Consider the following 72,089-nt stretch of genomic DNA (forward strand, 5'->3'; position numbering starts at 1 on the left):
TGTATCCTTAGAAGATTGAAGAGACTTGGTTGGTGGACAAGTACCCTTGAACTTCAACAGGTGTACAGTAGAGAGCATATTGACTGGTTGCATCGTGGCTTGGTTCGGCAACTTGAACACCGAGGAACGAAAGGGATTACAGGGAGCGATGGACACTGCCTGAACCATCACAAGTACTGACCTCCCTACATCTATAGGAGGATCTGCCTCAAAATGGCAGCCAATATCATCAATGACTCACATCACCCTGGCCATGCTCCCATTTCACTCCTATCATTGTGAAAAATGTACAGGAGTTGAAAAAAGTGACTACCAGATTCCAGAATAGTTTCTTCCCAAACATCATCAAGCTCTTGAACACTATACAACACTAACCTCGACTATGAACATCTATGGACTGTTTTTGGTTTCACTTCAGACTTTGTGTTTTATTTTTCACTAGTATTGTGATTATCAGTTTATCGATTTTATTTGTTTTTTATCAACTGTGTGTATTGTGTTTACAGGCCAGTTGTGCTGCTGCAAGTAAGAATTTCATTGTTCTGTTCTCGGTACACATGACAACTAAACAATCCTGACTTCTTTTCATGTCTGCATGCAGTAAGATTTAGACAGTACCAGACCAAGAGGACCCGTTGGGCCCAAACCTTTCCTGCATTGGTGCAGCATCCTCTCCCCCCCCAGTCCCCCTCTCCCCTCCCCCTCCCCCTCCCCTCCCCCTCCCCTCTCCTCCCCCTCTCCCTTCTCCCCTCCCCTCCCCCTCTCCCTCCTCCCTCCTCCCTCCCTCCACTCCCTCCCCTCTCCCTTCCCCCTTCCCCTCCCCCCTTCCCCTCCCCCCCACTCCCTCCCTCCTCCCTCCCTCCACCCCTCCCCCCTTCCCCTCCCCCCTACTCCATCCCCCTCAACCCCCTTATCCTCCCCATCCCTCCCTCCCCCTCTCCCTCCACCCCTCCCCCCCCCTCCCCCCCAGGAGATAGATTTAAACTTAAAAATGTGAATAACTTAAAAAATATAACACCGATTTCAATGAAACTTCTTCCATTAGCACCAAAGGGATGATGGTGAGTAAGGTGGGCCTAACATTATTGCGCTATCGTGTACCGTTTTGGCTGTAGTTCAGGAACAAACAAACAAATGAGTTTTAGTATATAAATTTAGGCATGAGCTTATAAATTGCAAGTACATCTTCCACCGGGTGGCGCCAGCAATGGCTGCCTCACCAACAGTCTGTCTGTCCTTTCTTTCCTTTGTGTTTAATAGTATGTGTTAAATGTATGTTTTTAGTGTTCTTTAGCTTGTTTTATGTGGAGGATGGGGGAGGGGATTGGGGGAGATGCGATGGAGATGCGATTTTTTTTCGTATAGTATCTCCGTCCGCACTGCGGCCTAACATCGAGGAGTTGGTGGCCTTTGCTGGAGATCGACGAGCCACCATGGAGCCCACGATCCCTTTGCCAGGGATCGACCTCGGAGCTCCAACCATGGGTGCTTGTGGACTTTAACATCATGGAGCCCGCGGTCTCTGGTCAGAGACCGACTTCAGGGACTCCAAGCCATGGGAGTTTCGACTGCCCTGACGCCGGAGTTTCGATCACCCCAACACGGGAGTTTCGGTCACCCAAACAGGGGCTTCGACCGCCGGCTGTGGAAGCTACGATCGCCCCAATGGATGGTTCGACTGCCCCGACTGCAGGAGAATAATAAGAAGAAGATTGGACTTTTTTGCCTTCCATCACAGTGAGGAATGTGGGGAATCCGCTGTGGTGGATGTTTATGTTAACTTTTATGTAATTGTGTGTCTTGTTGCTTTTTTTTTTCCGTATGGCTGTATGGCAATTTGCATATCACTGTACCTTAATTGGCACATGTGACAACAAAGGTCCTTTGAATCCTTTAAATCCTTTATATTTGTACGACAAAATGTGCGGCAACAACCTAAGGTTACAATTGTACAAGACGTTGGTGAGACTGCCTTTGGTGTACTGCTCCCCACCGCCCACTACTTTCTTCCTTCTGGCTTCACAATCTGCAACTCTTCAAACCTGTCTCACACCTTCCTTTCTTAGTCTGAAGAAGAGTCTCGACATGAAATGTAGCTATCCATGTTCCCCTGAGATGCTACCTGACCAGCTGAGCAACTCCAGCACTCTTTATAGTTTGGAGTATTGTGTTCAGTTTAGGAAGGATGTTGTTAAGTTGGAAAGAATGCAGGGAAAATTTACAAGAATGGTGCCAGGACTTGAGGCCTGAGCTATAGGCAGTGGTTGGACAGGCTGGGTTTTTATTTCATGGAACGCAGGAGGATGAGGGGTGATCTTACAGAGGTGTATAAGATCATGAGGGGAATAGATAGGGTGAACATACAGAGTCTTTCACCCAGAGTAGAGGAATCAAGAACCAGAGAACATAGGGTTTAAGGTGAGAGGGGAAAGATTTAATAGGAACCTGAGGGTCAACTTTGACTTGTCTCACATACACTTCTTTCATGGGAAATTGTTCCTGTCAAGAATATGTTGCTGGAACTGCTCTGAATGCACCATGTATGATTCAGGTAGTACCTTGTATAGATCTGACAGGGCTTTTCCTCTCTTATATTCTACACTTAAAGATTTTATGGCTATAATTTAATTAGTCTTTTTTTATTATTTTCAATACCTGTCTATGACATGGTAAATGTACAATGTAGAAGGAGATCATTCAGCCAATGTATTTGTGACAAATTATCAACAGTTTTTTAAAATGTAGGACTTCAAAGGCTTTGTGGAAGTCTGCAAATGACACATTAGCATCAGTGAATTCCCATCACTGACTGAACATTATTTTCCTTGAGAATTCGGCAAACTTTCTTCTTCCTCTACAGTGAATACAAGTTATGTAGTGCCAAGTAACATTTTAACGTGTCCATTATTTCCTTATTTTCACTCACTTTATTCTCCGCTTTCAAGAGATCCACATTTACTATCCATTTCTTCAAAGTGTGGCTTAAAAAGTGTCCTTTTAACTTCCTTTTATGTAACATTTACTCTCTAATTTGTTGTCTTTTGTCTATCTCCACATTATCAGTAATTGTTTTAATGTATTTATGTTATTTCTTTCAGTTTTACGTGGTCATTTGTCGCCATTGCATTGGATTTTGCCCAATAACTATCCAGGCCCTTCTGCATATACTGCAAATTGGTTCTATATTGCTTTAAATTCTACATGTTCCATATTATCCCTAACATTCTGTTATTTTACCCAATAAAGGATTGAAAAAAGTGTCCTGGACAGTTTTTTGGTTGTGCCACTTGAAAGCCATTTGGTTCAGTTGGCTGAACCATCCTCTCACCCACTAGAGAGCGGTCCTGATCTCCCATCTACCTCATTGGAGACCTTCAAACTATATTTAATCAGACTTTATTGTGCTTTATCTTGCGCTGAACATTATACCCTTTACTCTGTATATCTGTACACTGTGGACAGCTTGATTGTAATCATGTATAGTCTTTCACTGACTTGATAGCATGCAAAAAAAGGTTTTTACTGTACCTCAGTGCACATGACAATAATAATCTGAATTAAATTAAACTAAATTAAATTTGGGTTTAAATTCAAAATCTTAGTACACTTCCCTTTTATTAATATTACATTAATGTGAAGTAGTTTATGATTCTTTTGAGAGATCTGTTCATTAACTAGATCTGTCTTGTTACTCTTTTGATCAGTCTATTTTAGAATCGTTGAATCAGAGTTATACAGTATAGAAACAGGCCCTTCGGCCCAAGTTGTTCATGCTTACCAAGCTCCATTTGGTCCTGATAGCTCTGAAACGTTCCTATCCATGTAGCTGTCTAAATGTCTTTTAAATTTTGTTATTGTACCTGCCTTAACTACTTCCTCTGGCAGCTCATTCCACTCATCAACCACCCTGTGTAAAGAAATTACTCCTCAGATTCCATTTAATTAATTCCCCTTTTACCTTAAACCTATGTCCTCAGGTTTTAGACTCCCCTATACAGGGAAAATGACTGTGACTGGCCTCCTTATCTATGCCTCTCATGATTTTATAAACCTCTACAAGGTCATCCCTCAGCCTCCTTCATTCTGTGGAAAACAGTTCCAGTCTATTAAGCCTCTCCCTTCAACTGATATAATGGAAACTCCATTACGAATGCACGGTGGCTCAGTGGTAGAGTTGCTGCCTTACAGCGAATGCAGCGCCGGAGACTCAAGTTCGATCCTGACTACGGGCGCCATCTATACGGAGTTTGTACTGCGTGGGTTTTCCTCGAAATCTTCGGTTTCCTCCCACACTCCAAAGACGTATGGGTATGTAGGTTAATTGGCTGGGCAAATGTAAAAAAATTGTCCCTACTGGGTGTAGGATAGTGTTAGTGTGCGGGGATCGCTGGGCGGCGCGGACCCAGTGGACCGAAGGGCCTGTTTCCGTGCTGTATATCTAAAATAAATAAATAAATAAATAAATTTAAAAAACATGCCCACCATAATAAACTTTTGTAAAGCACAAGACCACAGGAATTGTGTGGTACAGAATAAGCCTTGTAAAAGCTACTTATATGAAATCAAGTTGGTACAGAGTGCAAAGGAAATCAGGCAAGCCATAGATCTATGCAGGCCACATGGGAAAGAAACTAGGGGGATATGACTGGGGAATTGATAGCAAGGTAGAATTGCGGTCACAGTTAGGTATTTTGCCTAAAATCGTCCACCCAAAGCAGGTTCTTACCCCCAGATTTGACCATGCAGGTTTCATAAGTAACTAGGGTTGCCAACTGTCCCGTATTAGCCGGGACATCCCATATTTTGGGCAAAATTAGTTTGTCCCATTCGGGACCACCCTTGTCCCGTATTAGTAGGATTGCCAACTTCCTCACTCCCAAATAAGGGACAAAGGGTGTCTTCACCGCCCCGTGCCCCACGTGACTTCACCCAGCCAGCGGCCATGTGCTCCCGCACCACCAATTGCTGCTGCCTGGGCCGGGAGGCGGGTTGCTATACAATGAAGAGGGGAGGAGGTATTACTCCATGTACAAAGCCTTGACATTGTTGACTCCAGCAAACGGGCATTCGAATCATGGTTGCGTCGCGATTCTCTGAAAGTGCAGAGCTCCTGGCGTCGAGAGAGGCCCACAATGCTCGGTAGTTACTCATCGCGGCTGTTGCCAGCTACGCTTGGGTTGCCTCACTTAATCTAAGATGTTTTATTTTTATGGAAATAAAAATCAGTTTGCTTTAAAACTGACAGGTATTTTGTAACTTGGCAGTGCCACACTTCGGTGCCAGGCCAGGGAAGCCACCTGCTGGGCACGACGCAGTCTGATAGTTGCTGCCCCCCTTGCCCAGCTGGGGTAGGACAAGCAGTTGAATCCATATCCAAACCCCCCAGCTTGAAATGACAATAAGGGACAATGATAATCCAAAGATTCTCTCTGAACGGTTCAGTTTTGAACTGTTGTTAGGCCCGGGGGGGGGGGGGGGGGGGGGGGGAGGTGGGCGCTGTAGGCCCGGACGCTGGAGGCCCCAACACTGTAGGCCCCGACGTTGTAGGTCCCGACAGTTTAGGACCCAACACTCTAGGTTTCCGACATTTTAGCTCCGGACAGTCTAGGTTCGGAGGCCCGGGCGCCGCCTATTGGAGGTTGCGTAGCAACCTGCCTCCTGGCCCGGGCGGCCGCCATTGGTGGAGCGGGAGCATGTGGCGCTGGCTGGGTGAGGTCACGTGGGGCGCGGGGCGCTGATGTCACCTTGTCCCGTATTTGGGAGTGAGGAAGTTGGCAACCCTATAAGTAACTGGGCGATTTGTGGGACTTGCACACGTGATTAATGAATCACAGAAATGGTGTCTAGGCATGAACCAAACTCTGTTCGGACGTCACGGTGCATGTCCACCTCCTTGAAGCAGTGATGCATAACATAGACGGTAGTATGCATAATAAGAATCATGGACTGGGTTTTAATCCATCTGAATTTTCCTGCATAGCAATTACAAAATTGGTACTAGGCCAAAATGTAAGAGATTTTGTAAAGGCCATTTTATCTTTAGTACTTTTATTGCAAGGAGAAAATTATTCCTAGCATTATCACGATGTTTCAATGCACTGTTGTCACTCTGCACGTTTTGTGTTCCGACCTTTGCCATTGAATTGAGTAACTTGCATGCATTTATACAATTGTTGCATTTTACAATTTAAAGACTCTGATTACATCTCCTTTCTAGTCTCCAGTGAAAACAAATTCCTTTTCAGCAAGTTTAAGATTCCAAAATCATAATTATTCTGTGGGTCACTTCAAATACATCAGTGTTCTTTTTGAAGATAGTCTAAAGTTTCACATAAGGGTGACCTCCTGACATGACATATGAGGTTAAAATAATTTCCAAACTTGTTCAGATTGCTCGTCTGAAATTAATGGTAGAGGATCAACTTTACTTAAGTAATGTGAAGATTATCAAAATACTACAAACTCTAAATGGTTGATAATTAAATTATTGTAGTGAGTCCGATAGCGATGGATGCTGCAGTCAAAGTTTATTATACAGCTCTAAAAACCCCGTGACAATTCGCAACACTCAAAGCTCTAGACTACTACCTAACGTCTTACCTAAAAGGGTTCCAACGCTAGACTACCCGAATCTACCGCGCTAGCCCACCTCGTGACCTCGCTAGCCAATCCGAGGGTTCGATCATCCAACAATCCCTATGTCCCTACATGACCCCCCCCAGAACCCTCGATACCGTACCGCACGGGCGCCCGGACCGCCCGACCCGAACGCGTACGAAGAGGGGAGGCGGTACCACCAGCGTGGCAGGAGGCGGGAAGGACCCCGCCGATGGAGACGATGGGGACTCCTTTGGAGGGGGAGGGAAGGTGGAGCCCGCCGATGTAGGCGATGGGGGCGTAGCTAGAAAAGGCAGAGTGAACCCAACCGAGGGCGGTGGAGGCACGCGGGGGGAGGGAAGAGACGCAGTTGGTGAATCAGGTGGGTCGGCCGGAGGTCTACCCCGGCGAGGAGGTTGTGCCACCAGCACGGGACGGTCCGGGTCCAAATGGGCCGGTTTGAGCCGGGAGACTGAAACGAGCTCCTGACGGGTTCCCACCTGTAACGTGAAGGTAACCATCCCCCTTTTCAGCACCCGGAACGGGCCCTGGTAGACCGGCTGTAGAGGGGGGCGATGGGAGTCCCGCCGGAGGAAAATGAACTCGCAATCCTGCAAGTCCGCCGGCACGTGCACTGCGGTACTCCCGTGACTGGAGGCTGGGACTGGGGCCAGGGAACCTACCCGCGCCCGGAGAGAAGCCAAAACCGACGGGATGAACGACGGCAAGGGGGAGGACAAGGGAATAATGTCACCCGGCACCCACAGGGGCGAACCGTAGACAAGTTCCGCCGAGGAGGTACCCAGATCAGCCTTAGGGGCCGTGCGAATACCAAGGAGGACCCAAGGCAGCTGGTCGGCCCAGTCCGGGCCGGTCAGGCGGGCACAGAGGGATGTCTTCAGCTGTCCCGTTAGCTTGGGGATGGTAGGCGGTGGTCCGCTGCAAGCGGGACCCATACAGCTGCGCAAGCGCGGCCCGGTCGGTAGTGATGATAGCCGGGACGCCGAAACGGGCAACCCAATGCAGCGCCAGGGCCCGTGCACAGGAGGCCGCCGAGGTGTCCGACAACAGAAGAGCCTCCGGCCAACGAGTAAAACGGTCGACCACCGTTAGTAGATGAGTGTAGCCCCTAGAGTAAGGCAATGGACCAACCAAATCCACATGGATGTGGTAAAAACGGACGGGGGGAACCACAAAAGTCTGGTACGGGGGCTGGACGTGGCGGTGGACCTTGGAGGTCTGGCACAGGACGCAGGCGCGGGCCCAAGCGGCAACCTGCTTCCGCAGGCCGTGCCAGACAAATCGGGCGGCCACCATGGCCGAGGTCGCCCGGATGGACGGTGTGCCAGGCCATGAATGACCTCAAAAACCTTACGCCGCAGGGCGGTCGGCACCACCGGGCGAGGACGGGGAAGGGAAACGTCGCACCAAAGTGTGGTACCTGTGGGGCCACACGCCACCTGTTCCAACCGCAACCCCGAGGCTGTGGAGGCGTACGCTGAGGCAGTTCCTTCCAGGCGCTGAGCCTCCGCTAGCTCCTGGAAATCCACCTCGCCCCCCACCGCAGCAACAGAGGAAGTGGCCGGCCGGGACAGGGCGTCAGCCACGGCGTTAAGCTTACCCGCGATGTGGCAAACATCGGTGGTGAACTCAGAAATGAGGGTGAGATGCCTTTGCTGGCGGGCCGACCACGGATCAGAAACCTTAGAAAAAGCAAACGTGAGGGGTTTGTGATCCATGTAGGCAACAAAAGAGCGGCCCTCCAAAAAATATCGGAAATGGTGAACTGCTAAATAGAGGGCCAGGAGCTCCCTGTCAAAGGCACTGTATTTCAGCTCAGGTTTCGCGAGCTGCCGGCTGAAAAATGCCAGAGGCTGCCAATGACCGTTGACCTGCTGCTCCAAAACCCCACCCACCGCCACGTCTGAGGCATCCACCATCAGGGCCATGGGGGCAGAGGAACGGGGTGCACGAGCATGGTGGCGTTGGCAAGGGCGTGTTTAACCGCGGCAAAAGCCGCCTCTGCAGCTGCGGACCAAACCAACTCAGCGGGGTTACCCGCGAGGCATCGAAAAAGGGGGCGCATGATCCGAGCTGCCGCAGGCACAAACCGGTGATAAAAGTTCACCATGCCCACGAATTCCTGCAAACCCTTGATGGTGGTAGGGCGGGGAAAGGTTCGGACGGCGTCCACCCTAGCGGGCAAAGGAGTGGCCTCGGCCGATGTGACCCGGTGACCCAGGAAATCCACCGCGGACAGGCCGAATAGGCATTTGGACGGGTGGAGGATCAGACCGTGGTCTTGCAGCCTCTGGAACACAGTGCGAAGGTGGACCAGGTGCTCTGGGACCGAACGACTAGCCACTAGAATGTCATCAAGATAAATAAATACAAAAGACAATCCGCGACCCACATGGTCCATGAGACGCTGGAATGCCTGGGCCGCGTTTTTGAGACCGAACGGCATTCGCAACCACTCGAATAAACCAAATGGGGTAATCGTAGCCGTCTTGGGAATGTCCGGTGGGTGGACAGGGATCTGATGATATCCCCGCACCAAATCGATTTTTGAAAAAACCGTAGCCCCCTCGAGTCTGGCTGAGAAGTCCTGTATGTGAGGGATCTGATAGTGGTCAGGCCGGGTTGCAGCGTTAAGGCGCCGATAATCCCCACATGGTCTCCACCCCCCAGATGCTTTAGAGACCATATGCAAGGGGGAGACCCACGGACTATTTGAAGGTCGAACAATCCCCAGTCGTTCCAAATTGAGGAACTCCTCCCGAGCCAGGGCCAGCTTGTCGGGAGATAGGCGCCGTGCCCGGGCGAATACAGGCGGCCCCTCGGTAGGGATGAAATGGGCGACACCGTGCTTATCGGAAGGTTCATCGAAACGCTGAACGAGGAGCTGCGGGAAGTCGGCGAGGACCGCAGCGTACTGGCCGGGGGCCGTGGTGATGGCCTGGATCGACGGGCAGGGTGGGGTGGCAGGTGGAGGAGTAGCAGGCTCCATACTGCTAGCCGAGGGTTGTAGGCCCTTCCCGCGGACGTCTGCGACCAACGAAAAAGCCCAGAGGAAGTCTGCGCCCAGAATGGCCTGGCCCACGTTGGCAACGATGAAATCCCAATGGTAGGTCCCGGACCCGAAGGACAGGGACATGGCCCTCTTGCCGTAGGTGCGGATGGGACTGCCGTTGACCGCAATGAGGGATGGACCCTTCCCACCTGCTCGCACTTCGCAGTCGTAGGGAGGCACGATGCTAACAACTGCTCCCGTATCGACCAAAAAGACGGTGCCGGTACCTCGATCTGTGGCGTAGAGGCGGCGGTTGCGGCCGATCGAAACTGCCTCTACATTCGATCGGCCGAGGCATTTCCCGGAAACGAACAAGGAGCCCTGCAACTTCGGGCTTCACTGCCCCACCGCTTATGAAAAAAGCACCAGCCACGCCTGTGCGGCTCTGTTGCTCGGGCCCGCTGCCAAATGGCGGGTGCTGCAGCCCCGTCTTGGCGGGCTGACTGCAAAATGGCGGCCATCTTGGCCGCGCGGCCGGCTGCTGCTGGGCCTCGAAACCCGATTTACCGAGTCGTCCCGAGTGGAGGCCTCCGTGACGAGCGTGTCGGCTTTTTCCGCGAACGCTACCGGGTCTTCAAAAGAGATGTCCGCCAACACTAACCTGGTGTCCCGGGGCAATTTCTCCCGGAATGCCGCTTCGAACATCATACATGGCTGATGGTCGCCAATCAAGGTTAGCATCTCCGTCATCAAAACCGACGGCAGCCGATCCCCCAGCTCCGGTAGATGTAAAAGCTTCAGAGCCCGCTGGTTCTGGCTACTGCCAAAAGCCCTCAGCAGGAGCCTCTTGAGCCCCTCGTACTTCTCGGTTTGGGGAGGGTTGGTCAAGTACCGTCCCACCCGCGCGGCCACCTCAGGCTGTAGGCAGCTTACCAGCAGGTGGAACTTCTCCAGGTCTTCTTCCACCTTCTTGAGGTGGAACTGGGACGCTGCCTGCACGAACCACAGGTGCGGCTGATGGGCCCAGAACGGGGGTAAGCGAACGCCGCTCGCGCTCTGCTGCCCACTGTTCGCTCCTACCTGCGACATGCTCCTGTGATCTTCGGATCACGTTCGGGGTCACCAATGTAGTGAGTCCGATAGCGATGGATGCTGCAGTCAAAGTTTATTAAACAGCTCTAAAAACCCCGTGACAATTCGCAACACTCAAAGCTCTAGACTACTACCTAACGTCTTACCTAAAAGGGTTCCAACGCTAAACTACCCGAATCTACCGCGCTAACCCCACCTCGTGACCTCGCTAGCCAATCCGAGGGTTCGACCATCCAACCAATCCCTATGTCCCTACATTATATTGTTTGTTCCTGAAATGGCAGATGGAATTTAATCCTTAAAAATATGAGAAGGTACATTTTAGGAGGTGTAGTAAGGCTCGGATACACCTAATATATGCCTGGACCTAGGAATTACTGATGGGAAGAGGGACCTTGGTATAAATGTCCAAGGATTTCTGAATGCAGCAGCATAGGTGGATGAGGTGATTAAGAATGCATATGGGATACTTGTCACCATTACGTGGGGACAGAGAATATGAGAGCAGGGAGATACTGGTATGGCTGTATAAATCATTAGCTCGGCCTTTACAGGCGTACTGCATGCATTTCTGGTCACCACATAATAAAAAAGGATGTGATTGCACTGGAGAGATAGCCAAGGACATTTATCAGGAAGTTGCCTAGGGTGGAGTGATTCAACTACCAGGTGACAGGATCGGTTGGATTCATTTTCTTTGGAATGGAGAATGGTGAAGAGTGAACCGATTGAGGTATACAAAATTTTGAGGAACATAAATAGGGTAGACTATAAGAAACATTTTCCTTCTGCAGAGGTGCATATAACCAAAGGGCATAATATTTAAGACAAGGAAAACGGATTTAAAGAAGTGTCTGAGGAAGATTTTTTTCTCTCAAAAGGTGGTTAAAATAGGCAGTCTGGACGCAAATACTCTCACACATTTTACAAGTAGATGAGCATGTGTAGCACCATGGCGTGGAAGACCACAATTTCACTGCTGGAAAATGGGATAAATATAGATAGGTGCGTGATGCCTAGCATAGATATAGTGGGCCAAAAGGCCTGCTTCTGAGCTATAGATCCAATGATTTTATAAATATATACTCCTGACTCCAAAAAAAAGTCACTGCATGTTTAAAAAAAAACCATTACAATACTTTAAAGCACCTCAGGCAACAATGAACCATTGTACATATCCTTGAGCATCGTCTGCTTTGATCTGTCCTTTCCATATCTGCATGCTCTTTGTACCCTTCCATATCTCTAGTTTCCCTCTCCCCTGACGATCAGTCTGAAGAAGGATCTCGATCCGAAATGTCACCCATTCCTTCTCTCCAGAGATGCTGCCTGTCCTGCTGAGTTACTCCGGCATTTTGTGTCTATCAAAACAATTGGCAACAGTTCTCTCAATCCAAGGTAATTTACATTATTTTGATGTAATTCTTCTTACTTAGAACCCTTGCTGCGGTTCCTCTCTTTTCAGGTAGACTTTCTGTTCCAGCGCCAGCTCTATCGTTGCAAATTCTGTGGGTAGATTCTTCCAATGTAACTGCTAGAGCTGCAACATATTCACACTCCAACTACTGGATTCCAAGAGGACTCCATCATTAGAGTACACTTGGGGACTCTCACGAGAAGAGTGACCAGTGGGTTGGAGACTCCAGCATTTGCCTAGGATTCCCAAATTTGGTCGCAAATTTGCTCAGAAACTGTGTTTCTGTGGAACTTCCGTCATTTCCCTGCTAGGTTTTGGCACACCAGAAACTAATCAAAATGTGCCAGTTATTATGAAAACACCGCCATCTGCTGGATATTGCAGAATACATTCATAGCGGGGGAGAAAGAATGTCTGATTAACGCTACATTTACACTAACATGAAGGGAATGCTTCCAATTCTAGGATCATGCAATGGGAACATTTAATTTGCTCTTTAGGTTTGTACAGGCAACAGTAACTGGCACCTTTTTGAAATTTGTGTATTTTGTGTTTGTACTAGATTGGGGAAATCATTAAAAAAAATAACCTCTACCCCATTAACAGAACTCTCTGAGGTTCGGCTAGAATTCTGGACAGAAAGAGTCATTCAGCCCGTACACCTGCGAGCTTCTAACAAGCCAATTGCTTTAGATATTTGTGCTATGTCCCCAGCATTAAACAGCATATGGTGCAGTCCTGACCTGAAATATGGATTATGACAGTTCTGTCCTCACACAAATAAAATATATTCCCATTTGTGAAAAAATGCATTTCAGTTAAGATGATGCTACTTCATTGCTGTGGTTAACAGAAACCTTTTTGTGAAACAGCCAAAATGATGTGTTAGAAGAAGTGCACAAATATGCAGTTATGATCATTGAATTAGCTTTCAACTTTCAACTGTAATTCAAGATATATTTTACAAGCTATTAAACTTGCAACTTACAACTTGAGAAATTTATTGAATTGGATAAAATCTAACCAAAAATAACCAGATTCGATTGTATGAATGTTAAGTTAAGAAATGCATGGCACTTCTGTGAAGAATTCTTATTGGTCACCCATTAAATGGTGTACTTTATCCTGAAAATAAGGTCTCAAGGGTCAGACTGATCAAAAAGATAAAAACTCATCGGTTTCAAGGAAAAATTACAATTTGGATTTAATATTAGTCAGCAGTAGTGTTCTATGGGCCTCAATCTCTTTATGTTTGGAGGAAATTTATTAATATTTAGATTTATTGTAGACTACAAATCATGCAAAAATTGGTGCTCTGATTGTTCAGTGAGGAGAAAAGTTTTGGGCAGCAGGAATATATTGACAGACAAGTCAGTGGGCATAAAAGTGGCAAATTGGATTACACGCAGAGAAGTTTGAGGTACTGGATTTGGGAAGATGCAAAAAGGCATCTGAATACACCAAAAATGGGAGAACACTTAAAGGAGCAGAGAACACAGGAGACTTCGAATCCACAGATTCTTAAAGGTTGCAGAATAGACCTATACGGTGGCTAAAAAGGCATTCAAAGACTTCCCTTTATTCGTCAAAGCATGAGGTAATATCAGAACTGTATACAACGGTTTGGACATGCTATTGTTCTGGCTAGTGCATTACATGAAAGATATGTTTGCATTAGAAGAGGCAGAGAAGATTTATAAGGAATGTTGCCTGGCATGGCAAGTTTTTGCCATGGGGAAGATAGAGAGGCTGGGATTAGTTTTGGAAAAGCGCAGGGTCAGGGGAGATTTACTTAAAGTGTATAACATTATGGGATGTAACAATGAAGATCTACTTCCCTTGGCAGTGGGATCAGGAAAACATTTTTCACCTAAGGTGGTCTACCTAAGAGGGCTGTAGAGGCAGAAATCTTCATGAATTTTAAAAAGTAAATGTATGTTCACGAAGAATCACAAACTGCAGGGCGATCTGACCTAGTGCTGATCTTTTTCACCTGGAGCAGTCGTAAAGTGTCAAATGTCCTCCTATTGCATTTAAAATATTCTGTGGTTTCTTTGATATACCTGACAATATATTCCCTAATTTTATTGGTTGTACTTTTTAATGCAGTGCCGGTTAACAAAGATCACTATTAGTAGATGAGAATCTTGAGAATACCTTTGTATATTCTTCAATAAGCATACAAGTCACATCTTCTTCCTTCAAATTGGCAATTATATCCTCTCTCATATTTTTGTTTGTGGTCGATTGAATAAATTTAAAATAAAATGACTTTGAAGTGAACAGCATTTTATTCTTGGATAATTTTAAGGGCGGCACAGTAGCGCAAAGCTAGAGTTGCTGCCTTAAGGCATCAGAGGCCCCGGGTTCGAACCTGCTGTCTATACAGAGTTTTTCTACGTTGTCCGTGTGACCGCATGGGTTTTCTCCGGGTGTTCCGGTTTCCTCCCACATTCCAAAGACATGTAGTTTTATAGGTTCCAATTGGTTCTGTAAATTGGTTCTGTAAATTGTCCCAAGCATGCAGAATACATACAGAGGTGTAGAGGGGTATACTGTCGTGGGGTAGACTGAGACTTACACTGACTCCCCCCTTCCCCCCCCCCCCCCTCAATCTTTGCACATCCCCCAGGCCTTTCCACTCGTCACTTTAATTTCATGTTTCATGTATTTTGTGTTTTTTATGATTGTTGGCAGAGCAATTTCCCTCCTGGGATAAATAAAGTTCTATCGTATCGTATCGTATCGTAGAATGCGAAAGTGAGATAACATAGAACATGTATGGGTGATCATAGAACATGTATGGGTGATCATTAGTCAGATGCAGTGAGCCTAAGTGCCTGTGTCCATGCTGTATTTCTAAACTAAAAAAATAAATTTTACTCATCTGTGCAATATTATTTTCTTTATGTTATGTAATATGACTTATGTTATATGACTTACCTGGAACAATACAGCCAAGGAAAAGCCCCTTCAGCCCAAATGGCTGTGCCGAACATGATGCCAAAATAAACTGATCTCGTCTGCCTGCACATGATCCATATCCCTCCATTTCCTGTATATCAATCTGCATATCCATTTACAGTACCTAACTTGCAATTTACCTAATTTATCTTTGTATTCACCAGCGTAATGAATACAAGGGTAATTTAAAACTGACAACAAAAACAGTGGACTCGTAAATGTCACAGTACTGCACAGAAGGTTTTAGCCTTGGAACTACAACTTATGTTTTTTTATTGCTATTGTAAGACAATTAATGGAGGCCCTACGAAGAAAAAACAAAAATTCAATGTTCCAATCAGTTTGATTTATTGTTTAGAAAAATACTGTGTTTTTGGCTCTCTGAGGGATGAAGGATGGAGAGGAATTATGATCAGAAAATAATGGTATTTGTCGCATTTTTCACCGTATATCCTTATAAACTGTAGCTATTACACTTCATGTTAACTAAAAGTAAATATTAAAAAGAATGCTAGACATTGTCAATGGCTTTTTTAATGAACTTTATTTAAATAACCCAGTCTCCCCTTTGGGGCTAGAGAACTGTGGAATTTCTAGGAGGATGTCAAAACTATGAGACTGCGCTCAATTAATCCGTCTTTCATGACCTCAGGATATGTCTAGTTCGATCACTGTCCTGAAGGGAGTCCTTAAGTACTTGCATTAAAGAAACAGGATAGTACAAAAAACATTCCAAATCAGCTGCTACATAAAATAACTTTGTTCCAGACCAACATAGCACAAAAAGTAAGGAAATTTGTGTTTGGTAGATTATTTCTTTGTTGTAACAATGCTTCTTGGCAATAAATCTTATACCATTGGAAAGCCTGTTTATTTCCCTTTTAAATGGTGCCACATTTGTAAGGAACATGCATTTGTGGGATGAGCAGCAGAGCTGAGTATGTGGGTTGCGCCCATGAAAAATCTGCCAAATCTTCTCTGCCAATGCCAAACAGCATATTCTGCCATTGACTCTTGTTCGGTGTTGTTTGGTGGATTGGATGATTGAAGTCTGAAGAAACAAGACATATTGCCAATTTAACAATTTATTCATTTAATAAACAGGAGCCTCAGTAGCGTGTGGAAGAACCATACACAGCCACAACAGCCTGGCACCTCCTCCTCATGCTGGTCACCAGCCTGGTCACACACTGTTGTGGGATGGCATCCCATTCTTCAACCAGCATTTGTCGCAAGTCAGCCAACGTGGTTGTGTTGGTTACTCTGGCACGAACAGCACGCCCAAGCTGATCCCACAAGTGTTCAATGGGGTTGAGGTCAGGACTGCTGGCAGGCCATTCCATCCTCTCCACTCCCAAATTCTGGAGGTAGTCTCTGAGAAACCCTGCTCTGTGGGGGCGAGCATTGTCATCTTGGAGGATAGAGTTCGGTCCCAGACTGTGAAGATATGGGATTGCCACTGGTTGCAGAATCTCATCTCGATATCTCTCTACATTGAGATTGCCTCCAATGATGACAAGCCTCGTTTTTCCAGTGAGGGAGATGCCGCCCCACACCATCACACTGCCTCCACCAAAAGATGTTACTCTATCGGTGCAGCAATCAGCATAGCGTTCTCCACGTCTTCTCCACACTTTGACCCTATGATCCAACTGCCGTAGGCAGAATCTGGACTCATCGCTGAACATAACGTTCCTCCACATGTTCAGGTTCCAGTGCACGTGTTGCCGACACCAGCGCAAATGGGCCTGACGGTGAAGGGCAGTCATGGCAGGCCTCCTGGCAGCCCTATGAGACCGGAGATCGGCTGCGTGCAGTCTGTTCCGAATTGTCTGGGCAGAGAGCCGTCGGCCATATCGTCCTGCAAACCTTGACTGCAAATCTGTAGAAGACAGCCTACGGTTCCTAAGTGCTGACAGGGTGAGGAAACGGTCTTCTTCGGGTGTCGTCTTCTTGGGACGCCCACTTCGCGGCCTGTCTCTGACATCCCCTGTTATATGGAACTTGGCCTTCACTTTGGAGATGGTACTAGGGCTCACTCCAAATAATGCTGCAACTTGGTTTTGCGGAACACCAGCTTGAAGTTGCCCTATCGCACGGGCCCTATCCAGATCAGTCAAACGTGGCATGCCGATTCTTGGAGCAGACACCTACTGACCACTGTAGCAGGGCCCATGCTCACAGATGCTGCCAATCAGGTGCCAATCAGGCACCTGATTGTCAGCACCTGGGGGTACCAGAAGCTCAAAACAAGAGTCAATAGCAACAGCAGAATAAGCTGTTTGGCATTGGCAGAGAAGATTTGGCAAATTTCTCATGGGCGCAACCCATATACTCAGCTCTGCTGCTCATCCCACAAATGCATGTTCCTTACAAATGTGGCACCATTTAAAAGGGAAATAAACAGGCTTTCCAACGGTATAAGATTCATTGCCAAGAAGCATTGTTACAACAAAGAAATAATCTACCAAACACAAATTTCCTTACTTTTTGTGCTATGTTTATATGGATTTTTTGGCACAATAAATCAGTTATGTGAATGAAAAATGTAGGGGATGATTTTTATGACTTTTCAAGTCACGTTTATTGTCATATACACAAGCACCACGAGGAAAATCCTATTTACAGCAGCATCACAAGCACTTAAGAGTAAAAAAAATACATGAATTATACATAAATTACACATAAATTCTGCAAGACTAAAAAAGACAAAAAGTTCATTAGTGCAAAGCACAATTAGGAAAAACAAGTCCATGGTATTGCAAGAGGAGGTCATTGTGTTCTGTAGCCGAGGTAGAATTAGGTTTGTGCAGGTAGGTTCAACAACTTGATAGTTGTAGAAAAGTAGCTATGCCTGAACTAGGTAGTGTACAACTTCAGGTTTCTGGATCTCCTGTCTGATGGTAGCAGTGAGAAGAGGATCTGACCCAGATGGTGTTAATCCTTGATGATGGATGCCACCTTCTTGAGTCAGTGCATCCTGTGAATGCTTTCAATGATCCAAAGAGCTGTGCCCAAGAGAGACTGGGCTGAGTAGACCTCTCTCTGCAGCCTCTTGTGTTTCTATGCTTTGAAATTTGCTGTAACAGGCCACGATGCAACCAGTCAGAATCTTTACCTTTTCCTGGAAATATAGGCACAAAAAGGTATGGCACCTCTTCACATTTTACTTTTGCATGAGATTTTTGAACAATAGTGCGAAAGTTGGGGATACAAGTGAGGGGAGGGGGTTATGATTGGCAGATTGTTGGACATAGGTTGGAGATGAAAAGACTAAAGTGTGTGATAAGGTAGAATACGTGCAAATGGGGAAGTTTGCTATCTAAGTTGGAGAAGTTAATGTTCACAATGCACAATGGAGAAGTCAACATTGGAGAAGTCAACATTGACTTCTCCAACTTTAGATAGTTCCTCTGTCCCTCTCTTCCCCTCCCCCTTCCCAGTTCTCCCTCTATCTTCCTGTCTCCACCTATATCCTTTATAGGTATTCATCTCCTTTGACTCCTCCCACTTCCTCCAAACCAGAGGCGTAGCTATGGGCACTCGCATGGGCCCTAGCTACGCCTGCCTCTTTGTCGGGTACGTCGAACAATCCCTGTTCCAGACGTACACTGGCCCTATCCCCGAACTCTACCTCCGCTACATCGACGACTGCATTGGTGCTACCTCTTGCACCCATGCAGAACTCACTGACTTCATACACTTCACCTCCAATTTCCATCCTGCCCTTAAATATACCTGGACTATCTCTGACATCTCCCTCCCGTTTCTGGACCTCACCATCTCCATCACAGGAGACAGACTAGTGACGGACATTTACTACAAACCCACCGACTCGCACAGCTATCTGGACTACACTTCTTCCCACCCGGTCCCCTGCAAAAAGTCTATCCCCTACTCCCAATTCCTCCGTCTACGTCGCATCTGCGCCCGGGATGAGGTGTTTCACACTAGGGCTTCTGAGATGTCCTCGTTCTTCAGAAAACGGGGCTTCCCCTCCTCCATCATAGATGAGGCTCTCACTAGGGTCTCTTCTACATCCCGCAGCTCCGCTCTTGCTCCCCCTCCCCCCACTCGCAACAAGGACAGAATCCCCCTCGTTCTCACCTTCCACCCCACCAGCCAGCGGATCCAACATATCATCCACTGTAGTGAGTCCAAACGAGCAATATTATCCAAAAACTTTATTGTCGATAAAACCCGTGACAAACGCAATGTACTTACTCTTGGACAACACTAACTTCGCTCGCTAATCTAATCTCTAACCTGAGTTTGGCGCCAGACACTTAAATACCTCGCGCTCCCAACCCACGTGACCCGTAAACCAATCCGAGGGTTCTAGACTACCTGGCCAATCCGTATGCCCCTACACCACCAACATTTCCGTCACCTACAACGGGACCCCACCACTGGCCATATCTTCCCATCCCCTCCCCTCTCTGCGTTCCGCAGAGACCGTTCCCTCCGTAACTCCCTGGTCCACTCGTCCCTTCCTACCCAAACCACCCCAACCCCGGGCACTTTCCCCTGCAACCGCACGAGATGCAACACCTGTCCCTTTACCTCCCCCCTCAATTCCATCCAAGGACCCAAACAGTTTTTCCAGGTAAGACAAAGGTTCACCTGCACCTCCTCCAACCTCATCTATTGCATCCGCTGCTCTAGATGTCAACTTATTTACATCGGCGAAACCAAGCGCAGGCTTGGCGATCGCTTCGCTGAACACCTGCGCTCGGTCCGCATTAACAAAACTGATCTCCCGGTGGCCGAGCACTTTAACTCCCCCTCCCATTCCCAGTCTGACTTTTCTGTCATGGGCTTCCTCCAGTGCCATAGTGAGGCCCGCCGGAAATTGGAGGAGCAGCACCTCATATTTCGCCTGGGCAGTTTGCAGCCCAGTGGTATGAACATTGACTTCTCCAACTTTAGATAGCTCCTCTGTCCCTCCCTTCCCCTCCCCCTTCCCAGTTCTCCCTCTATCTTCCTGTCTCCGCCTATATCCTTCCTTTGTCCCGCCCCCCTGACATCAGTCTGAAGAAGGATCTGGACCTGAAATGTCACCCATTCCTTCTCTCCATAGATGCTGCCTGACCTGCTGAGTTACTCCAGTTTTTTTGTGAATAAAACCTTCGATTTGTACCAGCATCTGCAGTTATTTTCTTACACTACTTGAAATTCAACAAGACGACTTTGAAGCTGATTCTTGACTCCCCACCGCCAGGGGTCGCGGTCACAACCCCCTCCCCTCCCCTCCCCTCCCCTCCCCGGAGACAGGGAGCCGGCTGTCATGGTGTCCTCCCCACCGCCAGGGGACGCGGTCACAACCCGTCTTCCCTCCCCTCCCCGGAGACAGTGAGCAGGCTGTCATGGTGTCCTCCCCACCGCTAGGGGACGCGGCAACGCGGCTCCCAACCCGGTTATGGGGAAAGTCGGAGTTGAGGAAGGAGAAAATGAAATAAAGGAGCGGAAACAGGAAGGAGTGAGACATCAAAAAACAAAGAAGCGACGTTAAGTCTTGCTGGGGCTGGCGTTGAGTTGAGACTGTTAAAGGCGCCGAGTCAGGCGTGAAGTGAGTGAGTGAGGCAGGACAGGACAGGCTCCGGGCTCGTCGTTTCCAAGGTGACGGGGGCCGAGCCTGGAGTGCGAAAATGTCGCTGTTCGGGAAGAGAAAGACGACCGAAGGTGAGCGGACTTTTAAACACCCCGACACATTGCTGCCCGAGCCCAGAGTCCGATACTCGGGATAGATCTGATCGCAGGCCCGGCTGGCAAATGGTTGCGCACACAAAGGGGGTTTCTGAGAAGGTGCGTCACTTGACTGGGGGTTTGGATCAAGACATAATAGACAATAGACAATAGGTGCAGGAGTAGGCCATTCAGCCCTTCGAGCCAGCACCGCCATTCAATGCGATCATGGCTGATCACTCTCAATCAGTACCCCGTTCCTGCCTTCTCCCCATACCCCCTCACTCCGTTATCCTTAAGCGCTCTATCTAGCTCTCTCTTGAATGCATTCAGAGAATTGGCCCCCACTGCCTTCTGAGGCAGAGAATTCCACACCTTCACCACTCTCTGACTGAAAAAGTGCTTCCTCATCTCCGTTCTAAATGGCCTACCCCTTATTCTTAAACTGTGGCCCCTTGTTCTGGACTCCCCCAACATTGGGAACATGTTTCCTGCCTCTAATGTGTCCAATCCCCTAATTATCTTATATGTTTCAATAAGATCCCCCCTCATCCTTCGAAATGGGCATTTCTAAGAAGGTACTTCACTTGGGGGCTGGGGGTTTGGATCAAGACATAATGGGCATTTCTAAGAAGGTACTTCACTTGGGGGCTGGGGGTTTGGATCAAGACATAATGGGGATTTCTAAGAAGGTACTTCATTTGGCTGGGGGTTTGGATCAAGACATAATAGGCATTTCTAAGAGGGTGCTTCACTTGGCTGGGGGTTTGGATCAAGACATAATGGGTATTTCTAAGAAGGTATATTCACAAAATGCTGGAGTAACTCAGCAGGTCAGGCAGCATCTCAGGAGAGAAGGAATGGGTGACGTTTCAGGTCGAGACCCTTCTTCAGTCTGAGAAGGGTCTCGACCCGAAACGTCACCCATTCCTTTTCTCCCGAGATGTTGCCTGACCTGCTGAGTTACTCCAGCATTTTGTGAATAAATCGATTTGTACCAGCATCTGCAGTTATTTTCTTATACTTTCTAAGAAGGTACTTCATTTGGCTGGGAGTTTGGATCAAGACATAATGGGTATTTCTAAGAAGGTACTTCATTTGGCTGGCAAATCAGCTTTTCCAACAGAGCAGTTGCGAAACAAAACTGTGACAAATTCGAATAGGATGGTTTCTCTATTGATGTATCACAAAATGCTGGAGTAACTCAGCAGGTCTAGGAGAGAGGGAATGGGTGACGTTTCAGGTCGAGACCCTTCTTCAGACTGATGGATCTCTATTGATGTAGGTAAGAATCATTGCCGACATGTTGAATTTCCTTAGCCTTTTGATGAAGTAGAGATATTGGTGTGCTTTCTTGGCCTTGGGATTACTGTGGTTGGACAAGGATAAACTGTTAGTGATACACGTAAGAACTTGAAGCCCTCAACCATCTCCTCTTTAGCACCCTTGATGTAGACCGAGGTCCCCATCCTGCTTCCTGAAGTCATTCACCAGATCTTTTGTTTGGCTGACATTGAGGTAAAAATTATTGTCTTGACACCAATCTACTAAACCTCTCTGTCCTTCCTTTGCTCCATCTGGTCACTGTTTGACATCCGGCCCACTATGGTGGGGCATCTGCATTTCTGATAACAGAGTTACAGCAGAAATTGGCTGCACAGTCATGTATGCATTGATAATACAGTAAGGGGCAGAGAATACAGCTTGATGGGTACTGTTGTTTTAGAGGATGTTTTGGTGCCTTTCCTTCCTGATTGTATTTTATGGGTCAGGAAGTCAGAGGTCCAATTGTTGAGGTGGGTGCTGAGCCTAGGTCCAGGAATTTGGAAATTAGATTGTTTGGAATTATGGTGTGGAAGGCAGAGCTATAGTCAATAAATAGGACTGTGACTTCCAGGTATGAGTGGAGGGCCAGAGAGATGATGCCAGCCAAGGGCCAGCTGTGACTGTAGGCAAATTGCAGTGTATCATGGCTGTCTGGGAGTTAATGTGTGACATGACCTTAATAAAGGTGGACCTGCACCTCCTCCAACCTCATCTATTGCATCTGCTGCTCTAGATGTCAACTTATTTACTTCGGCGAAACCAAGCGCAGGCTCGGCGATCGCTTCGCTCAACACCTGCGCTCGGTCCGTGTTGGCCAAACTGATCTCCTGGTGGCCGAGCACTTCAACTCCCCCTCCCATTCCTTTCTGTCATGGGCCTCCTCCAGTGCCATAGTGAGGCCCACCGGAAATTGGACGAACAGCACCTCGTATTTCGCCTGGGCAGCTTGCAGCCCAGTGGTATGAACATCGACTTCTCCAACTTTAGATAGTTCCTCTGTCCCTCTATTCCCCTCCTCCTTCCCAGATCTCCCTCTATCTTCCTGTCTCCACCTATATCCTTCTTTTATCCCACCCCCCTGACATCAGTCTGAAGAAGGGTCTCGACCCGAAACGTCACCCATTCCTTCTCTCCTGAGATGCTGCCTGACCTGCTGAATTACTCCAGCATTTTGTGAATAAATACCTTCGATTTGTACCAGCATCTGCAGTTATTTTCTTATATTAATAAAGGTGGATGTCAGAATCACCAGATGGTGGTCATTAAGGAATGGTACCCTATTATTCCTTTGGCATTAGGATGACAGTGATTGTCTTAAAGCTGGTGGATAACTCAGAATGGAGTTGTGAGAGGTTAAAGATCTCGGAATACTCCTGCCAGAAGATCTGTACAAGTTCTGAGGACATGTCCAGGGATTCCATCTGTGCCGGTGGCTTTCTGAGAGTTAACTCTCGGGAAGGCTGCGCCGACGTTTGTAATGGTGACTGGATACAGGTGCATCTGGGGTTACTGGAGTAATTAACAGTATTTCACAGCCCCATTGTGTGGATCCGATCAGCCAAAACATTATGACCACCTGCCTAATGTGCTGTTGGTCCTTCGTGTGCCACCAAAACAGCGCCAATCCGCAGAGGCATGAACTCTACAAGACCTCTGAAGGTGTCCTGTGGTATCTGGCACCAAAACATTAGCAGCAGCAAGTTGCGAGGTGGAGCCGCCATGGATCGGACTTGTCGATCCAGCACATCCCACAGATGCTCAATCGGATTGAGATCTGGAGAATTTGGAGGCATGGGCAACACAGTGAACACTTCATGTTCCTCAAACCATTCCCGAATAATGTGGCAGGGCGCAATATCCTGCTGAAAGAAGCTACTGCCATCAGGGAATATCATTGCCATGAAGGGGTGTACCTGGTAGGCAACGATGTTTAGGAAGGTGACACGTGTAAAATTGACGTCCATATGAATGCCCGGATCCAGGGTTTCCCAGATTGCCCAGAGCATCACACTCCCTCCACCTTGTTGTCTTCCCACAATCGGCTCGGACCAGACGGGATAGCCTTTGTTGCCCTCGCGCATCGATGAGCCTTGGGCGCCCAACACCCTGTCGGTGGTTTGTGGTTTCTCCCTCCTCGGACCACTGTCGGTAGGTACTCACCACTGCTGACCGGGAGCACCCCACAAGCCTTGCCGTTTCAGAGATACTCTGACCCAGTCGTCTGGCCATAACAATTTGGCCCTAGTTCAGGTTGCTCAGGTCTTTAGTCCTGCCCATTTCTCCTGCATCCAACACATCAACTTCAAGAACTGACTGTTCACATGCTGCCTAATATATCCCACCCCTTGACAGGTGCCATTGTAACAAGATAACCAATGTTATTCACTTCACCTGTCTGTGGTCATGATGTTTTGGCTGATTGGTATATAGTCTACTAGAATTTTGCTTCCTGATCCTCCCTGCCTGTTTTACTTCAGACTTGTAATTTTATTGTAACTCTTAGTGGTGGAAGTCAGAAAGAGCAAGTACACTTTTAAACAGATGTTAATTGCTCCAAGCACAGACTAAAGAGTCGCCGGAAAGTGCATTTATTCTGTGGCATTTTGAACCTCCAAAATGAAGTGTATTTGGTCTGGTGTTACAGAGATAAGTGATCTTCAGCCAACAGATCACACTCAAACTCAGCAGTCTGGTCAAAGCCTAGTTGTGAATGGTGATGGGTGGTTAACAGCATATGGGAGGAAGTGCTAAAGAAAAGGCTGAAGCATTCACAATCATGTTCAGCCATAATCCTGAATGATATAAATCAGCTTCCTTTGGAAGCCGTCCATACAAGGCTATGGAATTGGGCAACATCCCAGCAGTTGTACCAGCTGTGCCTCTGGCTAAGCTGTTGCAGTACAATTGGAATACTGGCATCCACACAAACATTGCTTGAGTGTGCCATTTGGCCCATGATGCCTGTGCCAAATTAAACTAATAGAATGCCAAATTAAACTAATCCTTTCTGCTTGCACATGATCTATATTCCTTAATTCTCTGCATATTCATGTACCTGTCTAAAAGCCTCCAACACCGACCGCTATCATATTTGTTTTTACCACCATCCCAAGCATCCAGATACATACCACTCTCTGTGCAAAACACCTTGGCATACCCTTCCGATTTAAACGTTTCACCTTCTGACCTTGAAGCTATGTCCTCTAGTGTTTGAAAATTCCACCATGGAGAAAAAGTTCTGACTGCCTACCCCAATCCATGCTTCTCATAATTTTATCTACTTCTATCAGGTCTCTACTCGGTCTCCAATAGTCCAGAGAAAACAATCCAAGTTTGTCCAATCTCTTCTTATAACTAATACACTCTAATTCAGGCAGCATCGTAGTAAACCTCTTCTGCACCATCTCCAGTGCCTCCACATCCTTACTGTAATGGGGCAACCAGAACTGTGCATGATATTCCAAACACAGCTAACCAAAGTTTTATAAAGTTCTTGTGTGACCTATACTCAATGTCCTGCCCGATTAAGGCAAACATATCATATGCCTTTTTTTTGCAATAGAAGTATCTACTTGAGTTGTAACTTCAAGGGAGCAATGGACTTGGACCCCAAGCCACCTCTGTACATCCGCTGTTTTGGGTCCTCCCATTAACTGCATACATTCCCCTAACATTTGATCTCCCAAAGTGTTACACCTCAGCCTCAGAATTAAAAAGCCTTCTTTTAGGAAGGAGATGAGGAGGAATTTATTTTGTCAGAAGATGGTAAATCTGAGGAATTCTTTGCCACAAAAGGCTGTGGAGGCCGTCAATGGATATCTTTACAGCAGAGATAGATTCTTGATGAGTACGGGTGTCGGAGGTTATGGGGAAATGGCGGGAGAATGGGGTTATGAGGTAGAGATAGATCAGCCATGATTGAATGGTGGAGTAGATGATGGGCCCAATGGCCTAATTCTGTTCCTATCACTTATGATCTTATGAATAATAAATGTTGCCAAATGACTACTGTTTTTTTACCCCCGGACAGTGCAACAGTAATAAATGCGCGTTTGTTTAAAATATTTTAAATTTCCTTCCAGATGTAATCAAGGAACAGAATCGAGAATTGAGGGGTACTCAAAGATCGATAGCCAAAGATAGAGCGGGTTTAGAGAAGCAAGAAAAACAGCTGGTGAGTAGGTCAGAAATCACCTTGATGGGAATTTCAAGGTGAATGAAAAATATTGGCTGCTTAATACTATTAAGTGTTGTGTGAATAATTATTCAGCTTCTAAAATCCCAGCATGGTAAAATATTGTGTAAATGGAAATCTGAAAGTAAAACTTGATATTCAAAACATTCAGGAAGTTGCATAGAATCTGGCGGAAAAGGGATAGGCGGCAAGGTTAAAACTAAGATTTGTTTTATTTGGCATGAAAGATAATACATTGAAAAAGGAATAGAGCAAGAGAAGGAAGAGGTAAAATATGTAAAGGCAACAAAATAAGGTAAAATTACTTAAAAATGCCTGGGTGGGCAATGGAAGATAATTAAATGGCAGTTGATTATAAGCATGAAGCAAATGAAGGTATGAGATAAATCAAAAGAACAGAAGATATAATATGAATCTGCCTGGAGGAAGGAGAGGCCTGTGGTAAGGGGAATGTGCAAGAGTGAATCAGGTTGACAGTAATGACAGGTCACTTCATCGGCTAACAGCTCAGATTGGGGGAATCTCACTAACCTTGGAGAACATTGCCACGTCTACTATCCTATGAATGAGATATTAAGTTTAAGTCCCATTGGCTGTTTTGATGATAGAGAAAGTATGTGAGGTTATTTTAAAAAAACAAACGAGTTAATCCAGAATGCTGGCTGGTCATTTTCTTTCAATGAATAGAAATCTGAAAGAATAATAACAGTGATTCCTATTATTGCAACCAGACTAGGAGCAAAATGTCACCCTGCACAATAAGAATGCCTGTATTTCAAAAATTAATAAATTTAATCTGAAGCATTTTGAAATGGATTTGAAATGTGAAAAATATTGCTTATATAAATATTTTCAGCATTCAGCATTTCTTCTCATCAACATAAATATTGATGTGGCTAAGTCTGAAAGTTTTGATAATATTATCTTGACTGTTAAATCTGGAGCCGTGTAGTCCGCTCTAACCACTAAGCAAAGGCTTGGTGACGTTTCCATTTTGTAATCTGATGAAGTATTTACTCCTAACAGATTTAATTAAATCTTATTTTTTGCAAGTACTAATAAAACTCTATTTGCAAAAATGTTTTGTTTTAATTTTTAATTTCCTGTTTACTAATATTTATCTGCACTTAATCAGGAAATGGAAATTAAGAAAATGGCCAAGACTGGCAATAAAGACGCCTGTATGATTCTTGCAAAGCAACTTGTGCAGCTGCGGAAGCAGAAGACCCGTACGTATGCCGTAAGCTCGAAGGTTACTTCCATGTCCACTCAGACTAAATTAATGAACTCTCAGATGAAGATGGCGGGGGCAATGGCTACTACAACAAAGGTATATTTATAACTAACGTTTGTTACAATGATTAAAGCATGATTAACTTATTAATCTTACTGTGAAGACTGTTTATGAATTAAATATGAATGCAATATATTGCTCTATGTTAAAGAAGTGTTGAATGTTAATTAGTGCAGGTGACTGTGTTTGCTGATTTTTGTGGTATAACATATATTAAAATTAAATAATGTGCTATCATCTTGTTAGAATTGACACTGATATTTACTTTTGTCCACTTGTAATGGGATTATTCACCCTGAAAGCCGTCAGAAACAAATTGATGTGGAGGCATTATTTTGTTATTTTTGGCCATGACTTCGACACAAATAGAACCAAAGGAAAGCAATTTTAAGTTTTATAATGTGATATGCATATAATTACTAATACCTTCAGCTTAAGATTTAAAAGATCAGAATTGTAAGGTTGAAAATTAAGGTACACTTGAAACCAAATTACTCTCAGCTCAAAATTAGTAGCTCCACAAAATGAGAGAAACAAGATTTATCTTTTGTTGAAACCTTGTACAAAGCTTGCTGATTAAATAGTTCTGGCTTGCTGATTAAATAGTTCTGTTTTGCTGAATTTTTATCATTATACATGTTTTCATTTGCTCTGGTGAGTGGAAAACCCCACGTGCAAGTTGCACTTGACCTGGAACAGCGGGGGGGTGGGTGGAAACAGGTGCATTTGCTTACCTTCACCCCCCATGGATGAGGAACTGCCAGCCATTATGTCTACCAGTGACCCAGATGAACCCATTGAAGTTGAAGCATCCTCCTATGTAATTCTAACATGTAGGCACAGTTAGCAATTGGGAATATAAATGGTGTGCTCCTCATTTATCGCAAGAACATTTGAATTCATGAATAGAAATGCCTTCCTCCAGTTACAGAGGGTTCTGCTGAAACTGCATTTGGAATGATGTTTGTTGGCCTGGTCCCCCTACATGACCAGGAATATACTCACATTAGAGCGGTTGTAATGAAGATTCACCGGGTTGATTCCTGGGCTGGTGGGTTTGTTGTTTGAGAAGAGATTAACAGATATGCCCTCTTGATTTCCAAAGAATGTGAGGTAATCTCATGAAAGCATAATTCTAATGGGCCTCAGACACCCCAGCTAGAACAAGTGGTCTCAATCTTAAAAAAAAAGTTGGTCTTTTAGGACAGAGTTAGGAAACAAAGTCTTCACCCAGGGGCAGTATTTATATGCAAGCCTTTACCCTTGGGACTATGTTGCTCAGTGGCTGAATGTATTTGAGACAGAAATGAATATATTTATATATATTAATGTAATCAAGGGATGTAAGCTTAGAGCAGGAAAGCATTACTGAGGTTGAAAAATCAGCCTTGTTTTTAATCGAATGGAGGAGCAGGCATGAGGGACTGAATGATGTACCCTTGTGATTTATCTGTGCTCATATGCTCAATAAGGAAAAGGTTACATTGCACTGGCACTGATTTCATGCTCAAGGCCCAATAAAAGCACAAGTAGCTCATGAGCAAGAAGTCACTGGAGATGACTCTGATAAAAGCTTTGAGTTGATGAAGTGACAGTCTATAGTGGAAGGTTGATACATATTGATGGTGCAATGGTTGGTCTGTCCCGCCCCCCCCCCCGACATCAGTCTGAAGAACGATCTCGATCCGAAACGTCACCCATTCCTTCTCTCCAATATGCTGCCTGACCTGCTGAGTTACTCCAGCATTTTGTGATACCTTTCGATTTGTACCAGCATCTGCAGTTATTTTCCTACACATTGAATGTCAAAGTAGATTCCTGCATCAGCTTGTCATGGAGGTTTGCACCAGCACTTGGATCGCATCTTTTTAGCATTGGAACTGTTTGTCAAAATATGAACCCAACCACTTTCAGTATCTGGAATTTTTTCAATGTTTCGATGCTTCAATCCAAATTCGGTTTTACTGCTGTATAAAGCAAGTCTGCTATTTTCATGTCCATGGATCACAGCATTTAAAAGGCATTGTGTCACAACACTAGTTGTCTGCCATCACCAACAGTTGCTTCACAAAGCAAAAAGCTATTTGTGATGGTCAATGAATAGAAAAATAAGGTGGTGCGACAGTTGGTGGTATGGCTAGTGATATTTCATTTGAATTAGTTTTTTTACAGGTAGCTTGGATGGCACATGGCTGTTGAGGCTGCTTTTTTCTCTTCCTTCTGATGTTCCTGCTTCTCAGGTGGTAGCTTTTTAACTGGTGGCAAATGCTGTGTCATTGTGGATTTTAACACCCACCGAGGTATTGGCATGCAGCCTAAGCTGCAAAGGCATTTTCTGAACACACCATTTGTTTGCTCTATCACATTTCACGTAGGGCATTGTGGCTTTTGTGGTGCGCATATCAGGATTACAAGTGTTATGGTCAGAGCGAATGCTTGCATGTATGAGAGGATCTGATTTGCCCTGAGGTCTTGAAGTCAGGAAAATATACGTAGCTTCCACAATCCCTCGGTGACATTCTTACAACTCAAACCATCTTGGAAACTACCAACTAACAAAATGTTATCAACAGCCAGAAGTGTCACTTTGAGGAAATTTAAACGTTGTTTTTTTAACCTGCTTCACTGAGAATACAGATATTTATAGCAAAGTTCAGTCAAAGAAGTCCCATGTTACTGCACATCTTCCACATGCCCTCTTGATTTCTATTCTGTATAACATAATGCTTTTGGCTCCACTCAATTTGCAAAACTATTTTGCTCTCAGAATAGTGGATTCCAAACCAACTCCATTTTGTAAAGGAAATGTTGGTACAAACCAGAAAGTCCAGTTTAGAATCTTTCCATTTCTCTGGGGTTTGAAGTTTCTTTGCGGCAAGGCAAAGTTGCTCACATAAATGCTGGCTTCCACAACAGGTCTGAGGAATTCAAAGTCACCTTTCATCACATTCTGCTGATGGATATCTATGCCCAAAATATATATTTCTTATTTTGTACAGATATTGTATGCAAGTAATACAGTTTTAGAAAGGGTATGGTGAATATTATTTAGTTTAATTTAATGTATTGTCACGCGTACCAAGGTACAATGAAAAGCTTTTTGCTACATGCTATGCATATGACGATACATGATTATGATCAAGCCGTCCACTGTGTACAGATACAGGATAAAGGGAATAATGTTTAGTGCAAGATAAAGTCCAGTAAAGTCTGATTAAAGATAGCCTGAGGGTCTCCAATGAGGTCGATGGTAGCTCAGGGCCACTCCCTAGTTAGTGATAGGATGCTTCTGTTCCATGATAACAGCTGGGAATAAACTGTCCCTGAATTTAGAGGTATGCGTTTTCACACTTCTGTTCCTCTTGCCTGATGGGAGAGGGGAGAAGAGAGAGACTCTCCCTTGATTATGCAGGTGGCCTTGCCGAGGCAAGGTGAAGTGTAAATGGAATTAATGGAAAAGAGGTTTGTTTGCGTGATGGTCTGGGGCGTGTCCACAATTCTCTACAATTTCTTGGATGGAGCTGTTCCCAAACCTTGCTGTGATACATCCTGATAAAATGCTTTCTACAGCGCATCCTGAGAAGTTGGTATGAGCTGTTGGGAACATGCTGAACTTCCTACAGTGCATTCAGAAAGTATTCAGACCCCTTCACTTTTTCCACATTTTGCTATGTTACAGCCTTATTTTAAAATGGATTAAATTCATTTTTTTTATCATCAATCTACACACAATACCCCGTAATTTAAAAAAAAAGCGAAAACAGGTGTTTAGAAATTTTTGCAAAGTAATTAAAAATAAATAACTGAAATATCACATTTACATAAGTATTCAGACCCTTTGCTATGACACTCAAAATTGAGCTTATGTTCTCCTGTTTCCATTGATTATCCTTGAGATGTTTCTACAACTTGTTTGGAGTCCACCAGTAGTAAATTAAATTGATTGGACATGATTTGGAAAGGCATTCTCCTGTCTGTATAAAGTCCCACAGTTGACAGTGCATGTCAGAACAAAAATCAAGCCATGAAGATGAATGAATTGTCCGTAGACCTCCGAGACTGGATTGTGTCAAGACACAGATCTGTGGAAGGGTATAAAATAATTTATGCGGCATTGCAGGTCCTGCAGAAACACAGTGGCCTCTGTCATTCTTAAATGGAAGAACTTCGGAACCACCAGGACTCTTCAGAGAGCTGGTCGCCCGGCCAAACAGAGCAATCGGAGGAGAAGGGCCTTGGTCAGGGAGGTGACTAAGAACCCAATGGTCACTCTGACAGAGCTCCAGAGTTCCTCTGTGAAGATGGGAGAACCTTCCAGAAGGACAACTATATCTGCAGCACTCCACAATAAGCAAGGCCTTTATGGTAGAGTGGCCAGACGGAGGCCATTCCTCAATAAAAGGCACATGACAGCCCTCTTGGAGTTTTCCAAAAGGCACCTAAAGGACTCTCAGACCATGAGGAACAAGATTCTCGTGAATGATGAAACCAAGATTGAAGTCTTTGGCCTGAATGCCAAGTGGCACCGCTCATTACCTGGCCAATACCATACCTACGGTGAAGCATGGTGGTGGCAGCATCATGCTGTGGGGATGTTTTTCAGCGGCAGGAACCGGGAGACTAGTCAGGATCGAGGGAAAGATGAACGGAGCAAAGTACAGAGAGATCCTTGATGAAAACCTGCTCCAGAGCATTCTGGACTTCAGACTGGGGCGGAGGTTCACCTTCCAACAGGACACCTTAAGCACGCAGTCAAGACAATGCAGGAGTGGCTTTTTGACAAGTCTGTGAATGTCCTTGAGTGACCCAGCCAGAGCCCAGACTTGCACCTGATTGAACATCTCTGGAGGGACCTGAATACAGCTGTCCATCAGCGCTCCCCATCCAACCTGTTAGAGCTTGAGAGGATCTGCAGAGAAGAATGGGAGAAATTACCCAAATACAGGTGTGCCAAGCTTGTAGCGACATACCCAAGAAGACTTGGGGCTGTAATCGCTGCCTAAGGTGCTTCAACAAAGTACTGAGTAAGGGTCTGAATACTTATGTAAATGTGATATTTCAGTTATTTCTTTTTAATTACTTTGCAAACATTTCTAAACACATGTTTACGCTTTTTTATTATGGGGTATTGTGTGTAGATTGATGATAGAAAAAATGAATTTAATCCATTTTAAAATAAGGCTGTAACATAGCAAAATGTGGAAAAAATGAAGGGGTCTGAATACTTTCTGAATGAACTAAGTCTTCTATGATAGCATTGGACTCGGCATAAACAGTCTGCAATTTAAATCGATGCAGAAGATTAATTTAAAATCCCTTGCTCTTCTACAACTTTTATTCTAAGATGTGTTGAAATGAAAGCTTATCTTTTTAAGAAAAATAATATGCTTTGTATTTCAGACAATGCAAACTGTGAACAAGAAAATGGACCCACAGAAAACCTTACAAACTATGCAAAATTTCCAGAAAGAAAACATGAAAATGGAAATGACAGAAGAAATGAGTAAGTATAAGCACATTCCAAACAGGGTTTACAAAATAATGATTTGATTAAATGTTTCCATTATTTGGGAGAAATGTGCATATAATGATTTTTGCACCAAGCAATGTGACATGGTAAAATAGTGAAAAAGAAATGGGCAGGGTGGCAGACATCCTTGATGATACTTCCAGCGTTACTGATGCAATACACTGCGAAGAAGGATTGGATGGAAGGATGTAGCAAGCCTGTGATGCACTGGGTTGTGTTCACCGCTCTGCAGGTTCAGGTGGTTAAGAGCTGAGCAATTGTCATACCAGGCTGAGATGCATCCGTCGGAATACTTTCTATGGAGCGTCTGTTGAAGAGGTTCAATACATGTTTGTTTGATACATTATTATACACATTGTTAATACTTTAGATAGGTTTGAGACAAATGCTGTAATCTGATTTAGAATTGTTTAGTTCTAGTATTGTTTGACTTGTATGTTGAATATTTTTGTGCATTCTTGTTCCTTTAACAAAATGAACATAAGCATCATGTAGTGGTTTATGAATATGGTGGAAGCAACGGTTACTATTTAGATCTGTATATACAACAATTGGATTCACCTATTCCAGTAAATGCTTTGGCATGTGCCCAAGAGCTACAAAAACAGTGATGTGATATCTGCATACCCAGTACGGTGTATTAAAAGCTCCTTCCTCTTTCTTCCTGCAAATCTCCAATGAACTTCAGTTAAAAATGAGCAAGAGCCATATCTGTCCAATGCTAAAATATTTTATCACAGCACATTAAGGAAGAAATGTTATGACTCCAAAGAATGTTAAAAATAAATAATTGCCTATTGAGAATAAGTCAGGAAATTGAAGTTGAAAACAGATATCAGCCATGATTTTAATGAATGTCGGAGCAGATGCCAAAGACCTGTGGCTACTCCTGTTCTTATTCTTGTACCTAGTCTCAAATGCAACGTTTTTGCTCTGTGTGATAGCACCACTTTTAAAATAAATAAATGTGTGGTTTATTTCAGTGAATGATACGTTAGATGACATTTTTGATGAGTCGGGGGAGGAAGACGAAAGCCAAGACATTGTGAACCAGGTGTTGGATGAAATAGGAATTGAGATTTCCGGGAAGGTATCATATTCAGCAAAATCTTATTTATTTGCTTATTGTAGATATTGTCCACTTATGAAAAAATAATCTGGCTTGTTTTATTTGATTAACTTAAATCCTGAAGACGAAAACATTTACTGTTTGATTTGTCATTGTATTTTCCTTCCTCTGCTGATGCGTACCTGTGGGAAAAATGTTTTAGTGCAAATGATGTTGAATTTTCAACAATCAGGATGGTTTCAAACTGATAAATCCCAGAAAATGTATTGATGATAAGCAACAAATACAATTCTTTTCATTATTTGGTATTTTAAAATTTAGTACCTGCTGGGTAAAGGTTTAGAGGGATATGGGCCAAATGCAGGCAAATGAGACCAGCTCAGATTTATCCAATTAAAAAACTGTTAGGTTGTTTTTGTGGCAAGTACAATACCATGTGTATGACGGACATGAAAAAGTAATTAAGAAAACACACTCATTCAATACCAGCAGATCACTTGAATTATGTTAGAACAAAGGGTAGAGGTGTGTTGTGGGGGACGAGGAGATAGTTTGATGAGTTTATGTCTGTTGTAATGGAAACATTGCCAGCTTTATTAAAAAAGTGATAATGTACCAACAAAGATTTTACAGTTTGAGGTACAAAAATTTGGACCACTAATTATAGAAGAAAACCAATCAATCCATGAACTGCAAGAAAGCTGTGTTTTAATACTGAACAGTAAAACAGAACACGTGTTACTACATAAAAACAGAAAATGCCAAAATACTCAGCAGATCAGGCAGAATCCATGTAGAGAGAAACAGTTACTGTTTCGGGCCAATCATAAGAACAATCAATAGCCATGATGGGTTTTAAGTAATAAATCCAGATGAGATGCCATCTGACAGAAATGTGCATCTGTATTTATTTCAGTACCACTTAAAATATCAGCTGTAGCATTAAAAAAAGAACTAATAACTGAGTATTTAATTTGTCTACTTTGATAACATACTGCTGCTAAGGATATTTCTCAGGAATTCAGGTGTGAAAACTAAGTAATGTTTCCACTGCATAACTGATAAATTGGAATCCGAGCAGTGCATTTAAATATTTAAAGTCTGACGATAGACTTTTGACTTAAAATGGTTCCTTTTCTAGATTTGTGATATTTTCCTTTTTGATACATACATTAATAATTGGAAGAATTGTTGTAATACAGCGTTTGAGTTAATTTTTGAATTCTGAAAAAGGCAGATGTGTTTGGAGAGTTGACTTTCCAAAATGTCTTCCACTTTCAGGTTCTGGCAGTCCAGAAAAGACTCAGCATTTCACTTTTTTTGTCCTGTAATTTTATATAGTTTTGGATTTGTTTTAAATGGTAAAATAAATTATATGTGAATGAAACCTGTATTTATTTCTCCCCCTCTCCCTCCCCCTCCCCCCAGATGGCGAACGCTCCATCAACGGCCAAAGGACTACCTGCAGCATCAACATCTAAATCTGGTATTACAGATGAAGAAATTGAACGACAGCTGAAAGCATTGGGAGTGGACTAATTGATCTAATTGTTAAATAGGAGAGAAGGATTTTTTTCTTGTTCACTGGGGAATGCCTTTTACCTTAACTAATATGGATTCACCTTAAAGTGGATTATTGGGAGCATTGTGGATATTCTTGTGTAACTTTAACAAAAGTGCTAATTTCTAAGCCTATAAATCTAAAAACGGACTGCCTACTTTAATAACATATTGCTGCTGTTTCAAAAATTCTCAAGGATTTCGGGTGGAAGTAAAGTATGTGTGATTAGTTTTGTTGATTCAGCTGAGTGTATATACAGACTGAAGTGCATATCAGAGCACTACTTGTGTGGCCATTTCAGAAAACAAGCCATTTATTGTAATTTCCTAATAAGATGGAAAAGAAAGAAGCAAATGTTAACAAATACAATAATGTTTTAACAAATACTCTAGTGTAATCTAAATTTATATCTTAATGGGCAATGATGTAGGTGATAGTGGAGTATTTGCAGTGATTTCATATAAACTGAAACAATTGAAATTTATTGTGAGCATCTGGTTTTATTGAGATTGATTTACTAATGTTAATGTTGGAACGTTGTACGAAGTTGCATTTGCACAGCACAGATCAGCACTATTATTTTGGGGTTAAGTTTTGATTTATTTTATATCCATCCAGAATTCTGCTGTTACAAGGCCACTAGAAGCAGAATAAGAGTGAGAAAGCCTATATAGAAAAATAATCCAAAGATCCGTAATAGCTGCCTTGTATTTTAATAAGAGGCACACTGAACATTCAACATTATCTGTGTATGTTCCAAACAACCATATGTGGAGAAGGCTATAGCACAGAAATACTGCACAATTAATTCAGCTTGACTAGTTAAATATCACACTCTGCCAGTTGTAGATTGAATGTGGTGTCTGCAATCCAACTATGACTCTCATAATCCTGGATGTGGAATTTAAGTAAGTTCTAATTCTTTGAAATAATCACTATGATATATCTATAATTACAATTTGCATGCATAAATAATGTGCATAGAAATACCTTGTGACAAATTTAAGAATTGACAGTTTGAATTAGTCATATCGCAGAAATTATAATGCTTAAATTCATTTTACACCAATGATATTGCAATGATATTTTTAAAATGGATGTTAAATCTCACTACACGCCTTGTTAATTAAACTGCTCAACCATTCGTATTACAATTTGATTTGAGCTTACAGATATAGCAATTTGAGTATGCCTTTATTTTGAATTGCTTCGAAAAGAAAGGGTAATTGCAGTGGCAGTATATTTTCTATTTTGAGAATGTAGATGCATTCTTTTGTCACAAGCCACTTTTACTAGCAACTACTTGTGAAGTGAACCTTACTGAGGAACACTTCTCTTTCTGGACTGAACAATTGAAAGAAAATGCACATTGGTGATGTAATTGGATTTTGCAGCTGTTAAATGAAGTTTTGGTTGTGATTTTCTGGGATGATGAACCAAAGGATGCTCTTCGGCCAGGATGAATAATATCTGAAAACAATTCCACAGCATTTTGTCCAACTGGAAAAAGATAATTTATGGACAGGAAAGAAGTGGAAAAAAATCAAAAATTAAAATCAAATAACTGACCCACTTTGTTGCTGAATCTAAAGCCATGGATGAATGCTGCAGTGGTGTGGATTGAATTCCTATTACTGGGGGACTTCAATTTGATTATTTAACTAATTTTGAATTTCTCTGGTGTTTATTTGTGGAATTATTTAGGGATATTAATCTAACTGAAGCATAAATTAATAAACCTTTACATAGCAAATTATTTCATTTGTTATTGATCTATGAAATTGTCCACACCATGAAAGTCTTCTCTTCTGCGAGTTCAGATTCAATATGATGTTTTTAACTCTTAAATATTGTGGCAATCCAGTCGTATCAATGGGCAAATGGGGAAATAAAAGCTCGCAAGGGATGCTTGTACCTTGTAAACACATTTAATAAAACTTGAGATAGGGTCCATTTGGAGCACGAATCCATGGATATTCTGCATGTCTTTATTTCTGTGCAAATGAAACTTAAGCCATTAGTTGCTTATTCAAAGAATTCTTTAAAAGTTCCACGCTGAGATTCTTTTAAAATCTGACGTAACTTTTTGAAAAGCTTTACATTTTTCACTCTTCGTAAACTTCATAAAATTGCTGGTTAATAATTGAAGAGGAAATCTATTTATTATATCTTAATTCTTCCAATTAGAATAGATTTGTTTTCATATCTTCTGAAAAAAGATTGCATATGCCTTCTTATTTAAACAAATCTTTCTTGGGTGCACAGATTTTTAGATTAAATCCCCAGTTAAGTTTTCTCCCCATTCTTCCTGGGAAGCGCAAGCGTGGGTGGAGATGACAACTTTGTTGCTGGATTGTTATGCCACAATATAGCAGACAATTTAACTCCCTATGCTTGTTTTTATATTTCTGTTTTACCAAATTATAAGCATGTGTGTTTGGTGCAAACATTATTATGAAGAGTATGTGTTTTCTAATGAAAACAAATTGCTAGGAAATTTCTCCCAAGCTTCAAAATGTATTGTTCTTTGATTATTTTATTAACAGTATTGGGATAAGGGCATGTTCATGAAATAAATTCTGGTCCTTATTTTAAAGGCCATCGAAATTATTTATGGTAGTGATTTAATGTTTCTCTTAAATTAATATTATTTCTAGTAATGATCAAATTATAATGTAATTGAAGTTGTATAGACTTTACTTTAGTTTGCCATATAATGAAATTATTCTGGCCATGATTTTAGCTTTGTGGGGTAGACTAAATATGCAGTAAAACCAAATTGAGTTATGTACTTTCCATTACTTAGACCATGGAAGCATATTATGATCAGTATCTATCAGTCTTAGCCTTATCCGATGAATGATTGAAAAGCAAAATACTGCTAACATTGGAAATATGAAATAAACTCAGAAAATGCTGGAAATATTCAGCAAGTCAAGCAGCATCAGATGAATAGTTTGATATTGGTCCTAAGTATGTTTAAAAATGTGTGGTAATGTGTACATGGATAATTGCATGTTGATAACTTATTTGGACAACATGCGACAACTGACAATGGTAAATGTTATTTTAATATTAATTGCATTCAATGCGGTATTTCAAAATTCTGACCTATTACTCCATGAATGCCTTCCCCTTCTGATCTTTTAATAATTTAAAAATTAAAAAACACTGAGGAGCAAAGAAAGTACATTGGCTGAGGAGAACAAGTTTTAAAAAATAACACAGCAAAGCATTTTCACTAATGAAACCATATGTATGCCTTGACAAGAAATATGCTGAATTGCTTTTTTCAATTTCATCAGTGGTTTCATTCCTTTTTCATTTCTTTGCAGTAATTCTGATGCTTCCTCCTTAACTCTTCACATTGTCTTGTTCCCTTTTTTACTGTCTTTTATACACCGATGAGCCAAAACACTATGACCACTGACAAGTGAAGTGAATAACATTGATTATCTTGTTGCAATGGCACCTGTCAAGGGGTGGGATATATTAGGCAGCAAGTGAATAGTCAGTTCTTGAAGTTGATGTGTTGGATGCAGGAGAAATGGGCAGGAGTAAAAACCTGAGCGACTGATGGGCCAAATTGTTATGGCCAGACGGCTGGGTCAGAGCATCTCTGAAACGGCAGGGCTAGTGGGGTGCACCCGGTCAGCAGTGGTGAGTACCTACCGATATTGGTCTGAGGAGGAGCAAACCGGCGACAGGGTGTTAGGTGCCCAAGGCTCATTGATGCGCGAGGGCAACAAAGGCTATCCCGTCTGGTCCGAACCGACAGAAGGTCTACTATGGCACAAGTCATAGAAAATTTTAATGGTGGTCACGGGAGGAATGTGTCACAATAAAGAGTGCATCGCACCCTGCTGCGTATGGGGCTGCACCCGGAGGACCAACAGCATATTAGGCAGGTGGTCATATGTTTTGGCTCATCGGTGTATGTTGCCTCCCTCCATTTCAATTTTGTGCTGGTTTCTCAGTCATGATTTCCTCTGCTCTCCCTTTTTCATCAGTTTTAAATGCCTTCTTGCTTTCTTTTTCTAAGTTCCATTTGTTCATACTCTTCCTATTTGAATGCATAAACATTGGTGTGATGCTGTCAAGTAGTTGACATTAAAATGTGGAATTTGACTTATTTTTGGAAGAACTTTATATGGGTCATATAAAGATTTGGAAATGCACTGTGACCATTATTATCAGAATTGCATTTAATAAAATGGCATGCAAATGCATTTCAAAAATGATAATCTTTCTTATTTTTGAAAATGTATACATTTATCCTGTAAAATTGTTTGCATTAATTCTGTTTCATTGATTTTGATTTAATCCAAACTATCGACCAATTTCCTCAATGTGATGTCATTGACAATATTACACGTAGCTTCTCAATTTATACTCGGATTACTAGTGCTCTCCCTATTAAGTTAATGAAAAGTAAACTGTAGTAAAGCAGTGATATGTTCAGCAAGGTAGACACAAAATGCTGGAGTAACTCAGCGGGACTGGCAGCATCTCTGGCGAGAAAGAATGGGTGACGTTTTGGGTCGAGACCCTTCAACAATATGGTTTATGATGCAATTTTCAGGAATGGATTTTGCAGCATTTTTAAAACAATATCAACATTTGCTGCAATATGTTAATATAGAAAAATATGTTGAGTAAAGAAAAATAGAGAATATGTAAGTGAAGAAACCAAAATGCAGCAAGAGATGTTAGGATTGAAATTACCTGGTTTAAATAGGAAGGTCATTGAGCAGCAAAGGCACACACACAGCAAAAAGCTTTGGTAAGATGTCCAATCATTTAAGGTGGTGATTATATTAAAATAATTTATTGGTTTATTATTATGGAGTGAGAAGGAGTGAAAAACTTGGTTTTCTGTACTATCCGAGCAAATCACACCATGAATGAAGAAAGGGAAAAGAGTACATGCACAAAAGAAAAGAAATGGATTGCACAATATTGTGTTAATGTAGTATTGGTGTTATATGGTTTTGGTCGTGTGTCAAAGTATATGCTTGGAGATCACCAGTGTGCACGGTGGCTGAGTTCGGGCTCTAGATCTGCTATAATATTGTTTTCTCCTACCCAAGCAAGTGAAATGGATCACAAGCATTCAGAATGATGTGCTGCACGAACAGTTCATAATTAGGTGAAGTGCTAGGCAGAGCTGAATGTCATATATAAGACCGGCAGCATCATTTATGACCAACAGAAATAAATAAAATGTAACCAAACTAGTAATGTCAATGCACTTTGGTTCATAACTTCCTGGGTTGTTTACAGCTTTTTTAGTTTAAATGCCTAGGGGAGAAATAATGTTTTATCTACAGTCAAGATGTTCTTTGAAGGAAAAACAAAATGAATTGTAGTGCAGGTTTGTCTTCACTCGTTTCTCCCTCTGCCGGCGGTTACAGAACCAGACTCTTATGACTTCTTTCTCCAGGTTTAAACTTTCGGCCATTTGCATGATCTCCTGGGAGGTAGGTTTACTTTGATGCCCAAAATGTGTCTCCAGTGTTTCTTTAGCTAGTATGCTGATGAGACAAAAGCAGATTTATGCATTGGTGCAATCTATGGTTTTTGTATGATTTATTAAACAGTTCCCTACATTTTGCATTTGGCTATTTCCTTTTGTGAATTTGTACACCAAATTGTATTTTTCTGTAATCTAAAACATTCAGCATTTATATTATGTAGAACTCAAATGCACAATACATATTTAAAAGGCACTTGGGCAGGTATATGAATAGGAAAGGTTTGAAGGGAAATAGGGCAGGCATAGGCTAGTAGGATTAGCTTGGTTAGACACCTTTTTTGGCATGGAAAAGTTGGGCTGAAGGAACCATTTCCATGCTTTTGACTCTAATATAACAGCTTCAAGATAAAATCCAATGAAATATTTCAATGATTTTGGAAATTATTGTTTTCTTTTTTTTTTTTAATCTCATCTTGTACATTAGTAATTAATATTTGTCACAGATTTGTTAATGTCAATTTTTATGGAAATTAATAATCAGCCAACTTTACATTTACTGTACCAAATTCTTTCAGTTTCCTTACTTCATAATATTAGTTTTGCTAAATGTCAAACTAAAATAAGAAATACACTATATTTTTTATCATAAATGGGGCAACATTTTACTTTTGGTAAATCTCCACGTATTTCACAATTTTGCCTCATTAAATCATAAACCATTTGAGTTACACATGGACAGGACATAATCTCAAGAAGACATTGATCCTGATTTTCTATTCGGAGTATATTTTACTTGTAATCAAGCATTACCTGATGGTAGTTCTTCGTTTTCTTTTTCTTTCATTTGATTCTGCTCTTTCATTATTTAATGCTGCAAAGAAATTAGCAGGAACTGAATACAATTTACATTAATTTTCATTAACTAGTCGCAGTTTTCTGGTTTAAACTAATTCAATTATCTTTGTTATTTAGTTTTATTGCAGTAAAACAGATTAAACTCAAAGTACAGTAGTCATTCCGATTTGATATTTTAATTACTATATTTTCAACTATTGTATAGTATATTATTAATTGACTTCTATTTAGAGTTCTACATTCAGTTTTTGGGAAGGGGTCCTTGGACGTTTACATTATTCTTGTAGCAAGTATTCGTAATACGTGGATGAAAAGGATTAACTTATGATGGGTTATACAAACTACTTATATTACGTATATTCTCTTGAGGATTGAAAAACAATGGGATTGACAGTTCAAGTATCTGTCAGGAAAGATTTCATCCAAAGAGAGAAATTCATTTCTGTAGAATTCTCTTCATTGGTCAATAGAAAATTTAGAGTATGAGGTGGAATTTTAAAGCAATAATAAGGTTGATAAATGAATAAAAATCTTTGCCAAGGCTCCCACAATCTCATCTCTTGCCTCTCTCAATAACTCATCAGATCCTCGAGATTTATCCACGTTAATGCTCTTCAAGACCCCCAACACCTCCTCCTTCATAATGTCAAACTGCTCTTGCATATTAGTGTTCACCACACTGATCTCGTTGATGAAAACAGATGCAAAGTACTCATTTCGAAATTCTGCCACATAGGGTCATAGAGTGATACAACAAGGAAACAGGTCCTTTGGCAGAACTTGCCCACGCCGGCCAATATGTCCCAGCTACACCAGTCCACTGCCCACGTTTGGTCCATATCCCTCCAAATCTGTCCTTTCCACGTACCTGTCTAACTTTCTTAAATGTTGGGATAATCCCAGCCTCAACTACCTCCTCTGGCAGCTTGTTCCATACACCCACCACACTTTGTATGAAAAGGTTACCCCTCAGATTCCTATAAAATCTTTTTGCCTTCAGCTTAATCCTATGTCCTCTGGTCCGCGATACATCCAGCCGATTTAGTCCTCTCATGATTTTATACACCTCTACAAGATCACCTCTCATCCTCCTATGCTCCAAAGGATAGAGTTCCAGCCAACTCAACCTCTCTCTATAGCTCAGACTTTCTATTCTGGCAACATCCTCATAATTTTTTTCTGTGCCCTTTCCAGCTTGATAACATCTTTCCTATAACATGGTGCCCAGAACTGAACACAATACTCTAAATGTGGTCTCGCCAATGTCTTGTACAACTGGAACATGACCTCCCAACTTCTATACTCAATACTCTGACTGATGTAGGCCAATGTGCCAAACGCCTTTTTGACCACCTAATCTTCCTTCAAGGAAACATGCACCTGCACTCCTAGATCCCTCTGGTCTATAATACACCCTAGAGGCCTGCCATTCAATGTGCAGGTCCTGCCCATGTTAGACCAAACATTCCTCTGTATTAAATTCCATCAACCATTCCTTAGCCTACCCAGCTATACCCGGAGTCCAAGCACAAATTCCCTTCTTGATCCTTGAGCAGTCCTACCTTCTCCCTGGTTACCAACTTATTTTTAATATAATTATATAAAAAGCTTTGGTATTTTCATTAATCACATTTTGGCCGTTCTAATTGCCTGTTTGAGTTCTTTGGTGGTAAATATAGACATACATACCTCCTGCTCGTTCTACTTCATCTAACCATTTCGAAAGGATTGATTTAAGCTTGCATGCATTTTTAAAACTCAGCTGTAAATTTTCAAAGCGACAAATTGTTGTTTGGCTAAATTCTGAGCCATGCACAGCAGCGAGTGCCTCTCCAACATTTGTCTGGGTGTAACCTGTGGTAAGAAAGGATGACAAAAGATGATGCCCTCGAGTGAAATTGTTAATAGAGGTTTTACAGTATAAACAATGACCCTGAATGCTCCTCTTCGGAAATGAGAGAACTAATTGTGCTTGAAATTGAGTAGGGTTTCGTATAACTGAAACTGGCTAATTTTTTAAGTCGCTCTTTTCCACTAAAGCATTGAAATGGTACAGGAGAGACAAGGAACTGCAGATGCTGGTTTACAACAAAAGACAAAGTGCTAGAGTAACTCGTTGGGTCACGCAGCATCTCTCGGGAACATGGATAGGTGATGTTTCGAGTCCAACCATTCATCAGATAAATGGCACATCCTTATTTCACGGTTGAGGGTCTTGTTGATTTTATCTGCAGCTTAATTTACAATTAGGGAACTGGAATTATGAAACGCTGCAAATTTTTATGCGTACTTTTATTTTAATTGAGTTAGTTGAAAGTGCAAATAAGCTGTCAGATCTCAACCAGAGGACATCGTTTCATGGTGAGAGGAGCAACGTTTAAAGGAGATGTTGTTATCATACAGAGAGTGGTGGGAACGCGCTGCCATCTAAGAGATTTTTGGAAAGGCACATGGATATGAGTGGAACAGGGGCGGATGGATCGTGTGCAGGCAGAGGAGATCAGCTTGAATTGGCATCAGGTTCGATGCGTACCTTGTGGGACTTGGGACCTGTTCCTGTGCTGTAGTTCTATAAGTATACCTTGTCGAATGAATTGTGTGTAGCAAACGTTCGCTCTTCTGCAAATAGAAATAGAAATCCGGCCTCCTTTTGATCCAGCACAAATATTGCTGTGGTTATATTGTGTTTAATTAATAAAATAAATAAAACGCTCGGTCATGCATAAAATTCCGCTTACTTGTGTACTTATGGATCGGCGGCGTGTGCATTACTATGTTATATTGTTTTAATTGCAATTTGTTGCTGATCCAATATGAACTATCGTGCGAACTAAATTTTGTCTAGTCTCGAGATACAGCGCGGAAACAGGCCCTTCGGCCCACCGGATCCGCACCGATCAGTGATCCCCGCGTATTAACACTATCCTACCCACACTGGGGACAATTTTTATATTTACCAAGCCAAATAACCTACAAACCTGCACGTCTTTGGAGTGTGGGAGGAAACCGAAGATCTCGGAGAAACCCCACGCAGGTCACGGGGAGAACGTACAAACTCCGTACAGATCGAACCCGGGTCTCCGGCGCTGCATTCGCTGTAAGGCAGCAACTCTACTCAGCAGGTTTAGAAGTACAAACTGTGATCTTCAAAAGCGTTAAATCTGGCAAGTGCCCTCGATGCCGTCCTCTAATGCACGCGTTTTAAGAAACAGACTGTTTCTTCCAACTATCGATTAAAACGTGAACAACGATGAAAAGTTTTAACATTCGCTAACCTTTGGAAAGAGTTTTCAACTAGGACCTCCGATATCCCATGGTTAATTTATGTCTGGAAGCCCTCAAAAGAATTGTATACATTCTTGAAAAAAAAATCAGCTCTGTTCGTACTAACTCTGAACTATGTCGGACCTTTAAGCTGTAGAAGTATCTCTCATCCTTTATGTTGTTCAAAAGTTAGCTTTTATGGCACCAAATTGTGACACACAGGGAGAGTAATTGGGTCACAGCGTATCGGCACGATTCAGCTAACGAAATTATCGCAAGATTGACAAAATAAGTCCATTATTTACCTAACTTTATTCTTCTTAACTTAAATTGATTTGCAAACATCTCCAGCTCTTTGATTTCCGGGGAATCCACAGCAATGGGGTCCTCGGTAGTTTTACTCTTTCTTCGGAACTCCTGCTTAAAGTCGACCGCAATGGACTCTTCGCACAGGACTGACTGGTGCAGAGGTGTAAACCCATGGCCCAGGTTACACGCGGAAGTGCTCAGCGTGTGGTCAGGAAGCTTATACAGACAAGGAGTAAGGCCACCTACACACACACACACACACACACAGAGGCAATGCAGTTAGGCGCAATGTGAAACCATACACTACACATAATTTGCTGTGTACAATAAACTGTAGAACATATCATTCATACCGGTTCAGAATTTTACACCAGAATTTTAACTCTTAGACCTAAGCGGTAGCGCTTTCTTCACATTTAAAACAAATCTACAATGGAATTTGCGACATTGTACAATATTAGTGGAATTGATCTATTTGGTGTGTTTTTTTTACAAATCTCACAATCTATTTAGATTTTTAATAATCTATGCAAGTCGCGACATTTTCACATTTTCCGAAATACCAAAGACTCCACAGAAAAATTGCAGGGAAAATAACCACTTTATTTAGGAAGCGATGGATGTCAAATGCGTTGTTTTTTTTTAAAATGGGTGGAAATAGTGATTTGAGTACGAATATACATATTAAGAATATGAAGATCATTATATATGGCCTTATTAGTATCTATTTGTTAAAATGCTTCAGGTCATTTAGACGGATATCAATTAGAACTTGCTTTAATACCTCGTGTAAGAACTTGTGGCATCTGTATTGTGATAGAGGTAATCACTCAAAGTCAATTGCAAAGCCCCATTAAAGAGCGGAGAAGAATGTTACATCGACACATATTGTAAGAAAAACAGCAAGAGAAATGCGTGCTTACTTTACCTGTCATCACCCCATAAGGCGACTGTTGGCTCCCGTAATGACAGGGTGGCATGGAGTAATGAAGTCCGGAGGGTGAGTTGCCCAGAGTCCCCGGGGAAAGGTGCATAAGGGAACATTTAGCTGTTGATAGCAATTGTATCAAAGATAAAACCGATGGGACTAGTTAGAAGATGCACAACGCATGCAAGACTTAATTGATGTAATAATATCAATGCGTTAGTAGAAACTAGATACTGTAACCTGTGATGTTATTGTACCCACCCAAGTCGTCATCGACACCTTCTCCCACCACTCCAGTAAAAAAACCTATTTGTTGTCATTCATACAATGACATATGCAAAAACTCAGTCTTTTCATTATTCTGTTTGTTTCAAAATTAATGGAATACTCTTCGACCCACAACGCATGTATTTGAAATGAAAATGTTCTTTGAACAGAATTCAAAAAGTCAATAATTACGTAATATGACTAACTAAATGTTTGATATTAACGCTAACGCTTTCCTGCATACGATATGCAGCGATTTTTTACGTTTGCTATCAAAATGTTTCCCCCGCGTTGTCATCTTAAACGAAAAAGAAAACCCAACCTCTTTAAAGAAAATCAGCTAGATTTAATGTACATTTAGTTATTACAAATCGCAAAACGGTGAGATGTTGGCGAAGGGGATGTTCGAATTCGTGAATGGGTGCTTTTTCGCTGGCATTGTGAATCCTGTTTTTTCCCCTCCCTGCTCCACCCGCGCCAATTAGCAGCAACTAACGATTGCAACATTTATGCGACGACTGTTTCCTTTGCTCAATGCTGAAAGCTAATAAATCCCCTGGGAAAAAGTGTTCTTCAATTTTACCAGGTGTCAATATGGAGGAAATCTTCTCGGTCTGGGCGCAAAGGACAAGGAACTTCATCACAGATGGAAGTAGAGTTATGTGACACCTTCAAAGCTGCTGACAGCAATTGAAGATACCAAGTGCTGGAGTAACTCAGCGTTTCAGGCAGCATTTCTGGAAATAGACACAAAGGGCTGAAGTAACCCAGCGGGTCAGGCAGCATCTCTGGAGAAAAAGTCTATCAGTCTGAAGAAGGACCCCGACCCGAAGCGTCAACTATCCTTTTTTATCCAGAGATGCTGCCCGACCCACTGCGTTACTCCAGCACTTTGTGTCCATCTATGGTATAAACCAGCATCTGCAGTATATTGTTTCAGCATTTCTGGACAACAAGTATAGGGCCCTTGTTCGGTCCACAGAAGGGTCCTGACCCGAATTGTCACCCTTCCATGTTCTCCAGAGATGTTACCTGACCCGCTGATATGCTCCAGCACTTTATGTCTTTTAATGTAAACCAGCATCTGCAGTTTCCTTGTTTCTACGCAGCAACTGAAGCACTTTTAAACGTGGTTACTGCTGCAATGTCCGACGTATTGGAGGCCAATTAGCACTTTGGAAACTCCCACAAAATGATAAAATTACTTATGGCAAAACCGGAAGGGAGGGGGTACAAATTGTCCAGGATTCTCAGGGATACACTTTTGAAGTCAACGGAGGAGATGCGATGGCTCCAACCGATAGCACTCCCGGCATTGTACACAAACCAATTGTACACGGAGTGTTCACCCGGGTTTTGGTGATCAAGTCCTTGGACTGAAACGAAATGAACATATTTCTACCCAGAGTCGAGAAAACCATGAATGTCACCAGCTCAGCCTCGGCTGGCATGCCACCAACGGTTAATTAAGAGGTGCAGCAGACGAAAGAAGCATGCTGCACCTTCTGATTTAAACAACGACCTGCCGTTCTAGTTCAAACACCAGTTAGATGGCTTTCCGTCACAGTCATGGAGTCATTCAGCGTGGAAACAGGCCCTTCGGCCCAACTCGCCCAACATACCCCATCTCCACTAATCCCACCGACCTGTGTTTTGCCCATATCCTTCTAACCCTCTCCTATCCATTTCCCTGTCCAACTGTTTTTTTAAACGTTGTGATCGTACCTGCCTCTAGTATCTCCTCTGGGCAGCTCGTTCCATACAACCACCACCCTTTGTGTAAAACAAAAGTTGCCCCTCAGGTTCCTATTAACCCCTCCCCGCTCACCTTAAACCTATAGTGACGTGTAACAGGATTATGCAACTTGTAATGTGCTTCGAGTCTTATATTATTTACTAATCAACCTTGCACCATCTTGGCCAAAGCTGCGGAAAATACTTATATTGATCCCGTTTTGGGGCTCACCCCTAATGTCTTTAGAATTTTGCTGCCACCTCTGTAAATCTAACTCTGTAACCTGCTCCTTTCCTTTGGCTCTACTTCCTTTCCCTGTTATTGATAGTTTGCTTTCCGCACCGAGGCACCGTAACAATCCCCGTTTTGCCCAAGTCGTTGGCCGGCACTAACATAAAGCATATTTGGCTAAGCGCTTTGGTGTGTTTATATTCAACGTTACAAGGTAAGACGCAAATATAAGCAATGCGAGCAAGGGGATCATTCCAAGGTGGGCACACCAGTGAGAACTGTGTTACCTGTAAAGAAAAAGGGAAGCGCTAACACTACTGGGGTTAACGTTAACAATATTGAAAATGTTAGACGCTAAGAATGTACTGAGTTTGGTACTGTTTTTGGTTTGTGTATATTTTTGATCACGAATAAAGTTTATTTTTGGACTACATGAAAAGATCTTGCTAAATTGTTTTCTTTTACATTCTTACGGCGCCTAAATGCAACGGCGCCCTTCATCTCCACACCAGTGTGTCTATTTGAGAACAGTGCTCGCTCGCATCGACAATAGACAATAGGTAAAGGAAGAGGCCATTCGGCCCTTCGAGCCAGCACCGCCATTCAATGTAATCATGGCTGATCACTCTCAATCAGTACCCCGTTCCTACCTTCTCCCCATACCCCCTGACTTCGCTATCCTTAAGAGCTCTATCTAGCTCTCTCTTGAATGCATTCAGAGAATTGGCCCCCACTGCCTTCTGAGGCAAAGAATTCCACAGAATCACAACTCTCTGACTGAAAAAGTTTTTCCTCATCTCAGTTCTAAATGGCCTACCCCTTATTCTTAAACTGTGGCCCCTTGTTCTGGACTCCGCCAACATTGGGAACATGTTTCCTGCCTCTAACGTGTCCAACCCCTTAATAATCTTATACGTTTCGATAAGATCTCCTCTCAGCTTAATCGACTTACTGATTTAACCCAGACTCCTATAGTATGCAAATATTCTTAATATATACACTCTTTGTAACCGTTTAAAAAATATGTTGTTAATCAAGAAACGCCAAATAACAAAGACCGCCTATTTTGTCAGTTACCTGTTGAAACCACACTGATCCCTTGGTTGGAGCCTGCGAGGCAGTCGCCAGCGTTTGGATGGTGCATTGCGAGTCGCAGCGAAGGCTCTCCCAAACAACAGCTGCAAAACAATTCACACTTGAAATCGTTTAATATGTCAACCTTCCAACATCCATTATTCAATACATTTTTATTTCCAAATGCTTTTTATTTCAAATGCAGCCCAGTCACGTTTTTACCTTCCCTCTCGTATGCCGACACCAGGTCGTTCTTGTGATGGGTCCCACCAGCACAAGTGCATATGCAGAGTTGCTGCCGTAGGTGTGCGCGGCGCCTGGATTGCACACGCCGGTCGCGTGCTGGTATTTATAAGGCAATTTCATCTCTTCATTCATTTTAATGTCCTTTCACTGAGATATTATTATCCCACCCTCCGAAGCTGCTGCCAGCATCTATTTACTCAGGAAGGAAAGGAAACTCGACACCGCAATTTGCAATTACACGAGGAAATAAACACCATTGGAAATCTGCAGACTGGCGAACAACGGGTCCTCCCCCCCCCCCCCCCAATTAAAACAGATTTCTTGATGATATGGCGAACACCTTCAGATGACTTTTTAATTATGTTGTATTTTCTGGAAACAGTATCATCACAGGAGAGGGGAAAGGGCCCCTAATAACATTGCACCTGTTTAAAATCTGCTCGTTCTGATGCTCCGATCGACGAACAATTTTAAGCTAATTTACAGGAGTTGCTCTGCAAATACTAGATTTAGAATCGACTTTTTCATTCTTCACAACTGCTACCTGTCCCACTTTCAAATAAAATGGTGGAACAAATAAAACATTTTCATGTGTGAAATTCAATGATATTTTAATGTACGACCAAAACTAATTTTACAGAAACATCCGCGGTTTGTCTCTGAAAGACCATATAGTTAAGAACTGGTGTGGTACAGTGCAATGTACAGCGGACGTTCTACACATCAGAGCAGACTGCACAGACGTCGACGGCACCGTCTTCTTTTCCGATACTGTATCTATAATTTTGGTGTTTGGAAAGACCAGAGTGAGCTTCTTTCTTAACATTAATATTAACATCAATTCTGCTTCCATTACTTATGACCTTATGGCAATATAACTTTGTAACATAATTGAAAGCACCCAGATCATTTGGATAAATTCCGGCTGATCGGAATACGAATTCTTGTTTAGACCGCAACTCGTGTCACCGTGAGAACTAAAATTAGTTTTGCAATGGTGTCGAACGACTGCAAATTGTAACAGAATTTAGTCTGAACACTGTATAATTATGACTAAAGATAGAGACAAAGTGCCAAAGGAACTCAGCGGGTCAGACTGCATCTCTGGGGGAAAAGGATGGGTGACTTTCGGGTTCGCAAAACTTCTTCCAACGTTTCTTCCGAGTCGAAACGTCATCCATAATTTTTCTCCAGAGATGCTGCCTGACCCGCTGAGTTCAAGGATAAGGGGGAAGTTTTTTAGGACCGAGATGAGAAAGTTTTTTTTCACACAGAGAGTGGTGAATCTGTGGAATTCTCTGCCACAGAAGATAGTTGAGGCCAGTTCATTGGCTATATTTAAGAGGGAGTTAGATGTGGCCCTTGTGGCTAAAGGGATCAGGGGGTATGGAGAGAAGGCAGGTACAGGATAATGAGTTGGATGATCAGCCATGATCATATTGAATGGCGGTGCTGGCTCGAAGGGCCGAATGGCCTACTCCTGCACCTATTTTATATGTTTCTATGTTTCTATGTTTTCCCAGCACTTTATGGCTATCTTTTGTATAAACCAGAATCTGCAGTTATTAAATTCTACGTAAATTTATGACTACTTGATTAAGAATATCAAGTCCCGTTTTAAAGTGAAACAATTAAGGTGGTTCATCCTTTGAACTGTCCCTCCATTTAGCCTGCTTATTTTTCCATAAATAACATATCTTTTTATTTCAGTAAATCGATGTGCGTCGGGCACATAATTCACATCTTCAATCTATGTCAATAGCCTTACAGAAGGGTCTCGACCCGAAACGTCACCCACTCCTTTTCTCCGGAGATGCTGCCTGTCTGTCCCGCGGAGACACTCCAGCATTTTGTGTCTATCTTACAGACGGAAATGCCAGTTTATGGTTCTACGCAAAATGCAAAAGATTTATCTGTGCTCCTGTTAAATCTTGTTGCATCGGAATCAGAATGTTATCAATTCCGTTATTAACGGGATAGAATATGTTTAAAATTTCCAAGCAATATGAATAGGAGAAGCTAGCTTCATTTACGTAAGCTAAAGTGTAAGTGTGAAAATATTTCAGTTCTTCAAATTGAATCCCTGGAGGTTTTAGGTTGGAATAAAACAAAACTTGTATAAAACCCCAAAACTAAAAGCAAACCTCAACTGCGCTTGAACATGTCATCTGACAACACGTGTTTATATCAGAGGTATTCGTTGTAATATTTACAATCTCTCCCGACCGATGTTCAAGATACCTCTCAGGCCCTTCGTCTCTTTAATGACTTCCGCTTACGAGTCCCCACACTCTCATCTTTACTATGGACGTTCGGTCACTCTACAACCCCATCTTCCACCAGGAAGGCCTTAAAGCCCTCCATTTCTTCCACCACCGCAGAACCATCCAATTTCCCTTTACTAACACTCTACTCCGCCTAGCACCTTCAACAACTTCTCATTTGATTCCTCCCACTTCTTCCAAGTCCAAGGCATATATATGGGCACCCGCAAGGGGCCCCAGCTATGCCTGCCTCTTTGTAGGGTACATTGAATAATCCTTGTTCCAGGCGTACACAGGCCCTATCCCCGAACTCTATCTCCGTTTCATTGACTGCATCGGTGCTACCTCCTGCACACATGCAGAACTCATGGACTTCATCAACTTCACCACCAATTTTCATCCTGCACTCAAATTTACTTGGACCATCGCCAACACTTCCCTCCCCTTTCTTGATCTCACAGTCTCCATCACAAGAAATAGACTATTGACTGACGTCTATTACAAACCCACTGACTCCCACAACTATGTCGACTGCACTTCTTCCCACCCTACTTCCTGAAAAGACACTATCTCCTACTCCAAATTCCTCCATCTACTCCGCATCTGCACCCAAGATGAGGTGTTCCATACTCGCCTTTTGCAGAGCCCATTCCCTCTGCAACTCTCTAGTTAACTCTTCCCTTCCCACCCAAACTACCCCCTCCCCAGGTACCTTCCCCTGCAACTGCAGAAGATGCAACACCCGCCACTATACCTCCTCCCTCGACTCTGTCCAGGGACCCTGACAGTCCTTTCAGGTGAGGCAGAGGTTCACTTATATCTCCTCCAACCTCATCTACTATATCCGTTGTTCAAGATGTGGACTCTTATACATCGGCGAAACCAAACGCAGACTGGTCGCTCATTTTGTGGAACACCTTTGCTCAGCCCATGTGATCCAACCCGATCTCCCGGTTGCTAAACACTTGAATTCTCCTTCCCATTCCTATCCAGACCTTTCTGTTGGAGGAACAAATTGGAGGAACAGCATCTCATATTTCGCTTGGGCAGCTTATAGCCCAGTGGTACGAATGTTGATTTCTCTCACTTCAGGTTGCCCCGGCATTCCCTCTCTCTCTATCCCTCCCCACTCAAGTCGTACTAGCTTCTCATGTTCACCTTACAAATAGCTTACAATGGCCGGTTTCCTTTATCATCTTTACTTTTTTGCATATCTTTCAATCATTGTTCTTTATCACTCCACATCACCATCTGCAGTATATATCTCTCATTTCCCTTATCCCAGACCAGTCGTTCGATCCTGACTACCCAGGTTCGATCCTGATTATGGGTGTTGACTGCATGGAGTTTGTACGTCCCCCTGTGACCTGCTCTTGAGTGGGGGAGGGACAGAGAGAGAGGGAATGCTGGGACTACCTGCTCCGATTTCCTCCCACACTCCAAATATGTACAGGTTTATAGGTTAATTGGCTTGGTAAAATTTGTAAATTGTAAATTGTAAATTGGTCCCTGGTGTGTGTAGGATAGGGTTAGTATATGGGGATTGCTGGTCAGCACAGACTCGGTGGGCTGAAGGGCCTGTTTCCGTGCTGCTTTGCTAAACTTAACTAAACTAAACAGTCTGAAGAAGGGTCTCGACCCGAAACCTCACCCATTCCTTCTCTCCAGAGATGCTGCCTGTTCCGCTGAGTTACTCCAGCATTTTGTGTCTACCTTCGATTTAAACCAGCATCTGCAGTTCTTTCTTACACATGAGCCTGTTTCCATGTTGTATCTCTAAAACTAAACTAAAGACTGGAGCTGTATTTGCCTTATTAGTATGGGTGTCAGGGGTTATGGGCAGAAGGCAGAAGAATGGGATTGAAAGGGAAAGATAGATCAGCCATTTTTGAATGTTGGAGTAGACTTTATGTTCATAGGTTCATAAGTGATTGGAGCAGAACTAGGCCATTCGGCCCATCAAGTCTACTCCATCATTCAATGATGGCTGATCTATCTTTCCCTCTTAACCCCATTCTCATGCCTTCTCCCCATAACCCCTGACCCCCTTACTAATCATGGGCCGAATGGCCTAATTCTACTCCTAGCACTTATGAATTTATGAACATTCCTAGGAATTTCTGCTTTGTTCTTGGTGATTAGCTTAAATTTTAATTTAACTTAATGTTCTTGGTGGAGATGGCTGTGGGTGAAAGTGTAATCTTTTGCAAGGTTGGTTGGTCAGCAGCAGATACAGAAGGATGAGGGGGGGACCTCATTGAAACTTACTAAATCGTGAAAAGCCTGGATAGAGTTGATGTGGAAAGGATGTTTCCACTAGTAGGAGAGTCCACAACCAGAGGGCACTGCTTTGTGGAGCGCTAATGTCCAGAGCCTCAGAATAAAAGGACATACTTTTAGAAAGGGGATGAGGAGGAATTTCTTTAGTCAGATGGTGGTAAATCTGTGGAATTTATTGTCACAGACTGTGGAGGCTAAGTCAGTGGGTATTTTTTAAGGTGTAAATTGACAGATTCTTGATTAGTAACGGAGTCAGGGGTTATTTGGAGAAGGCAGGTGAATGAGGTTGAGAGGGAAAGATAGATAAGACACGATTGAATGGAGGAGTAGACTTGGTGGGCCAAGTGGCCGAATTCTGCTTCATGGACTTATGAACCTATGAAAAGCAACACCAAGAATCTAGCACAAAGCCACTGACTGTCCTGAGCTCAACCATGAGTAATAGGACCTCTACTCACTGGAGTTTAGAAGGTTGAGGGGGGACCTCATTGAAACTTAGAGAATAATGAAAGGCATAGATAGAGTGGATGTGGAGAGGATGTTTCCACTGGTGGGAGAGTCTAGGGCCAGAGAGGAGATGAAGAGGTGAGGAGGAACTTCTTTAGTCAGAGGAATAGGCGAAGAGGTGAGGAGGAACTTCTTTAGTCAGAGGAATATGTGAACTTGACTTACTTGACTTGAACTCATTGCCACAAAGGGCTGTGGAGGCCAAGTCAGTGGATATTTTTAAGGCAGAGATAAACAAATTCTTGATTAGAACGGGTGTCAAGGGTTATGGGGAGAAGGCAGGAAAATGGGATGAGGAGGCAGAGATCAGCCATGATTGAATGGTAGAGTAGACTCGTTGGGCCGAATGGCCTAATTCTACTCCTATAACTTGTGAATTTGTAATACTCCCCGGCGATTGAGAAGATTTACAGACTGTATCGACTATCCTGCCACAATGCAAGAACTATCACAACTCCCAATGTGTTCGTAAAGTTTCTCCCACATTAATCCGCTTTTAATTAAGTTTGCACCGTGTTCACGGTTCCGTTTAACTTTGATGTTGACACCTGTAAGAGTACAAGGCTGGGGAAGATTAAGAGCTTTTGATACGAGACTATTTCCCATGGTCAAGAACAAATGGCGTGGCGCTGGGCGGGTGCAGTAAGTTTATTATTCTCAGCTCGCCGGCTAGTGAATTATACTTATAAAAAAACCCAGTCTAAAATAACATTAGGGCTTCACAAAGCAGTTTAAACTAAATTAGTAAATGACGTCTCTCCCATTAAATCCGCACACACTGCGGCAGATCGTGTCTCTCCGCACCTGCCCACGGGGCGAGAGGGGGAAATACAAATGTTTCAATCGAGGATTTAAATCACCGGGAAGCGATTGATTCCCACAAGTATCAAAAAACAATCTCAACAGCCTTTTTAAAAGGACTGGCTCGAATTTCCCGAAAGGAAAAATACAGTATGTTCGCAGTTCTTGCTGCAATTAGCAAATTAATTGGAAATCCCCACTATTCTTTCAGAAGTTTATTGTTATCTGAATTCATAAAATTATATGTATTTTTCTTTCGGCTCCTCGCTATCCTTTTCAGTCATATTTCTCCGCTCTGCACCATGTCTGACAAATATAACGTTGAGTGTCGAGAAAAATATATGCGATGAATGTGATCCACATTGCAAGTATATCACATATGCAGCGTTAAAGGAGCATTGTCATGCATTTAAAAACAATTTGAGTTCTGGCCTTATGAACGACTGTAATCGATTTTCACTTCCCCCACTTATTCAAGTCAAGTCAAGTCAATTTTATTTGTATAGCACATTTAAAAACAACCCACGTTGACCAAAGTGCTGCACATCTGATTAGGGAAAAAAAAAATCATACAGCATTCGACTGTCTTGTTCAGAAACATCTATGTCTGGTCTGTATACTTATTTGAAATTCAGATTTTCTTACAGGTATTGAAGAATGTGGACAGTTCATACTGCAACATATTTGAAAAAAAGTCTTTCGATTATATGACATACGTACTTTGAAGGTCGGTGATTTATTCGTGCAACCCAACCAATCTATCTAGAAATACAGATTTATTTTCCTTATTTCGATTTGGACACAAATTGTTAACATGTTTCCTCACAAGGTCAAATTTGATACTCTTTATATTTTCCTTAAAATTAGGCTTCAATTGTAGTACTTTTATAGGATGTTTAAAAAAAAAATCATCCCAAACATCGCAACAATTTGTTTTTAAACAGTATCTGGAGTGCTTGTATAAATCGGAAGGCACATATTTGATTAAAATGGAGGCTACATTTCACGGGCAAATTACATGATTTCTAATTTTTGTTTCCTCTACTATAAGACAAGTTTACACATGGAAATTAAAATGCCCTTACATGAAATTATATTACCATCGCCTCTTTACTGAATTAGTGGGGGTCACATCGAAACTAAATCTGAGGTACATGGATCAATTTTTTACAACTCATGGCTTCTTCAAAATTTCAACTCATTAAATCAACCTTCTGGCCAACAAAAGTAAAAATCGTGTTGTAATCAGAATGCAGGTAGGAGGAACAATTTGTGTGGAATTAAATATTTTAAGTGTTTAACGCTTTCCTGCTGAACTTAGTTTACAGTGTTTGTCAGGCAGTAGGACTGGTTTCCACTCTTTCACTATCTTGCCAATGGACTCAGCTACTCCAGGTAGGCAAAAAATGTGGGATCCAATACCTGGGACCATGAATATAAGAGAGTTACTAATAAACTCATCAGACTTCTGAATACTGCACCACTTCCTCTCTGGAAACTGAATGAAACATATATAATACTTGTATCTGAAGGGACATTATTTATAATGTGAAGGAATAAAAATTATGCTGATATCATGAAAGGAAGTCGAGTGATGGAGACTCCTTTGAAAACTAAACACCACATAGAGAGTTGGACCGAATGGTAACTGTTGGAGATGTAAAGTATTACTATAACAGAAGAGGTAGGCAAAACAGAAAAGGAATTGGGGGGGGATGTCCTGATATTGAAAAATATGATGGTAAAAAAAGATGTACCGGTGGCACAGAGTTGCAGCGGTAGAGTTGCAGCCTTACAATGCCAGAGACCTGTGTTCAATCCTAACTATGGGTGCTATCTGCACCAAGTTTGTACGTTCACCCTGTTTGTAGGATAGTGCTAGCAGTATGTGGTGATCGCAGATCGGTGGGCCGATGGGCACTGTATCTAAAGTCTAAAAAGAAGGATCTTAGTTCCAGATTTTAAGGAGCAGAAACTACCAAGGTGGAGCTAAGAATCAGTGGGGGGCAAAAACCAATGAATGGAGTTATTCGCCCTTACCAGTTGTAACGTATGCCACAGTATGAATCAGGATGAATAACAAGTGTATGTAACAAAGGTAATCAGGGGAGACTCTGTTCTAATATAGATTGGGCAAACTAAATTAATAGCAATACTATGGAGATAAAAGGAACTGCAGATGCTGGTTTGCAAAAAAAGGCACAAAGTGCTAGACTAACTCAGTAGGTCAGGCAGCATCCCTGGAGAACATGAATAGGTGACGTCTCAACAAACCTTTGCTACATGCAGTTTCTCCACTACATCTCTGTGCAGAACCCATTGGTTTCATTAATTTTATCAGTAATTCCAACCCTGCCTCAAGTTCACTTGGACCATCTCTAACACCTTTCTTCCTCTTTCTTTAGTAAATGTGGTGTCCCCCCCCCCCCCCCCCCATCCCTGCTGTCATAGTTGGATCCTTCACCTATGTCTCCTCTGTGTTCCGTAGTTCAACTCTCGTTCCCCCGACCCCAGACTGAACAAGATAGAGTTCCCCAGGTCCTCACCTTTCACTCCACCAGCCTCTGCAACCAGCACATTAGCCTTTGATATTTCTGGCTACTTCAACATGATCCCACCATCAGTCACATCTTCCCACCCCCAGCCCTTTCTGCCTTCTGCAAAAAATGCTCCCTCCATAACTCCTTGGTTCATTTATCCCTTCCCACCCAAAGCACCCCCTCTGCAGGTACTTTCCCCTGCAACAGCAGGAGACGCAACACCTGTTCCCCCCTATCCCTCCTCTCCCAACTCCATCCAGGGACCCCAGCAGTCCTTCCAGGTGAGACAGATGTTCCAGGTGAGACAGAGCGGAGCACCAAGGCACATTCCTTGTATATGCATACTTGGCCAATAAACGTATTCATGTGCATCTCCTCTAACCTCATCTACTGCATCTGGTATTCTTAATATGGCCTCCTATGCATTGGCAACACCAAACGTAGACTCGGCAACAGTTTCACTGATCACTTGTGCTCAGTCCACCAAGGCCTGTTGGATCTCCTGGTTGCTAACCATTTTAACTCCTCTTCCCATTCCCATTATGCCCTTTCTGTCATGAGCCATTGCTAGTGAGGCCATGTTCCACTTGAGTATCTTACGACCCAATGGTATGAACATTGAATTCTCCAATTTAAGCTAACGAGCCCACCACCTCACCCCGTTCCTCCCCCCTTCTCTATACCCGGGCGGCACGGTAGCGCAGTGGTAGAGTTGCTGCTTTACAGCGAATGCAGCGCCGGAGACTCAGGTTCGATCCTGACTATGGGTGCTGCACTGTAAGGAGTTTGTACGTTCTCCCCGTGACCTGCGTGGGTTTTCTCCGAGATCTTCGGTTTCCTCCCACACTCCAAAGACGTACAGGTATGTAGGTTAATTGGCTGGGTAAAATGTAAAAATTGTCTCTAGTGGGTGTAGGATAGTGTTAATGTACGGGGATCGCTGGGCGGCACAGACTTGGTGGGCCGAAAAGGCCTGTTTCCGGCTGTATATATATCATATGATATGATACCCCTCCTAGTCTCACACCCTTCCCATCCCCTTCCACCTACATTCCTTCTTCTAGCTTCACAAATTGTAGCTCTTGTATCCTTATCTCACACCTTTTGTCTTTCCATCTCACGTCTTTGTCCACCCATCTGCCTTTCACCCCCCCCCCCCCCCCCCATCACCTATATGCACTGTCTAGTGGGAGTGCCGAGGACCCAGCTGCACACAATCTGTACCGATAATTTGGTGAGGGGATCAAGTGCAATAAGCTTAATTTTGCTGAATCCGTGCAGTGATTACGTGCAAAGTGAAATCGTGCACTCCGATTGGGAGTAGGTTTCAGAAGGATATAGACAGGACAACGACGGCATTGGCATTAATATTGGCTTATTTTAATCGTGTGCATAGAGACAAACCTTGTTTGCATGTTATCCAGTCAAATCATACTGTACTCGAGTGGAATCACATTGAGCGTATTATATTGAGTGTGCAATGCCTGCACAATGTAAAGTGGCATCACCAGTAGGTAGGGTGTCTGCCATCATCCATGAAGCTCTCAGATGCATGTTCTTCATTTTCATATTCTTCATTTTGCCTGTTTTGTTTTTTGTTCTAGATATATTCAATCAGTTGCAATATGTTTTGGCTTCACAGCACTCCAGAAATGATTTCACCCATATCTTACTGGAATGTAGCTTATCTATCAGACCTATGTATTCATTTCCCTGAGCAATAAACAACAACAGTCTGAGGGATTTCCCAGTCATCTGCTGTTACTACACATTAGCCTTTGTAAATAATGCACGAGAGCAACAACATTTTCTGTGTCTCAGAGCTCTGCAACCACTCAATATTCATATAAAATAATTTCCCTATCAAATTGTGCAAAATCCCACTTTCTCCCAAATATATAGATATTTATAAATATAAATGTAAATATAATGATATGTGCAGGCAGGTAGGAGTTAGTCTTTTGTACCATGTTCGGCACAAACATTGTGGACTGAAGTGCCTGTTCTTGTGCTGTACTAGGTTCTATGTTCTATTCTTCACTTGCCAATTCTTTGCTCACTGAAGCACTCTCATCCAATATAACTTTAGCAAGATGCCTCCACATTTGCACATAACCTATCTGCAGCCCTCAAGAGGCCTTATGTCTTCCTCACAACATTTTTTCTCATCTAACTTTATGCGATCAGCAGAGATGAGAAGGAATTACTTCACCAGAAGTAAATATAAATCTTTTGAATTCTCCTGCCATGAGGACTGTGGAAAATTAAGGCAGAAATTTTATAGGGTTTTGGATGTGAAGGGAATGAAAAAATGTGGACTTGTGCAGGAAATGTTTTTAATGAAACAAAGCCAAACACTGGTGGCACAGCGGCAGATATCCGATTAAATTCTGACCTCGGGTGCTGCCTGTGTGGGGTTTATACATTCTTCCTGAGACCGTGTGCGTTTCCTCCGGATGCTCCGGTTTCCTCCCACACCCCAAACACATGCGGGTTTGTAGGTCCATTGACCTCTGTAAAAAAAAGTAATTGCTCCCAATGTGTAGGAAGTGGATGAGAATGTGGGATAACATAGAACTAGTGTGACCGGGTTCGGTGCATGGTGCTCGGCGTGGACTTGGTGGGCAGAAGGGCCTGTTTCCATGCTGTATTTCTCAAAAAAGGGACGGTCTTATTGAAAGGTGGAACAGACATGGAGGACCACTCCTGTCTCTATTTCATATTGCTGTATGCATATTGAGAAAAAAAGATTGGCGAGCTCGTCAAATAAACATTTTGAGCATTCACATAGGAGTCTGTCAGCGTGTAGAGAAGACTGACCAGGGAGACTTTCGCAAATGGGAAACTGCCTCAACGCAAAGCTTAAGCCTTGTAGTTTAGTTTATCTTCCTCTCGGCAAAAGGGGGCTAAAATATTAAAATTAAAAAAATTAAACTACAAGGGTTAAGTTATGAGTTAAAACATTTTCCCATTTGCGAATGTCTCCCGATGTCCAAATCGGAGTAGTGTTTGTCAATGATTATGAGTCGGCACGGCAGGTTGCACAGCTCATAGTAAATGAGTCTGAAGAAGGGTCTCGATCCTTGTCCATTTTCACCAGAGATGCTGACTGACCCGCTGAGATGCTCAAGCACTTTATTTTATGTCTATCTTTGGTAAAAAACAGTTTTTGCAGATCCTTATTATGACATTTATCACAGCAGCTAAAAATATTAAAGTAAATTTTAAAGATATGCTCTTATCGAAGGTAAATTCTGAAATTCATATATTGTAGTGTCCATTGCCCCAGATTATTTGTGGACGTTCACTCTTTTAAGGGAATGTATAGTTTATTCTTAAACGGTTTTATTCATTTAAACCAGCTTTTCATTCGATAGGCGGCAATTCGGTTGGCAGTTTAAATGAAAGGTGCATGCGATCTTTCTGTTTTTATTCACCCTCTTCCATCCGGTTACAGCCGCTCATGATTGGAGTGGATTTCCTGACAAACAACGTCTGTTCAGCGGACTCTGCAGGTTTGGATTTCATTACATAAACACGACCTGCACCGATGTCAGTAATTTCATCAACATATTCAATATCCAACCCACGTACATCACAGTGGAAACAAAAAACCTAGTGGTGCTGGAGAACTCAGCAGACCAGGCAGCATCCGTGGAAGGGAATGAACAGATGTTGGTGTAGGGTCTGTAAACCCTCGCGAAGAAGGGTGCCCTCCGGAAACTTAATCTGTCCATTTCCCCATTGAGTTACTCCAGCTCAGAGTTATAGAGTCATAGAGCATGGAAGCAGACCCTTTGGCCTAACTTGTCCACACCTACCAACATAGCCCAGCACTGAGATGAGGAGAAATTTCTTTAGTCAGAGGGTGGTGAATCTGTGGAATTCTTTGCCACGGAGGCTGTAGAGGCTAAGTCACTGGATATTTTTAAGGCAGAGATAGATAGATTGTTGATTAGTACATGAGTCAGAGGTTATGGAGAGAAGACAGGAGAATGGGGTTAGGAGGGAAAGAGAAATCAGTCATGATCGAATGGTGGAGTAGACTTGATGGGCCAAACAGCCTAATTCTACTCCTATTCCATATGACCTTGTGATCTTTGTTTTTTTGCTCAAGATTCAATTGGACTGGAGGAGACTCACTGTGATGGATGTTTCTTTGATGGATGTTTCTTTTTTTGTGTGTTTTTGGGGTTGGGTAATTTTAATGCCTATTTAATGCTTTTATTGTTGGACTGTGTTTTGGGGGTTTTGGGGTTGTGTAATTTGAATGCATATTTAATGCTTTTATTGTTGGACTGTGGGTGACCGAATTTCGTCCAATATTGGATGACAAATAAAGCTATCTATCTATCTATCTATCTATCTCTTGTGTCTCCACATACAACCGCAAGTCAACTGGCAGATTTAACATTATTGGCATAAGCGAATAAAGTAAGAAAAGCTTCTTTTGGAGTAGAGGTTTAAAAAAGTGGGGCAATTGTAATGCATGATTGCAGATCCTGAAGATTTTATATATTCATAAGTTCATAAATTCTAGGAGCATAATTAGGCCATTCTACTCTGCCATTCAATCTTGGCTGGTCTATCATTCCCTCTCAACCTCAGTCTCCTGCCTTCGCCCCATAACCCCTGACACCGATTGGGTTTATAAAACAATTAGCCAGTTTACTGACGCCAGGTTTCTATTTATAATATTTATTAAACTGAAGATTAATTTTTAAATGATGTTGAGATTTAAACGAGCATTTTTAGGATTAAGTATGACTTTTCCAATTCTTGTGGAACATAAAAGTTCCCTTACCACGCCCCTTCTTATTTCAAAGGATGTAACATCTATTGGTCCTCACCCATTCACTTGATAGTTTCTTGTGCATACGTTTTATTTTTATTTTTCTCCCTTTTCCTTCACCTTGTTAGTTTCATCCTGCATACGGAACACAGAACACCATAGTACAGTAGAGGAACAGACACTTCGACCCACAATGTCAGTGCCGAAAATGAAGCCAAGCTAAACTAATCTCCTCTGCCTGCACGTGATTTATTTTTGCTTTAGATGTACGTCTGTTGCTGAATCATTAATTTTGTTTCCCTCTTCTGAGGCTGTGCCTGATTAGGTGATTTTTCCCTCCGGAGAACTTAAGGTTTAAACTCACAATAAAGCTGGAAGTTTAGTTCATTTTGCTGATTCTATGCAAGCAATTTTAAGAGAGGAATTTTGTTCAACACAATGGATAATTTGACTTTGTAGCGCACAAACTCACCAAGGTTTGTACTTGCAGATCCTAAAGTGCAGATTGTAATTGTCATAATTAACAGTAAATTACCCTCTCCATGCAGAACCGTATAGCAAGGAGTTTAGTTTACTTTAGAGATACAGCGTGGAAACAAGCCCTTCGGTCCATCGAGTCTGCGCTGACCAACAAGCACCCGTGCACTAGTGTTATATTATCCTAGTTTCGCATCATACACACTAGGGCAATTTACAGAAGCCAATTAACCTACAAACCTGCACATGTTTAGAATGCGGAGGAAACCAGAGCACCCAGACAAAACCCACGTGGTCACAGGGAGAACCTCAAAACTGCATAGACAGCACCCGTAATCAGGATTGAACCCAAGTCTCTGGCACTGTAAGTCAGCAGATCTATCACTGCACCACTGTGCTGAGTTCTGTAGGTACAGACTGGGCACAGTGTATTGTTTTTTGGCAAGTTTATTTTGCATGACAAAGAATAGCGCAAGATGTCTTCACAATGTAGAAAGAACTGTAGACTTGGAATATTAAATAGTGTGCTCAATCGTGATTCAGTGGCTGATTTGACATAGACCTGAAGTGAATTACAATTCGTGATGGCGGGATAGTCATTTAAGACCTCCCTTTGATATTTTGACAGATTTAAATCTAATCAAAGTTAGATAAGAAAATGCTCATACAGTGGACATCTTCAGCACTTTGAACACTCACCTAACCTCACCTGGACATCCAGAGATTATTGACTGAAATACATTCCATCATGATAGACTAGCAAAAAGTAACCTGAAGGGAAGTCATTCACATGTTACCATATAAACTGGCCTCAACTACCTTCTGTGGCAGAGAATTCCACAGATTCACCACTCTCTGTGTGAAAAAAAACCTTCTCATCTCGGTCCTAAAAGACTTCCCCCTGATCCTTAAACTGTGACCCCTTGTTCTGGACTTCCCCAACATCGGGAACAATCTTCCTGCATCTAGCCTGTCCAACCCCTTAAGAATTTTGTAAGTTTCTATAAGATCCCCCCTCAATCTTCTAAATTCCATCGAGTACAAGCCGAGTCTATCCAGTCTTTCTTCATATGAAAGTCCTGCCATCCCAGGAATCAATCTGGTGAACCTTCTCTGTACTCCCTCTATGGCAAGAATGTCTTTCCTCAGATTAGGAGACCAAATCTGTACGCAATACTCCAGGTGCCCTGTACAATGCCCTGTACAACTGCAGCAGAACCTCCCTGTTCCTATACTCAAATTCCTATACTATTCCATACCATAAAAAAACAAACAACATGCTCAAAATTCATACAGAAACAAATTTGCACAGCAAGGGAATCTAAGCTCTGTATAAAGCATCAGGTTAGTCATTTATGTTTTATTCCAGTACATTAGTTACTTTCTGCCAGCTCTGATAGAACAACAAAAGCCTATGTTTGAATGTATTGCTTACATTTCAGTTAAATGTAGAATTCATGTTGGTATTGTTGTAATTTTCAAGCTCCATTCTTCTTTACCTCTTTTCCCTCGAGTAATGGTCAGTGGAAACAGTAATGTAAAGTGGAAACAAGCGCTTCAACCCAACTTGCCCAGACCGGCCAATATGCCCAATCCACACTAGTCCCATCTGCCTGCATTTGGCCCATATCCCTCAAAGCCTGTCCCATCCGCGTACCCTGTCGATGTGACTTTTGTTGCTCAATCACACAAAGCCAAGCATTTTTAAAATGCTCCTATTTGGTCCACTTTCGATCAAACAGTTTTGCAAGGTGGTCAGAAACAAATGAAGGTTGCTCAGAAAATAATCTGCATTGGAGTGTAAATATATTTATGAAAGGGATATGAAACATTTCACAGTAATATCAGCATATTCTACATCTACTTTGTGTTGCATTGTGTGTAAAATAATAATGCATAGATGCAAACATTTTTTGGCATAAAATTACATTAAATTACTCAAAGCAATCTTTGGAGAGGCCATCTACAATATTCATTTACAACTGCTTGTATCAAGGCAAAAGCAAGATTACATTGCATCACAACTGACTATTTTATCCCATTGACTTTGACTTGCAATAGTTTTAAAATGCTTCATCTTGGAACTATCATCTAATTATTTAAATAAAGGTTTAACAACATCCAGCTTTGACAAACCATAGATAGAATGCATTATTGAAAATGAACCAAGTAGTTGTATATTCCCTGCTTCCTTGGAAAGAAGTTTGTTATTAAGCTGCAAAGGGTACTGAGAAGATTCCGAGGATGTTACCAGGACTCAAGAGCTACAGGGAGAGGTTGAGCAGGCTAGGACTTTAATCCTTGGAGCGCAGGAAGATCAGGCGTATAAGATCATGCAGGGATTAGATATGGTAAATGCACAGATCTTTCACCCAGAGCATGGGAATCAAGAATCAGAGGACATAGGTTTAAAGTGAGGGGGGAAAGATTTCATAGAAACCTGAGGGGAAAGTTTTTTACACAAAGGATGGTGGATGTATGGAAGAAGCTGCCAGAGGAGGTAGTTGAGGCAGGTGCTATTACAATGTTTAACAGGTATATGGATAAGATAGGTTTAGAAGGATATTGGCCAAACACAGGCAGGTGGGACTAATATAGATGCGCCATGTTGGTCGGCTTGGGCAAGTTGTTTCCACATTGTACGACTCTATGAATCTATATTTCGTGCTTCCTTTAAACCTACCGGATTTACTGGAAAATGTATTTAATCTTCTGTAACATGTTAAAAAAAAAAGCAAAATAGGTTTGTTTAATAAGGGTGACATCAAATTGGGGCAAATATATATTAGGGGCAGCACAGTGGCATAGCGGTAGAGTTGCTGTCTTACAGCACCAGAGACTCGGATTTGATCCTGGCTATGGGTTTAAGTTTAATTTAGTTTAGTTTAGTGTATTATTGTCAAGTGTATCAAGGTTTTGTGACAATGTTTTGCGTTACGTGCTTTCAAGGCAGTGAAAAGACTATACGTGATTGCACATTGTACAGATACAGGATGAAGGGAATAACGTTTAGTGCAAGATAAAGATGTAGATGGTAGGTCAGGACCACTCTCTAGTTGGTGTTAGGATGGTTCACTTGCCAGATAGCAATTGGGAAGAAACTGTCCCTGAAACTGGAGCTTTGCGTTTTCACACATCTGTACCTCTTGCCTGATGGGAGAGGGGAGAAGAGGGAGTGACCGGGGTGAGACTCATCCTTGATTATGCTGGTGAAGTGTAGATGGTCAATTGAAGGAAGGTGGTTTCTGTGATAGTCTGGGGTATTTTCACATCTCTCTGCAATTTCTTGTGGTCTTGGATGGAGCTGTTCCCAAGCCATGCTGCAGTGCATCTCGATAAAATGCTTTCTACAATGCCTCTGTAGAATTTGATGAGAGTAATTGGAGGCATGCCTAACTTCCTAAGCCTTCTAAGGAAGTAGAGGCATTGGTGTGCTTTCTTGACCATTGCTTCGATATGGCTGGTCCAGGACAAGTTGCTGGTAATATTTACTCCAAAGAACTTGACACCTTCAACCATCTCTACTTTGGCACCGTCAATATATGCCAGGGTATGTTTACCACTTCGCTTCCTGCAGTTGATCACAATCTCTGACGCAAACCTCTGGAAGGCGACTCCGGATTGTCAAAGCAGCCACAGCCAGACATAAAAACAGCATTTTTCCACGAGTGATAGTTCTACTCAATAACCAAAGTCTGTAGTCTCTTTTTTGCTCTGGTTTATGTTCACCCACATGTTTTGACCGTAATGTTATATCCTTTTTGTTTTGATGTGGTTATGCGTTATTCTTAATTGTTAACTGTATGTTTGTGTTGTCATTTGTGAGCGGAGCACCAAGGCACATTCCTTGTATATGCATACTTGGCCAATAAACTTATTCATTCATTCATTCATTCATTCATTCATCTCCTGGTGCTGTCTGCATGGAGTTTGCCCATTCTCCCTGTGACCACTTGAGTTTTCTCCAGGTGCTCCCATTTCTTTCCACTTGGCAAAGATGTGCAGATTTGTAGGTTAATTTGCCTCTGTAAGTTGTCCCTGGTGTGTAGGACAGAACTAGTATATGGGTGAACGCTATGGGTCAAAGGACCTATTTCCCCACTGTATCTCTAAACTAAACTAAACTAAATATGCACTGGTCCAACACCACCAAAATTCCAAGTGCGCCAATTATCCGAGTTTCACTCTGTGTGCAGTGGGCAGATTGTAATGCTGATCATCGTGCAATGCGTGTCTGACACCGACATTGAAAATTGAACTTTACTGACACCATATGTTCAACATGTTTGGAGAACCCAATGTCCTCGTATCTCAAATTGCCAGAAGATGGTCAAATAATAAAAAAAGATGCGGGTTGATATTCTTTTCCTCAAAATAAGTTTTGCCCAGGTTCTGACCTAGATCAACATGTTTTCTGTTTTGCACTCTGGATTATTCACCATAGCAACACGTTTAGTTCTTGATGACAGGCAACAGTTAAAACTCCAATTGAGAAAAGGTCACTGAGTCATGCATTATATTGAAAGTACTTTGTGGTTGCATAAGAACTAATGAGCTATCATTTTGGATGATAATTAAAAATTACTACCCCATTCTCACATCTCTCAGGTATTTGAAATTAATGAAGCCTTTAAGTAATATTTTGCAGGATAATATGAATACTCGTTAGCAATAGTTTGAAAAGGACAGCATCACTAAATTAGGTGAAATATTACGGTGGAAACGCAAATTGGAGGGAAATTGAAAAATGTAGCAAAACACTAACCATCTCATTAAGTATCATGTTAAGTGAATAGACCATATCTTCAATCTCTGAGCGAAGGATCTGTAGAGAATTGGTAGCTAGTTACCTTCTCCATTTTTCTACACCTGTCCATCCAGAATCCCATCACAGATTTGTCTTTTCATAAGGTCATAAGTGATAGGAGCAGAATTAGGATATTCGGCCCATCAAGTCTACTCCGCCATTCATGGCTGATATATCTCTCCCTCACAACCCCATTCTCCTGCCTTCTCCCCATAACCCTTGACACCCGTACAAATCAAGAATCTATCCACCTGCCTTAAAAATATCATTGATGTCCTCCACGGCCTTCTGTGGCAAATAATTCTACAGATTCAACACCCTCTGATGAAGGAAATTCCTCCTCATCTCCTTCCCAAAGGAACCTCCTTTAATTCTGAGGCTATGATCTCTGATTCTAGATTCTCCCACGAGTGAAAACATCCTCTCCAAATCCACTGTATCCAAGCCTTTCACTATTCTGTACATTTCAATGAGGTCCCCGCTCATTCTTCTAAACTTCAGTCAGTACAGGGCCGTGCTGTCAAAAGCTCATCATATGTTAACCCACTCATTCCTGGGATCATTCTTGTAAACCTCCTCTGAACCCTTTCCAGAGCCAGCCCATCCTTCCTCAGATATGGTGCCCACAATTGCTCACAGTATTCCAAATGTGGCCTGACCAGCGCCTTGTAGAGCCTCAGCATTACATCCCTGTTTTTTGAAATTCTCGCCCTCTTTAAATAAATGCTAGCTTTGCCTTTGCCTTCTTTACTACTGATTCAACTTGCAGATTAACTTTTTGGGAATCCTGCACCAGCACTCCCAAGTCCTTTAAGCACCCCCATTCAGAAAATAGTCTATGTCTTTATTCCTACTACCAAAATACATGACTCCACATTTTGGTACACTATATTCCATCTGCCACTAACCTTTTATCTCATTTGTGCTGATTCTTAAAAGCTTTATAATTTGCTTTGTTTTTTTGCTCCCCCTTATCTTACTTAGCCTCCTTTATCTTCAGTTTAGTTTAGAGATACAGCACGGAAACAGCCCCCTTGGCCCACTGAGTCCACGATTACCGCATATTAACACTATCCAACACACATTAGGGACAATTTTTACATTTACCAAGTCAATTAACCTACAAACCTGTATGTCTTTGGAGTGTGGGAGGAAACCAAAGATCTCGGAGAAAATCCATGCGGTCATGGGGAGAACGTACAAACTCCGTACAGACGGCACCTGTAGTCGGGATCGAACCTGAGTCTCCGGCGCTGCAAGCACTGTAAGGCAGCAACTCTACCGCTGCACCACCGTGCCGCAACTCTTGCTTTTTCCTTCCTCTCCTACTTAACTCATTAATAGTATGCTCAACGAGGAGAAGAAATAGCCTTCAGACTGCATCCTACAAAGGAAGCAAGTTTGCCTCAATCTTCTGCTATCGTTCATTGAAACAGGATGAGACAGTGAGGTGAAGTATTGGATCATCCAGCTCTACTGCTGGACACCATGGAAAATCACTGGTGGTGTAGTAACATCGTGAGCAGAGCGACTAGATGTACTTTGCACCCAGCCTTTCGGTATTTTGCTTGGGCTGGCTGATGTTAGTGATATGACTCTATTCATTCAGCTAAGTGCAGTCAAATAGTAATAGAACCATAGAGTCATACAGCGTGAAAACAGGCCCTTTGGCCCAAGTCGCCCACTTCGACCAACATGTCCTGTCTACATGAGTCCCACCTGTCTGGGTTTCGACAATATCTCCCTAAACCTAACCGATCCATATACCTGTCCAAATGTTTTTTAAACATTGTGATAGTACCTGCCTCAACTATCTGCTCTGGCAGCTTGTTCTATATACTTACCACCCTTTGTGTAAAAAGAATTGCTCCTCAGGTTCCTATTAATTATTTTCCTCCTTACCTTAAACCTATGTTCTCTGGTTCTTAATTCCCCTACAATGGGTAAAATACTCTGTGCATTTACTCTATCCAATCCCCTCATGATCTTATACACCTCTATAAGATCACCCCCTCATCCTCCTGCGCTTCAAGGAATTAAGTTTTAACCCACTCAAACTCTTCCTACAGCTCAGGCCCTCGAGTCCTGGCAACATCCTCGTAAATCCTCTACGCACGCTTTCCGGTTTAACAACATCTTTCCTATAACAGGGTGACCAAAACTGAACACAATACTCTGAATGTGGCCTCACCAATGTCCTGTACAACTATATCATGACTTCCCAATACTCTGACAGATGAAGGGCATGGTTTAATTATTTTCCATGATTTTGCTTTATCTTAACATTTTTTGCTTTATCTTAACATTTTCCAACATTTCAAGCTGTTTTTAATTATAAATACCATTTTAAAATATTTCAAATGCACTAAGCTGTCTAAACACTGCAGGACATTCCAGGGAGATGTGGGATCTCATGATCCGATGTCTGAAGTCTAGTTGCTGCTTGCGAACCAGCTCCACGTTGTGTGTGGACTCACTGGTGCACAGAGGCTCAGCTCAGCCTGAATCTGCCTGAGATTGATTCTGAGCAACAGGCCAGATATGGAACAACCTAGTCCCTTTTTCAGCCTTTTCCAAGGATGAATAATACCAGGAACCTTCTTCCCCTTGTTCTTTGCTTTAGGTATCCTGGCCTTTTCCCTCATAAGGGAAGGGCTCAGCTGACTTCAATGGTGTAATCAACTCCTGCTTCTCCCCCCTCCCCCCCTTTCAGAAAGGGTATATGCTGTAGATTTGCCTCCTTTATCGGATACAGTTTGATGTCTATTTCTTCTCCTTTCTGAGCATGCTGTTAATGAATTAAGTAAGAGAAGGAAGAAAAAGCTGGAAGCAAAGCTGGAGCAATATATTTTCAAACTTCTATACCTCTTGCCTGATAGGAGAGAGAAGAACAGGGAGTGATCGGGGTGAGACTGGTCCTTGATTATGCCGGCGGCCTTGCTGAGGCAGTGGAAGGGAGGCTGATTTACGTGTTGGTCTGGGCTATGTCCGCAACTCTGTGCAATTTCTTGCAGTCTTGGATGCAGCAGTTCTCAAACAATGCTGTGATGTTTCCCAATAAGATGCTTACTAGGACGCATTTGGAGAAGTTGGTGAGGGTTGTTGGGGACAGTGTTTTATTGTGTCCCAGATAGAACAATGAACGTATTCATCGCAGCAGCACATCAGATTATGTAAACATAGTACACTGATGTGTGAAGCCAGAAGAAGAAATATAAATGGAAGGGGATTTGGGGAAAGGGAAAGGGAGAAATGTGTACATCTCCATATGGAGCACAGGGAAGAGAGGGGGGAAAAGGAAGGAACGGATGGAGGTTGTTTGTAGGTTAGTTACCTCAAATTGGGCAATTCAATTTTCATACCATTCGGTTGTAAGCTAGCGGAATATGAGGTCCTTTTCCTCCAGTTTGTACGTGGTCTCACTCTGATCATGAATAATGTGGAAAACCCGTAAATGTATTCATCTGAAATCATCATTAAAGCGCCTATTACA

At 42.6% G+C, this 72,089-nt stretch overlaps 2 protein-coding genes across 2 annotated transcripts; one reads left to right on the forward strand and one right to left on the reverse strand.

Annotated features, from left to right (window-relative positions):
- The first annotated feature begins 20,457 nt into the window (after positions 1 to 20,457).
- LOC144598950 (charged multivesicular body protein 2b) lies at positions 20,458 to 41,309 on the forward strand. Its single transcript, XM_078409596.1, has 6 exons — positions 20,458 to 20,765; positions 26,177 to 26,268; positions 27,425 to 27,619; positions 32,984 to 33,086; positions 34,097 to 34,203; positions 35,611 to 41,309. The coding sequence occupies exons 1-6, from the start codon at positions 20,732 to 20,734 to the stop codon at positions 35,719 to 35,721; spliced, it is 642 nt and encodes a 213-aa protein (XP_078265722.1). The 5' UTR covers positions 20,458 to 20,731; the 3' UTR covers positions 35,722 to 41,309.
- Positions 41,007 to 49,961, reverse strand: pou1f1 (POU class 1 homeobox 1). Its single transcript, XM_078409597.1, has 6 exons — positions 49,886 to 49,961; positions 46,576 to 46,734; positions 45,644 to 45,889; positions 43,764 to 43,928; positions 42,030 to 42,090; positions 41,007 to 41,277 (listed from the first exon to the last, which is right to left on the reverse strand). The coding sequence occupies exons 1-6, from the start codon at positions 49,950 to 49,952 to the stop codon at positions 41,064 to 41,066; spliced, it is 912 nt and encodes a 303-aa protein (XP_078265723.1). The 5' UTR covers positions 49,953 to 49,961; the 3' UTR covers positions 41,007 to 41,063.
- Positions 49,962 to 72,089: the final 22,128 nt, after the last annotated feature.

Source organism: Rhinoraja longicauda, chromosome 12 (genome assembly GCF_053455715.1).
Source record: "Rhinoraja longicauda isolate Sanriku21f chromosome 12, sRhiLon1.1, whole genome shotgun sequence".
Lineage (NCBI taxonomy): Eukaryota > Metazoa > Chordata > Chondrichthyes > Rajiformes > Arhynchobatidae > Rhinoraja > Rhinoraja longicauda.

What these genes read in the sequence shown, in the direction of transcription:
- LOC144598950 (XM_078409596.1), top strand. Translation starts at nt 20,732, where the DNA reads ATGTCGCTGTTCGGGAAGAGAAAGACGACCGAAG. An exon ending in GAAGAGAAAGACGACCGAAG is followed by an intron (nt 20,766 to 26,176) that starts GTGAGCGGACTT and finishes ATTTCCTTCCAG; the next exon opens with ATGTAATCAAGGAACAGAAT. An exon ending in GAATTGAGATTTCCGGGAAG is followed by an intron (nt 34,204 to 35,610) that starts GTATCATATTCA and finishes CCCTCCCCCCAG; the next exon opens with ATGGCGAACGCTCCATCAAC.
- pou1f1 (XM_078409597.1), bottom strand. Translation starts at nt 49,952, where the DNA reads ATGCACCATCCAAACGCTGGCGACTGCCTCGCAGGCTCCAACCAAGGG. An exon ending in GCCTTATGGGGTGATGACAG is followed by an intron (nt 45,890 to 46,575) that starts GTAAAGTAAGCA and finishes GTGTGTGTGTAG; the next exon opens with GTGGCCTTACTCCTTGTCTG. An exon ending in GTTAAGAAGAATAAAGTTAG is followed by an intron (nt 43,929 to 45,643) that starts GTAAATAATGGA and finishes TTCTTACCACAG; the next exon opens with GTTACACCCAGACAAATGTT.